This window comes from Erigeron canadensis, chromosome 9 (assembly GCF_010389155.1).
Source record: "Erigeron canadensis isolate Cc75 chromosome 9, C_canadensis_v1, whole genome shotgun sequence".
In the NCBI taxonomy this organism is placed as follows: Eukaryota; Viridiplantae; Streptophyta; class Magnoliopsida; order Asterales; family Asteraceae; genus Erigeron; species Erigeron canadensis.
The window spans coordinates 8617448-8689536 of record NC_057769.1 but is presented as its reverse complement, the minus strand read 5'-3'; the positions used below and the strand labels follow the sequence as shown (position 1 = coordinate 8689536).

At 33.4% G+C, this 72089-nt stretch overlaps 2 protein-coding genes, 1 long non-coding RNA gene and 1 pseudogene across 5 annotated transcripts; 3 read left to right on the top strand and 1 right to left on the bottom strand.

Moving 5' to 3' along the window:
* The first annotated feature begins 14495 nt into the window (after positions 1 to 14495).
* Positions 14496 to 15195, top strand: LOC122582311 (glutaredoxin-C13-like). Its single transcript, XM_043754680.1, has one exon. The coding sequence runs from the start codon at positions 14595 to 14597 to the stop codon at positions 14901 to 14903; it is 309 nt and encodes a 102-aa protein (XP_043610615.1). The 5' UTR covers positions 14496 to 14594; the 3' UTR covers positions 14904 to 15195.
* Positions 15196 to 26477: 11282 nt separating this feature from the next.
* LOC122582869 lies at positions 26478 to 27666 on the bottom strand. Its single transcript, XR_006321267.1, has 3 exons — positions 27545 to 27666; positions 27180 to 27247; positions 26478 to 26746 (listed from the first exon to the last, which is right to left on the bottom strand). It is a non-coding gene; the product is annotated as an uncharacterized LOC122582869 (long non-coding RNA).
* A 1891-nt stretch (positions 27667 to 29557) lies between these two features.
* Positions 29558 to 45414, top strand: LOC122583144 (annotated as a pseudogene).
* A 16387-nt stretch (positions 45415 to 61801) lies between these two features.
* LOC122582612 (RNA pseudouridine synthase 3, mitochondrial-like) lies at positions 61802 to 66482 on the top strand. 3 transcript variants are annotated; one of them, XM_043755028.1, is made up of 11 exons: positions 61838 to 61855; positions 62597 to 62703; positions 63145 to 63465; positions 63922 to 63978; positions 64203 to 64361; positions 64528 to 64575; positions 64651 to 64731; positions 65270 to 65386; positions 65456 to 65557; positions 65645 to 65803; positions 66102 to 66482. In XM_043755028.1, exons 3-11 carry the CDS (start codon positions 63160 to 63162, stop codon positions 66462 to 66464), a joined length of 1392 nt encoding a protein of 463 aa, XP_043610963.1. In that variant the 5' UTR covers positions 61838 to 61855; positions 62597 to 62703; positions 63145 to 63159; the 3' UTR covers positions 66465 to 66482. The 3 variants fall into 3 exon arrangements, with proteins under 3 accessions (XP_043610962.1, XP_043610963.1, XP_043610964.1); XM_043755027.1 differs by lacking the exon at positions 62597 to 62703 and having other exon boundaries at positions 61802 to 61855; XM_043755029.1 differs by lacking the exons at positions 61838 to 61855; positions 62597 to 62703 and having other exon boundaries at positions 63405 to 63469.
* Positions 66483 to 72089: the final 5607 nt, after the last annotated feature.

The following is a 72089-nucleotide window of genomic DNA, read 5'->3' as shown; positions in this document are numbered from 1 at the left end:
AAATCAGAGATGTGATGGCTAATTTGTTGCTTTTGCTAGAGCCTAGCCTGGACTTACATGGATCCGTGATTCATTGCCCTCCTTTATGGTTTATGTTTAGAACCATTATCTTTTCGTTGTACGGTTATGTAACAGCTTGATGGTTTCATGTTTTGTATGTTCTTTATACCTTAAACGTTTAGTGTGGGTTCACTGAATCCTTTTATCTCATATAGTTCATATTCTACGATAATTCCATACATACGCTATATCTTTTTGGTAATATTTCGAGTCTAGCTCGGGGTGTTACAGAATGGTGGCCCATGCGTGGTCGTAGAGAATTAGGCGGTTTGACCTAGACTACGACTTAAGAATAAACTCTTCATATAGCATGCATGGTTAGGAATTTTGAATGCAACATGAATTGTATGAACCTTGTAAGTGTACACTAAGAGTTCGTAGGCAGGATCGTTATACATAATGATATGAGTACAATTGAACAATGTGTTGGTTTGAGATGAGTACTATGTGATCAATGTGTTGTTTTGTGAAGAGTACAATGTGAACAATGTGTTATGTTGTGGCAAGTACAATGTGATGAATGTGACAATATGAGTACAACTGGGTTGATGCGGATAATGTGTTGTGTATGATGGCCAAGTTCATGAGGTCAATGTGATTATTTGAAGTCAATGAGGTCATGTGCATATTGTTGGATTGAGATGATTTAAATTGATGTTGTTTGATGATTTAGGGCAAAATGAAGTTATGGCGTTTAACATGGTATAATATTGTGGCAACCTTAAAAGAGCGTGATCAACTATTTTATGGTTACCCGGTATTATAACAAGTTAATGACATCAAGGATTGCACGCGCTTGGCTTAGGGTATAATAAAGAACCGACATACTTTATGGAAGTTGATTGGGTGGAGGGTTAGCCGTTGGTACACACTGTATACATACTCAGTCAATAACTAGGAAGCATGTCGAATTCGGATTTTACTTTGAACCATCCGTGTTAGTTACTTAGATCGTATAATGTAGTGAATATGAGTACTTGATTTTGATAGTGGACAATTGTTGTGAACTTGACATGAAAACTTTGGTTTATTGTCTTTAGCGTTGTGATATGAGACTTGTATGATATGTTGGTATGGCAACATGATATATGATAGTTACTTGATAACATTTATATGTTGGCCTTAGTGTAAAGACATTGAACATGTGTATTGTGTTGACATGAAAGCACTAAATACTAGTACGACTAACACGAGAACGATTGTGAAGTTAATCCCCGTGTCATAAGCTCTAAGGCTATTACTATGGTTATAGATTTGATGATGGAATGCTGTTTTGTATGATTGAGTAACATATATGTTATGCATGTGTGATGCTTATGTATGTATGGCCCGTAGTGGTCAAGTTGATGTTGTAAATGCTTTTGTTGTGATTCGACTTAAATGTGTTGATATGCACCCTTAGAGAGAGTCAAAGTTGTAAGTACCCTAATTCTCATATATTATAAATGGTCGATATCCCAACATTAACAATGTTAATTGTAATCGGTGAACAATGGGAATGTGTTGCCAAATGGTATGTGAACTTAAACATGTATGAGACATTGTTTAACTTGGTTGTATGCAGGATAGGAGATAATTGGTAATGTATGTGTAAAATGTATTAATCAACGGAGAACTATATGAATCGATTTAACATATTAGTTATATGGCAAAGGTATGAGAAACTATGTTGTTAAGCGTGATTTTTATGCATGATGTAGTGGAAATAGAAAATGCATGTGTAGGTGTGTTAGTCAACGAACACTTTCATGAAAGGATTGGGTTACTAGTTTGATAGCTTGGCATATATAAATTATGTTGTTAGGCTAAATTGTATACATAAGATAAGCGGATACGGCGATGCATGTATAAATATGTAATCAATGGACAATTAGATGAATAAGAACGGTAGACATGTTTAATACTTTGAGTATGCCCAAGCTTTATTTCTTAACTTGCTTGTAAAAATGAATCGGTAATGATTGATAATTCATGCATATGTTGTACTTAATGTACGAGAAACCGTAGGTATGACTCGGTATGCGGGATTAATTGATAGAATGTACAAAAATCTTACCTCCTAACTTAATTATGTGGACGAATTGTTAGAATATGCGGTAGAACGAATATGGTTGCCATGATATCCAAATCGTTAAAATGCTTATATTTAGTTTCCTAACTAATTTGGTGAAATAAATCCTTAGGACTTGGTAATACATACGTCAAGGTATTGGAAATCTTGGGCAATTGTGTGTATAGGTTGCCATGCTAGCCTAGTTATTTGAACATCTCAAAATCTTGTTTCCTACCTAGTTAGGAATCGAAGATGCATGCATAAATGTAAATGGTTCGTTAACAATTGTATGTATAAATTAGTAGAGCATGTATGGTCATATATGACGTTGTGAACGACTATGTATGGGTTGCCCTCCCTAGCTTAATTTCTAGCATATGTCCATGTCTTGTTGCCTAACTTGTTCGTTGAGTAAGTGATCAGGAGTTAAAGTTGCTTGCGTAGATGTAATTCACCCCATGAGAAATTATGTGTAATATTTGACATGATGGTTAGGTTACTCGGCTAGGTCTCATACTTGCCTACTATATAGAATACATGACTTAGTTGGTAACATGTAAATTATAAGTATAGTTGTATTATGGTCTTGAGGACCTTGTGGTATTATACTCCTCTAATATTAAACCTATGGACAGTGCTAGTGTTAATGAAGGTGACATGACAATAATCGAACGACAATGAAAACAACCATTGTGTAAATAACGAGGGCGACATCGAGACTAAATGATTTATCTTGAGCATCTATGCAACTATAAAATTTATTGAGTGAGGAGGAATGATCTAAGTTAGGCTAACCATAAATTTGAACAAATAAATTGAAATCTAAAAGTTTATCCAACGCGTAAAATTTCGCACACACGAACGTCGCAGAGATGGAGTTGAGGGTAAACGGTATTGAGTGGTACATATACACAAATCCAATGTGAAAGTTGATCTAATAGGACGCCTAACTTAACGTGGAACTGAGATTTCATAAGCATGGGAACAATGAGCCAGCTGAGTGCCATAGTACGAGTCACACGTAAGATATGAGAAGCTCGAGTGTTTATAACTTGCAATTCTCAAATCTCCTCGACCTTAAATGGATCGCTAGATCATTGTCTATTACACGAGTGAGGTGACGTCAAGATTGGATGTCGTGAACATGAACCCTCCCATTGCTAGACAGATGGCCAGAAGTCGGAGCAAACCCGTGATTTCAGTGGATGAGCCGCCGACCAATGGGTGACAACACGTCACGAGTGCGCTGACTATATGTCAAATCGTCATAATAAGTGTTACCTAACTACAACTAATTGAACCTAATATTAATCCGAGTGGGAAAGACTTAACCGCGATATGACTGGTTGAACAAAATGAATACTAGAAGTTGGCAATAAACTCGTTTGAGAAAAGAGAATTATAACCCGAAGATCGATGAGTCATGGCGAAAGATTTTAACACTTGGTATGAAGGATGTGCATGACGTCACCCGGTTTTAAATAATCTAACGAGTTAGAAACTAACAACTTATTGCGTAATATGGCTCCTATAATCGTATAAACTTTGCTAGTACAATTGAAGAGACATTTTGAGAAAGATGTGATGAATTTTAAATGAAAAAGACCAATGAATCTTTGGTAAATGTCTTTAGTAATTTTCAAAATCAAGTCGTGTAACGAACTGAAACTTATGAAAAGATTTTTATTAATAACATCCTATTCCAAAAGCTTGAGGATTCTCATTTTTATACGAGAATCGGTTTTAACTTATAGAGTGTGCAAATGTTAAGTTAAGAGTGATAGATAGAACCGTTAAACAATCCCCGTTTGAACAAAACAATGTGATGACATTTAAGAACGAACAAAAACCTAAAAAAAAAAAAAAAAAAAAAAAAAAAAACCTAGTGAATACTAACAAGAGAAGACATAAACATTTGAGACATACAAGTTGGACTAGTAATGAAGTAAAGTTCGGAAGTGTAAAGGGAATTCTTTTATATGGGGAATTCCCCAATGCGTCAAAGTAAGATCTCGGTTCGATAAGATTCCCTCTTAACTAGGGAATCAACTATGGCGTGCGTGAGGCGAAACGATATGGAGTGAGCGACATATGAGTGAAATCTTAGACTCGCACGTGACAGTAAATGGTAGCACATACTACCGATGATTAGGCTATCCTTAGCTGTTGCGCATAGTACATGTTGTATACATTAATTATTATGATGGAAACTTGGGACGAGTTCCCATTTTGATGTTTGATATCTCCGTATGGTTGGTGTCCCGTGGCGACTTGTGAGCTTGGCGATCATAGTGGTGGTGACCCTGATACCACTTTGACCGGTCAACGCTAGTGAACTCGTGTGTGATGTAACTGTAACAAAGACTAAAAATAAAAGTGGCAAAAAATGAAAAATAGACAGAATAAGACTAATTCGTGGAGTAATAGTATAAAAGTGGCAAAAATGAAAACTAGACAGAATAAGACTAATTCGTGGAGAAATAGTCTAAAAGAGGCAAAAGTGGGAAATAGACAGAATAAGACTAATTCACTGGGTATTAGTCTATAAGTGCTGGAATCTGAAACCAGCCCCACCCCCCCCTTATCTTTGACTTAATTCCCACCTCCCATTCTTTTCCTTATCTCTTATTCTTACACACACACACACTCTCTCTCCATTCTCCCTCAATCTCAAGAACACACACACAAAACACACACTAATCATTTCTCTTCATAAATTTCAGATCTAAGGCTCTAGCAAACATCAAAATGTTAAAAAAATTGTTAAATATCATTTCCCTTATCTTCAAACTTCAAGTAATATGGGTATAAATTAGTGTTCTTCATCTCTAAAGCTCCAAATCCGAATCTGAAGCTCCAGGTTGTTTTGGTAAGTTACATTTCACTAAAATCCATCATTTTATGTTTATTATCATGTTTCTAGTCAAACCCAAGTGTTCATGAGTCAAATTGCAAGTCAAAAATGAAGTGGGTCAAAATTAGGGTTACAAAATGGGTAATTTAAGTCAAATTCAGATTTAAGCTAAAAATGGTTGTTTTGAATCAATTTTTGAAGTGGGTTAAGTTTAAATATGTTCATACAAGCTGCAAAAATGAGTTCCAAACCTCCAAGAACTGATTATATGCCATTTAGGGTTTTTGTCAAAAGTCAAAACGAGTCAAGAAGAATGTGCACAAATTTGACTTCTTAAATCGAATTGGTGATATGGGTTATGTTTTGTTATGTCTAATTATGAGTAACAATGGATAAATTAAGTTTTGCTTCTTCACAAATCGGATTAATTGACAAAACTAGAGTTTGTGGAGTGTTTGGTTACAAGGTTATAGCTAGTTGGAAAGTGTATAGGCTTGTTTTGAAAATGCCATAACTAGTTCGTTAGAGATCTTTAAGAGTCAAACCTTATTGTTGGGGTCAATTGTAATGGTTGTGATGATTTTAGTAGGTTGAGATTGTTGAGGAGCTCGGGATACTAAGTTACTTTTTTTTCTTACCTTCGCAATCCTTAAGCGCCTAAGGTGAGTTTTGTAGCTCCCTACTCAATTGAGTTTCGGGCTGAAAAGTGTACAACTTTGTGTCTTGACTTGTTTGAGTGCGCCTTTATATGTTGCTTTGATTTTAGACATAATTCAATTGTGTATACACTTGATCCTCTTGATTGATATCATTATTACTTGTTCTTGCTTAGTATGTGTATTCTATATACCTTGATATCGTTCAATATGTGAATACACGTGTACGGGTCTCTGATGGACATGGTTGTTATGGAAGTACTGATTGAATTATGGAATTACATGTTATGTGACGGTTTTGGTGAATGTGCAAGTATGTGATTTGTTGTATGGTTATTTTATATGTATGTTGGGTTGTTATAGGTTAGTTGTGTATATATGGAGGACGGTAATGCCTTTGAAAGGTTGAAGATGTGGTGGGAAGGCTGCGGGTGACCCTATATATAAGCATCAAAGGCACTTTCTAAAGTAGTATCGTACGAAGTATATACACATGGTGTTATTGGTTATTTGGGTACAATGTGGTGCATGATGTGCAATTGGGTATAATGAGGTGCAAGATGTGCAATTTAGTACAATGGGTGCAAGTGCAATAAACGAGTATTGTACGTACTCGCGTACAATGTGGTGCATGATGTGCAATTGGGTACAATGAGGTGCAATATGTGCAATTTAGTACAATGGGTGCAAGTGCAATAAACGGGTACTATACGTACTTGGGTACAATGTGGTGCATGATGTGCAATTTGGTACAATGAGGTACAAGATGTGCAATTTGGTACAATTGGTGCAAGTGCAATATAATGAGTACTATATGTACTTGGGTACAATGTGGTGCCTGATGTGAAATTGGATATTTGTGCCTTGAAGGACTTACTGTAAGTGTGTTCCTTGCTCATTATCCTTGTTCATATGGTAAATGGCTTAGGCGTTAGATCCTTGTCATTCGCTCCTACGAACTCACCAACCTAGTGTTGACCTTGTTTAGTACACTTTTCAGGTATTCGGGTGAAATCAGAGATGTGATGGCTAATTTGTTGCTTTTGCTAGAGCCTAGCCTGGACTTACATGGATCCGTGATTCATTGCCCTCCTTTATGGTTTATGTTTAGAACCATTATCTTTTCGTTGTACGGTTATGTAACAGCTTGATGGTTTCATGTTTTGTATGTTCTTTATACCTTAAACGTTTAGTGTGGGTTCACTGAATCGTTTTATCTCATATAGTTCATATTCTACGATAATTTCATGCATACGTTATATCTTTTCGGTAATATTTCGAGCCTAGCTCGGGGTGTTACATACATGTTCTACTACTTATCTTATTTTACGATAAATTAGTTTTTATTTAAAAAATGAATACCTGATACCCGACGGGGATCCTCGATATCCGATGGGGACGGGTATGGGGATGTAATGAATATCTAATTAGTTTTTTTAAACTTAAGTCCAATGTAAATAAAATGTAATTATCTAATTTGTGTTTTTTTAAACGACCATATGTCAATGTTCAAAAATAGTATCACCATCTCTTTTCGTATAAATATTATCAAATCAGTCTGAGTATATTAAATAAAAGACAATTGTTATGACATTATATTTTTGTAAAAAAGCTTACTTGTCATCTCTAAGTGCTTTTTAAAGTTTAGTGTTTTTGTTTACATATAAATTTTTATTAAATCTCAACATTGTTATGTAAGATTTTAATCACCTTAGTTTCTCGTTATAATAAGCCGAAAACTATGATGCCTTTCAGGATAACGGTTTTACTTTTTTGCTTTTACAACCGTATATGTTTCAACGTATATTCACAATTACACAACTTTTGTTTCCGTTTACTTTCATTTTTATATAATTTATTACAACTTTTTAACTTATTTAACGCTATTTTTATATACTTTAATATGACAACACATTTTAAAGTTAACAAGGTAATTTCCGGTTTATTTACAAAACATTTATAAGTTAACCCGAGTTGAACCCTAGTTGATTAGCTAGTATTGTATTAAAATGAATCGTTTTCAATCTACTAATTTATCAGCTATCATCTTATACAAAAGATGATCTTAAATTCACTTTTAAACAAGTGAGGGTCATTTCATGATTTTCAATATGAATTTCTAACCATTAAATGTAGAAAATAATGTAATATTATGACCTATTCAATATTTAGAAATATTCTCTTACCTTATTTATTCCATTTCATGTCCTATACTCCTATAGTCTTAACTCCGCAAAAATCCTTATCTATACAATCAAATCTCTATTTACCTTTTTTATATATATATATATAAACAAAGGTTAATACGGGAACTTCTTTTGTTTGGAACCGCAAGATTTTTAAAATTATGCATTATACCACACGTTATTTAAGTTCATCTACATTTAAAAAAGTTGTACCAATACATAAATTGTTTTAAATATTTTAATAGTTATTATTTTTCTCATACAAGTATATTTCAAAAGTCTTTGCAAAAAATTATGGTAAATTTGTCATCAAATATATGTGTATATGCTATTCAAAAACATATTGCAAATGTCATGTTGTTTTATTAAACAAAAAATGATCCGTACTGCAGACTTTACTTAAGCTTAGGTACTGTCACTTTAAAATAAGTTACAAATTAAATCTTTGAATTTGATAAACATACATAGACCCCCCTGAATCTTACATAACCTCTTCCTGAATTTTACATAATCCTCCCTGCTTTACCTAAGATATGTACTGTATGTTTTACCTAACATTTTCCCTTTATTAAATTGATACATATTGCAACTTAAGTTAATAGTTAGATATTTGATTTTGTAAAAATACGGAAATAATATGTTTTTAAAAAGTTTATTATTAAACTAAATAAACATGTTTAATCTAAATTTATTTTTAGATCGTTATTATACATATATATAAAGCAAACATATCATATGAGATAAACATATTTAATTTTCATAATAATATAATTAATAATTATAGATAAGACATTTATTATTAAAATATTTTGTAGCGAAGATTGATAGGTGTAGCGTATCTTTGTATAATGATGATGTAAATTAAATTTAGATATTGTCAATTGAAAAATGATGTGCCACACCATCATTATACAAAGATATGTCACACCTATCAATCTTCGCTACAAAATATTTTAATAATAAATGTCTTATTTATAACTATTAATTATATTATTATGAAAATTTAATATGTTTATCTCGTGTACTACGCGTTTAAATATATTTTTATATTCATATATATCAAAAATTCAAATTTTTTAAGCGATTATTAACATATTTAAATGCTCAATTTTAATTTATTAACATTTTCTCTTTTGACTTTGATAATTCCACAAACACTTATTATGTTGTTTATTTAGTCTCTCTATTCAACAAATTATCTAATGCCAAAGGTTATTGTTCATCCATGCCACCATAAATATCTCGATGTCATTCGAATTTTCATGTCATATCATCACAAATATCACACATTCTTTAGACCATGCCAAAGCATACCACCTTTTTAATCGAGTTGCCAGATTGCCACCATCAAGCCACTAATCATTCTAAAATCTTGTCTTAATTCATACCTTAGAAACTAGTGAAGTTACATCAAAAGAAAAAAAGAAACTAGTAATGAGAGTGTTCTTTTATTTGAACAACATGTTACACAAAAGGTTAACCGTAAGTAAGGATTAGGATCAACAAAAGTTGAAATCAACTTGTTGGCTAATGTTTCGAGGTATTGTGATTGAAAAAAAATAGTGGGTCCTTAATTTTGGTTAGTTGCAGGTCTACATTTTTATCTAATACTTTGTGATTGACCAACATGACATATCCATATTGCTTTCAGCTTTAGAAGAACTTGATTTTGTAAGTTATCATCAAGTCCGTTCATAAAACAAGCAGTATCTTCCGTGTAATAGTGACTCGAATGCATCAAACGCCGATTTGTAGTTAAGTAAGCCCGACTGAACCTATATAGCGTTAGCCATGAAGAGCAACCGTACAAGCTGACACATATACTTCTGATTTGAATAGTCATTCTCGTCAATCACTTGATTAGTTTATATACAATGTGCACAAAATGTAAGTTCTCAATAAGTTAAATTCTTGTGAATGTACATGATTTGGCAGAAGATTGTTTGTTATCTGTCACTAATAACAAGGTAAGGTTATGCATCTCATTGCTAGATATATGTTTGTGTATGCGTGTAAACATATCTCCAAACATCTAAATGTAAGTATGTGATTTCGATGTTCCTGGTTATTCCCCTGTTTCTCTCTCTCTCTGCCCAGTTTCTTTTTCTCTTTGATGATAAGGAGGTACATTTGAGTAGTACGAATCTAAGTATTAGATGCTATATATGATTGTGGTACATCCTTGAGAAACGAAGCATAATAATGGTCTGGCATGTGGCTGAAAGAAACTTTGAAAATCTGGCTCAACACAAAGTGAAGGGACATTTATGTTTATTGCTTCCTACGACGTGCGCATGCGATAACCCAAACACATGTTGATGTGCCTTTTATTGTATCTGTTAGGTACAATTGTTCCAAGCAGCCACCCGGGGGGGGGGGGGGGGGGGGGGGGGTGGAAAATTCACCACATTAGCAGCAAGTTTTTTCTCATTTCAATAATCAAATTTGTGCTTTATCTGTTTTAAATACATTAGCAACATAACTTAAATAATTTTTGCTCATATATCTACATGTGTTATATGACTACTAAAGGTACATATATCTCGTATCTAGCTACGAGTATATTTTTACAGAAAGTGAAGCTTAAAGAGGAAAGTCCCGAGTACATGTGTAGGTGTTCAACTGTATCATCGCTTATCCAGCACAATTATGGGCTCATAATGGTTGCCCATACATACACATATCTTTATGAAGTGACAAAAGATAGATCTCACTTTATATGATTCTTTAACAGTCATTTTCCTCAAGAATAATGAACTAAAAGCTTTTATATGAGAGATTCTTCTTGATAGTGACTGTCGGTAAAAACTTTCCAATGTTATTACTGCTAGCTATTTTCTTTGCCAAATACTTGTTTCTCCTAATTTCCTGAATCTATTTACTATAATTAAGACGGGCCTTTGAATGAATCAATTTTGTTCCTAACACAAGTAATGGCTGGAAGATTACTATACCGCAGAATCCTACTTGTATGTATTACAAAAAGGTTGACTGATGGAAGAGAATATGTAGTATGCATTCGTAATGATTATTTCTTAATAGCAGATGTATTAGCTTAATTATGTACCAAAAAGCTTAGTTTTTGTGGTTAATATTATTTTGTTAGAGACAGCAACGGAAAGTGGAGAGGAATAGGATCAATTCTTGTCTTTTTACACATCGTCGATAAAGCCTCCACCTAATTATGCAGTAAGAAATGAAGAACAAAAGGTTCCGTGAATCCAAATTAGACTGCAATTACATGTAATGAATTAAATTCACTGCTTCAGAAAATCTGATTACTATGGATGATTATTTCTAGAAAGTTTTGCGAGTAAACAACGTATTTCGTTTTGATACTAAAAAAAGAATACATCAACTTTCCTTCCCGTTGATGGCTCAAGAAACTTAAATGGTTTACTATCTGATACAACCAGAAAAGAGAACCAATATTAGCCCACTTTAGCAAACATTATGTCTCCTGTTCATTTATATGGGTCAGAAGAAATACCGTGTGGAACTTATCTAAGCATAAATCTTTATTTTGTACTTTTTACATGGATATAAAAGGCAAACGGGCAACAAGTTGCGTCGCTAATCCTTTTTGTATAGCAAACCCGAGACATTTAAGCACTACATTCATATATTTTGGCATTATAACGTTATTGTGCATGAGTTGTTGGACCTTGCCAAGTAGCTCAACAGCCTTAGGTGCGAGAAACCAAAGGTATCAGATGCAAATGGCATAAACATATTAATGGAACTAACCTTATCCATATTTCTGATGGTTTTTTGCTCTTATTTTTCTTCCCTAAACAATGCAATCCTTAATTATTTCCTAAGCCTTTAAACGAGTTAAACTCGGCAATTGTATTTCAGTTTGAGTACAAGGAGCAATATATTACACATTTTCCAAATGAATCTGATTTAGAGTACATGAATAGTATCAAGACACTATTCCATCTATGAAGTTGGCGCAAGTCCCATGATTCATAACTTTTATCATGATGCAGGTTAGAGTATGCCATAAAATGAGGGGACTACAGACTACAGAGGCTGCATATTGGGCGGGTCAAACTGGCGGGGTAGGAAACTGGTAAAAATGGGTATGGTTGAGTTGACCCAAATGACTTCTACAGAATATGTTTTTCCATGCTTATTGTCAAATATGATCATAAAAGTTATATGTTTTTCCAAGTTAAATAGAACGAACAACTTCAGAAAATTACATTGGTATGGACAGAAACTTCCTTTGCTTCTAGCTTATTTAAATAGGAATTGGTATAACTTGATGTTTTAGTCGATTCATTCTTGTGTGAGAAAAAGAAAATCTTGAGAGTTTCTCTCAAAGAATGAAACTGGTGATGTATTATACAATGTGAGATTAAGCGTCTCCATTTTTGTACCCAGACATAGTAGTGCTTTTGTGGTAGAATCAAGTATATGTTTGTGTTGTTTGCCTTTCTTGTTTATATCATTGGCTATATAATGTGTGATTGTGTGTTGATATCTTTATTTGTGATGAGTACTGGGGTAGAAATTGCCACTTCACAAGTACTTATGTACATGTAGAGAGACTGCTTTAAGAAAGATTTATCGCTCCACTTTAGAAGTGTTCATATATATAAGGAGCATGATAAAACCTCGCTATATTTCTTATTGATGGATCTCAGATATACTTGCTTCTTGAACAGAGATATACGGTTCAAGAGTTAGAGCTACACAGGCACTGGAAAAAACCATATGTTTTTAGTTTAAGACATCATAAAATAGCTAGTGGTTTAAACATTTCAGTCTTTCAGACGCCTACCAGGAGATGTTTCTCTGTAGCTCTGTCGAGAGATATAAAAACAGTCCAACTTGAAGCCACTCTCATATAGTTGCTCCATTCTTTCTGGTGCTAATCTTCATACTCATTGTGTACTTGCAAGATTAACTAGAGATAAAACATGATTGATCACACATTGTAGTATTTCACGCTTGTAAAAGTGTTATAGGAGCTACAACTTTAAGAATATACTGGTGTACTGCATAAGCTGAATAAAGAATTAAAGGGTGATGAATCTGACATATTTTTACCAAGAATTTATACTGCCTGTCCAATGTGACAAGTGAACAAGTCAGGCTTTACCACCACCACAACTCACGAAAGGGATTTCTTTTAGATCTTACAAGTGGTATTCAAAAAGGGATTCTGGCTGAACTGAAAGCTATTGGTAAAACCAGTCAAATAAATCCATTTCCTCTTTATGAGCTTGTACACATGCTTCTAGCGCCACTAGATTACCTCAGCAAGATACGACTTAATAGAAATTAATTGCACAATATCTCTCAGAGAAATATCAATCTCCCTGGCGGTGGGTATATGAAAAAAACCGAACTTTGATATGTTATTAATTTCCGATAGTTTTACCTTATATGCATGGTTGATGGAAGATTGATAAATAGGTCAATTATTTTCTTTTACACAAGTCTCTGAGTTTGAGATTTGAGATCCTAAATGTTACTTTAGGTTACCAACATTCAAAATGTACAATTCAAGGTAAGTTGACCCGGTAACTGGTCAAACTACTGATGTGGCACCCAGCGTGCTGTCAACTTTTGATGATGCTTCCTTTTTCTGATGTGGCGCTGACATGGTGGCCGAAAACCAGCTATCTTAGGTAATTACCATAAAACACAACTTGAAACTTTAGTGATCTTTTCCTGTTCTTGTATAAATTAGTTACCCGAGACAGATATGCAACCTAAGTAGGTTACTTTTTAAGTATACCTCACAAAAAAAATATATTTTGGCCCGCTCACAACCAACATGAGAGAAAGTAAATCATGCAACATTATGGTTAAAGGGACATGGAGAGGGATTCGAACCACTAAGCTCCTCTTTTAAGCTTCACGTCCCTACTACTAGGCTGCACGGGGACATACTACACATATATGTATAGAAACTATTTTGCTTTTACTTTCAATCTATTCAAACCTAAGACATATGCAACTTCTGTTAAAAATACAATTACAAAAATGAAATCTGGTGAAATTATTTTTTCTATATATGTTCTTACTTCTTAGTACCTCATTTACTACAGACTCACTGAGAGACTAGAGCATGAAACTATGTGAACAAACTATCACGCTCTCAAGATTCGCATGTTTAAAAGAATGTAAGCAAGTTGGTGGCGCAATATAAAGAATCATAAATAGCCCACCGAAAGCAATCTCATTCCCAATCTTTTTACCCTGAGAATATATATAAATTGATTGAAGGAAGGAATCTGTTGAAACAAAATATTGACCAGCCCTTTTGAGCCTTCACCTTTTTTGTTGTACTCATAAGTACTCAGGCCCGTAGAATGTGGAGTAGTCTAAGCTCTACAAACCTACGGTCTTCATTTTCCCACACTGAACAAACACGTTGTCGTTACTGGTTAATCATGATTCCAAAACATTCAATTTAATTAATCAAATGGTTATACTTTGTTTTAGGACTGAATTTATGCAAATGCGAGAAGAATATATGTGTTCAACTTGATCCTGTTTGTGAGCTTGAAAATAGTATCCTTTTTCAAAGATACCTTTAGTAGTTTTCAAGCATCCATGTGAAGCACTACTTCTTTTGATTTTTCCTGTTTGGAGAAAAGGTGAACAACTTTCCGGGTTGCATATAAATAGAAGTAGCATGCAAAACATAAAAATTCAAGCAAAAATCTCATATCCCTCTTAGAACTTGCACCTTACTATCAACTAAATCCCAACCATCAGATCACAATCTAATTTGGATTTTGATCTGAAAGGTTTTAGTTTTTGAGATGGAGAAGATACAAAGATTGACATCAGATAATGGAGTCGTGATCTTCACCAAGAGCACGTGTTGCTTGTGCTATGCCGTTACAATCCTCTTCCATGAACTGAGGGTGAACCCCGTAGTGTTTGAAATAGACCAAGATCCTGAGGGGAGGGAGATGGAGAAGGCCTTACTTAAACAAGGGTGTAACTCACCTCCTGTGCCAGCTGTCTTCATAGGTGGCAAGCTTGTCGGGTCAACCAACGAGGTCATGACCCTCCACCTAAGCGGCTCCCTCATTCCACTCCTGAAACCATACCAGTCACTGTCTTAAATGATATCAACTCTAACTGTGGTCGAAGCAATTTATCTCAAGAAATAAGGTTGGCTCAAGACTCACGAGCAATAGTAATTTATACAGTAGACTTGCTATGTAGTGTGCGTTACACATTATTATTATTATTAGTACTGTCCTCATAGCTTACTTAGGTTATAAATTTAGGCCTATTATGATCATCATTAGTGTTTAGACTATGAATGTAGCTTATTAAATCTGGTCATATGTGTTTGATGAAAACACATATTGATATCGTTCAGATGAATGTGATTATTTATATTAAGTGTCATCCAACTCGTTTAAAGAACTAGAACATTTAAATCTTGTTCGTCTGAATCTTCTGAAACCAAAGGAGTTGATGATTAAAACATGACATCATTTGTAAGATTCGCCCGAAAAGAACAAAATTATAAGAAAAGGAAAAAAGTGCAGGCGGATATGTGGCTCATATATTCAACTTTAAAATTCTTGAAATTTCACTTTCAAAAAGTTTAGAAGATATATGCTCCACTTTTATATAAAGAAACGCATTGAATGCTCTAGTCTTTCGTTTTCAATCGCTAGTACTAAATAATTTGTTAATGTAATATGTAAATTTTATTGGATTCTCATTTACCTAGAGCTCCTACAAAAGATCTTGTGATAACAGACTATTACTGTTCCGAGTTATTGTTAAGTTAGATTTGCTATGAGCTTATTCTGATCAGCATATTCACCTTCTAACAAAGTTGCTTATTAGTATACATTCCTATACAAATCTGTTAAAGTTTGCATAGTAGGCGTTGGAATCTTACGAACAATCTTTACCGTCAAACATTTTTGTTTAGTAGATGTACCACGGTACCTTGATTCTCTATAGAATATACAGACATGAAACATTTACAGCTTTTGCACATGGCATGACATCTAACCAACCTCTGTTTTTTCAAATATGCGGTGAAGAGACAACGAATTTCTCATGAAAGCATAGAAGCAATGGTCATATCTAGAGGTGACAATATGGATGGGTCGGGTGGGTTGGATAATGGGTTAGGTTGGACTTGGGTAGAAAAATGTCCCATATTAGTACTTGTTCTGACCACAAACACTTTCAAATTTGCTACAAAAACTATAAAATTTGTTACAAAACTATAACAAGTGCATAAAACAATTGTATACTTATCATAAAATATAGGTTTGAGTTTTTGATATGGAAAAGACAACATTTTTATAAAAGTTAACTATAGACTTTAGAATTGTATTTAGGAGGTATGATGTAGACAAACTTATCATTACCTAAAGGTAGAGTGGCTGCTTCTAAAAAGACCAAAATTGGATTAATACCCAAATCATCCGATTTTTGTTAGTATATAACAATGTTGCATATTTATTGTTAATTTCTTGTGCTATGTCCAACTATAATGTTTTTTTTTTGGTAATCATGATTATCATATTCTCTTTGCGAGTAGATTAATCCAAAAAAAACTGACTTGATCGTTTTATGATCATTAATTTCTTATACTGTGTCCGGCTATAACAATGTTATGTTTGGTTTTTACAAGATAATGATAATTACATCCACGTGTTAATGGTTCACACGAATACTGTAAAGGTTTGCATGGGCAATCCTAAACCCAGAAAGATAAGATGATTTTTAGGGCACAGTGTACTATCAACTTGTTTAATTAGAAATACCAAAAGACCTATCCAAATCTCACCGTCTAGAAACATAATGCAAGAGCTAGTGTTTGGATAGCATAATACTCGAAGTAACTTGTTTGAAATATGTAATAACTAATGTATTCAGTTTAACTACTATAAGTTCAACTTTTTTTTAAATGACAAGTCTCTAAATTTTTATTTTTAAAATTCATGTCCATCTCTTGAACTCTATGGAATGAATAGAATTGACACGGTCTTACCCTTCTGTGGTGAAGTGTTATCTAATATCGTTATTTGACTAACCGTTAAAAAAATACCTCACATCATGGCGGGGAAAATACCTTATATGTTTTCGTAATTTTATAGATGTTTTGGATTTTGTTTAAATTATAAATTTAAATCATTGACAAACAACTAGTCTATCCGATCATTTTTATACCAACGGGAGAAAACTCACCATTGGTGAGAGAAAACCCTTTCTAATACGAAAACCCCACAAATGGGGTTGGTGATTCATTGGTAAGGTCTTTGACCATGTGAGGATCTACCTCGGTTCGAGTCTCATTTTTACATTTGTGAGAAGTGGATTAATAGGGATTTTTCAAAAGTCCTAGTTTTTAGGCATACGTGTAATTTTAAAGTAGGAGTAAAATAGAATGTCGTTAAAAAAAATACGAAAAACCCCAATAGTTTGTTTTATGTGGGACTTGAACCTATAACCTGCTTAATATATAGGTTATTGGATGTTTCACCTTAACCACCTAAACAGTGAATTATAAGCCTATAATTTTTTTTTGCTAGTAATTATCATAGGTGTAAGAGGGTCGATATATTCAAGTGACTAAACCATGTTATATTTTTTTATAAAAGAATTGTTATTAATAAATTGTTTTCAAAAAAAATAAGTTATCATTAGCTAGTAATATTTTATCTATACTTATATAATAAAGAAAATAACTTCATGTTGAAAGTTACATTGAAAATGACTAAAGTGCCCTTAATAAGTATATAACACTATCAATTTTTTTTATATATATAAATATTCACATTAACCATTTAATTACATCAATTACTTTTACATCAGTTATCTAATATCATTCGATGATGACACTACCACCAACAGTCGTCCCCCACCACCACACCGGTCGCCGCCACGAAAACCGCCGCATTGCGCGGGTAACGCGCTAATACTTTATGTATGTATCTATACACTCTATTAAAAAGAATATACCCACTGTTGAAAGTTATCTATACACTCTATTAAAAAGAATATACCCACTGTTGAAAGTTACAAGAAGAAAAATGTCATAAACACACGCAAAATACAATACACCCCTATATTTCAAATACAAATTAGAGAAAAAAAAAACATACCACATGAGGATCTTGTGCGTGTCTATATCTATTTAATAGGGCTGTAAACGGTTCGGTTCGGTTAGCTAGAAATTTCGAACCGTTTTTCGGGTTTTGGTTCAGTTAGGTTAGTTAGAAATTTTGAACCGTTAAGTTCGGTTACCCGAAAATCGGTTACTCGAAAAAGTCGGTTAATTTCGGTTTTATTTTCGGTTAACCATTTATTAAAGTTATGCTAATATAAAGTTTAAGTTTTAATTACAATAGTCAATCTACATTGCATTAATTAATTTTTTTTATATATAATAGTTATTTAACTACATTAATATTTTGTTTTATAAATAAATATACATTTTATCTAATTGTGAATTACTTTTTTCTAACGTTTTATTTATACAATGCAAGTTTCTATCTAAGAGTATCATGATTTACTACTTAAAATGTCTTTTATATGATATTACTAATGTTTTTGATAGATATCTTAAACAAAGTTAACAACTTTTCTTAAAAAGAGTATATAAATAAGAAAGTTACTTATAATATTCAAAATTAATTATAGATTGTAAAAGAAAGTTAATAAAATTGTTAATATCTTAGATAACAAATACAAAAATTTAGCTAAAGAGATATGTAAATGATGTATTTATAGAATATATATATGTGTAAATATACATATATATGATTATATGTAGTATATATCAAAATTCGGTTCGGTTCGGTTAACCACGGGTAATGAATATTGAAAACCGTAACCGAACCGTTACACTTCGGTTTTTATATTTTCGGTTTTTTCGGGTTTCGGTTTTTTCAGTTTCGAATCACGCGGTTCGGACCGGTTTTTCGGTTTTCCGGTTCATTTCTTACACCCCTACTAGTAGTATGCTTAACAATTCGTGTCCCAAATATGATAATTTTCTCTTTGTAAATTCGTATCCCAAATTTTGTTTTGTTTGTAAATTCACACAACACTAAACCACCTGCCACTTACGCTAAACAATCGTTTTTTAACAATTTTGCCGCTACGTGCGGGTACAATGTTAGTTTTAAGTAATATATTTATCAATAATTTGTAATTAAATATTTTATAAAGAAAAATGTAAAAAATTAAGTTTTGGATTTGAAACAAATCACAAACAAGGTATTCAACAACAACAAGACCCAAGAGCAGGATATGTGGGAAGTAAGTTGTAGACAGTCTTACATTTACCCAAAGGTAAAAATACTGTTTTCATAAAGACCTCCGGCCATAAAGAGGTAAAAGTCAGAAAGTGTAAAGAGTTTAATTAGTTACCATACATGTTGGCCAATAATAACATAAAAAGGAATACATGTCTTTTGAGTATCACCAGACTACATTAAGAGTAGGGAAGAGTTGCAAACATAACACTTAATATATTTTAACACAAGTTTGAAAATACATATAAAATATCACGTATTCATCTTGTTCTATTGACTTTTGTTTTAATACTTATATCTTTTCATTTAACTTCACAAACAAAAAAGCAAATATTTATTTTTTATGAAAATAAACTATGTAATTTATGTTTTCAGAAATTTCGACTTTGTTTTTAAAAATATTTAGTATTCTTATGGTAACTGTTATGCTTAATACAAAAGACTACTATAATGATAATAAATCGCATTTCAATAGTTAGTGTAAATAAACTATAAATGTGCGTTATTGAAAAAATTTAACATTTAATTAACTATATAAATTTGTTTAAAACTTTAAAAGCAAGAAAATAATCGAGTTTATTGTATATACCCGAAGTCATGGGCTTTAAACCCATTTTTAACCCATTTCTGAAAACCCGGGGAAGTTTGATTCGCAAAATATTTTTGACGGAATTGAAATCTAACAAAATAATTGGAATTTCAAGGAAGTGAAATTTTGAAGTTTAATTTAGACTTTATTATGTGTTTGGGTGAAAATTTTAAATAGAATTTAGTTAAAAGAATCTATAATATAACTAAAAGAGCGGGTTGAGGGTACATTTGACACTCATAATCACCCTCCTTGAGCGTAATCCTCTACTTTTTTTTTAAATATTTTCTATATGATGACTGACCTTTAATTTTAATTAAAAAAAAAACTTTACTATTATTATTTATATATATATATATATATATATATATATATATAAACCCCAAAAGCTACGACATAGTTTTTTTTACCTAAGTTCGACTTAGAAGGTTTTTTTTTCCGACTAGCAAGGTTTTTTTAATTTATATAATTTCTTCATATTAATCATTATTATTATTATTATTATTTAACATTTAATTCTTATATTATTGTTATTATTATCTCTTTTAATTTAGTTTGTTGTTCATTATAGATTCGTTATGGCTTTTTCTTCAACAACAAAAAATAAGACCACATTAGTTCATCTACCCAAAGAAAATCAAAACGTTTGAGATTGTCTTTGTTAATGAATTGGTATGTATTTTCCAAATTATATATAGTACACTTTTAAAATATAACTAAAGTTGGGGGGGAAAAAATGGGTAAACTAGAATCAATATTTATATGGAGTTATTTTTCATATGTTTCTTTTTTAACTTTTGGATTGATTAACTTGTAATGTTAGTCATATTGATGGTTGCATCTATAATATAAGACACGGAAAGTATATTTGTTATTTGAATAGCTAGATTATGGTATGTGCATATATTTAGATGTCGCATATGTTGTGTGCTCTTAAAAAAAAAAAAACTTGCCTTTATAAGAATGTAGATTGCCAACAAAAACTGCACTATTTTGTTTCAAAATTAAAGCAATCTCATTCTAAGGCTATATGTCTGCGGAACTTAATCTTAATAATACATAATTGTGTTTTATTGAAGTAGCAGTATAAAACTGATTATTTGTCATAGATAAATATAAATATATCACATGTTTAGTCCATATCTAGACCTTTATATATTTTTTACGCCTCATGTGCATGCTTTGTGACAAATACATATATTTATGAATTACGAGTATAATTCTTCAAATAAGTCATTTACTTTGAATATTTCGTTTTATGTTTGATTTTTAGGTAATTTAATTTTATTTAATATCAATTTAATACAATTAAATTTCAATTTTCTAACTTCGATTAATATGTTTTAAGACCACCTATCCATTGGACGGGCCTAAACCCTAGTTCAAATATAAACTATCTCAAATGACCGAATTTAGTAAAAGATTTTAAAAGTGTTGAAGTCTTCATTCACGTGTTACTCCATATTTGGAATTTTATTCTGTTTTCTTTTTTAGAGTTAATTTCATATTTTCCCTCCCTAAATCATACAAATATCATATATACCTAACTCAAATAAATAATATCATATTTTCCCTCTTTCAATTCTAAAAATATCATATATATCCAATTCAATAAATTTGATAATTTTTAAATAATTAAAACACTTAACAATTATTTGTAACTATGTTAATGGTTGTTTTAACCTTTAGTTCTCTTAAAGAAAAACAAAACTCTCGACTATTTTATTTATCTTTCAATCTTGACAAACAAGTATATGTGAATTTTTTTTGCAATGTGATACGTATAAGTGTATAACTACATTATGTACGTAGTCGACAAATAGAATGTAGTGAGTAGTCTTTTAGATAGTATTTAAATTCATGTTCAGCATATGAGTGTCATAACATGATATGTATTGTTTATATCTTACGTTTTCACCAAATTCTAATGTCATAATATTTTGGATCAAATTCATAACATTTGTATCTGTAACAATCAAACTATTCATTAATGTCATTTCAACAATGAAGAATTGTTTTATCTTGTTCGACTAAAAAGTCACATGCATTTCTCGTGTGTCCTAATTTCACTTTTTATTCAAGAACTTTAATTATATATTAATTTTTAAATAAACTTTGAAGTTATAAATTATTTGTAAATTAGATTATACAAATTAGCTGATTCGTGATTTAATTTTGATAGCTCATTAGTGTAGATTTATAAATGATACTGGTGTTTAAAAGAGAATCAGAAAAATGTATAATGGTAGCTAATGTACAAAATCGAGTTAACAATTATTAAAGAACTTTAAATACAATTAAATTATTAATTTGGGTATATATGATATTTATAGCATTTAAGAAGGGAAAATATGATATTGTTTATTTGAGTTGGGTATATATGATATTTGTATGGTTTAGGGAGGGGAAATATGAAATTCTCTCTTTTTTTTACGTTATGATTTGATAATTGATATCTCACGATCAAGTATTGATGCTTGATTAGAGGCATATAATGAAAGAAGAAAACTGTTATCGACCGTTCGAATCAGGCTTCAAATAGGCATATGAAATCTGCAAAGAGCATATAAATAAAGTTGTTATTGACAACAAATTTGGAAAAGATTGCATGCTACTAAATGACTAATCAAAATTATTCTTTTGCCTTTCCATAAAAATATTCTTATCTTTTGAAAATATCTTTGAACAAAAATATAAAGGATTTTTGGAAAATGCTAAATGAATTAGGACTTCATTCAACGTACATAAAAAAATTATACCTTTACCCCTGAATTTTATGGTAAATGTACAACTATTTAATTCACCTTAATGAAAACCTTTAGCGTTTCGTTTAGCAAAACCCATAATTTTCTAAATAAATATCATGTTTGGATTTAATATTATTGTTTATTTATATATTAAACTCTAACTTTTAGAAAACCTACCACAAAAATCTATATCAATCTGGAAAGCATTTTACCAATAAATGGTATTGAATTTAATAACGTTAAAACTTGAAGTCCCCAAATTATTGATGGTTCATTGACATGAGTAAAAAACCGGTTCTAAAAAAAACCGATCAAGAAAAACCAAAATCGAAACTGAGAAAAATCGGTACTTAAAGAATCGCCGGTATGGAACCGGTTCTAATTTTCGGCCCAAAAATCAGTTTCTTACCGGTACCAAATCGGTTCAGTTCAGATTCTTGAAAAAAAAAAAGAAAAAAAGTGGTCAAAAGTTGACCAAAACCGGTTTCAAACCGATTCTGGTTTGGTCAAAACCGATTTTTTATCGCCTTGACCAAAACCGGTTGGCCAAATGGTTGGTATAAATTGTCATATTTGATCTTTTGTTTTTGTATCATTTTTATTTATATGCAGTTTCTTAAAGAGGGAAACGACATCGTTTTTGTCCCTCCCTAACCTTTTTTTTTAAAGGTAACTCGGGCTAAATGATATTTGCTCTTCATATATCTAACTTTAATTTCATGAGAAAATTATTAACGGAAAACTCATGTATCCGGTCTTGGTAACATTTTGGCCAAATCAGGATTTAAACTCAAAATCGTTAAACCCAATTTTCCCCAACTGTTTTGTGACTTCTAATATCTTATATATTAATAAAACAAGATTTTTATGACATCATTATTGCTTACTTGTCATTATTAGATTTATTTATATGAATTATTTCTTTTTTGTTTTTGATTTATGACATCATCTTATTTTAAATTTAGATTTTTTGTTTAATTTACTTATGATATTAACAATTTTCTTTCTTTAAGTTTATTTCATTTTTATATTTGTTATTTATGATGTCTTTTTTTATTAAAAAAATAGCTTCTTTTTTTTTTAAACCCTAATACTTTATACATGGTTTTTTAGATTCTCATCATCTAAATAGTTTTATCATAATAGATTTTTTAAATTATTTGCATGGTATGCGGGTTAATAAGCTAATTATATATACTCGAAATAGGTATATTATTACGAGATTATGCGTATGGTTGAACTATCTCACAAATCTTAGACATCGACGTAACTTAATATTACAAAATTTTTATTAATAAGCCCGGATTGAAACCATCGTAATCCAAATTTTGATTCTCATTAATCTTTAGATTATGTATAAATTAGATATATTCTTTTTACCTAAATAATAATTTTTAGATTTTTCATTTATTAGTGTACAAGTTAAAACCGTTGTTGTTATCAAAGTATTTTTTATTATTTATTTAATTAATATGATAAAACGACACAACTCGATTTTAAAACAACAAGAAAGAATTTTTACTTTTTTTGTACAGGCCGTAAATTTACGGCTTAATTACAACTGACCGTAAAAACCTAGCCGTAAAATTATGGCTTAAATTATAACTAGCCGTAAAAATGAACGGTAATTCGCTCATGGATTTTTTTTCTTTCCTGATCAAAAGTACTCGAAAATACAAAGTGCCGTAAATTGATGGTCCTGGGCCGTAAATTTATGGTCCCATCTGCACTTTTTCATTTTGACTCAAATTTGATTCAAACTCTTTCCAAAGCTCAAATGCTCAAACCAAAACACCAAAAAGAGTAAAATCACATATTACAACTATACGGACATATCCAAAGCATTAACCATTCAAATTTGCATTAAAACGACCAAACGGGTCGCATTACCCAATTTGTCAACCATCCAAAATCACCAAATCTTTTAAATTACAAAAGACCATGACTCCAAATTAATATTTGCAGAAATATACATAACTAAATATGACAAAACATCACAAATGTACCAAGAGCCATGGGTGAGGTGGGATTACTAATTAAGCTTCTACCAAAAAGTACCATTTTCCGCAAATGACTAAATACCTTCAAAATCACTAGCAACTTCAACTACCAACACTTCACTAGTTCCCTCTTCCGAAAACTCCTATAAAAAGGATAAACAACTAAAGGTTAAACTTTACGCTTAATGAATACGTCTATATACAAATATGCACATATTGAAAACAATACATGATGATGAGATATAGAACCTTTATTACCACACAAACATCACATTCATAAGCACTTTCATATCAACAAAAAATATGTGAAACCACGTAATCAATCAACCAAATAAAACATACTACTAGTGGCGGATGAGGGTTGTAAACGAACCGAACGAACACGAACGGGACCTTGTTCATGTTCGTTCGTTTAACTTAACGAACGGTTCACGAACAGATAAACGAACAAAATGACTTGTTCATGTTCGTTCGATTGTGTTCATGAACGACTGTTCACGAACACAAACGAACGAACAACTAATGAACGAACACAAACGAACGAAACATTTATAAATTATGTATTTTTATTTAAACTTTTTCTTAAATAGTTAGATATTAATAATAATATAGATTATATAAAGCAAATATTTACATTCGTAAATGAACATAACGAACAAATGTTCACGAACATAAACAAACTATTGTTCACGAACGACGGTTCATGAACATAAACGAACGAACGTTCACGTACAGATTATTGAATGTTCACGAACGTAAATGAACGTACGAGAGCTTTGTTCATGTTCGTTCATTTAACTAAACGAACGAACACGAAGGAACTTCCCGCCGAACGGTTCATGAACTGTTCGTGAAACTGTTCAGTTCGTTTACAGCCCTAGGCGGATCCACACATTAAAAAGATAAGGGGCCTAAAAATTTTTGGTTTTCATTTTATCATTAAGTTCTTTTGACATTTACATAATCTACAAACTATATAGAATTTATGGAACGTATATGAATTACTTAATTAAATTTTGCTTCATATATTGGCCGAAAATTATGACAATTTAATATTTATGATTTAAACTAGAAAATATAATACCTGCTATGAAGTATATGAACAAAAATTTAAACTAAAATATTCATAAGTTATGAAGTTTAAATTAGTACGGACTAATATTTAATACGTGGTAGTTAGTATGTTATGCATTTTATTCTAATAAATGATAACTTTAGAAATTTAAGGATCAAACTGAAATTTTAGACATAGAAAAGGGACTAAAGTGGACAAATATTGAAAGTGTGTCATCCTCTTCTTTTTCAATTCATACTCTGCAACTCGATTGTTCAGCCGCCGCTACCAATTCGTTGAACACACATTTGAAAGAGGTTTTATATTTCTTTATGGGGTTTGTTAAATACGGCCCTTAGGGCTGTGTTTAAGGTGTATAAATTGTTTGTACATTTACCATGAAAATCTAGGGGCGGACTTTTAATATGGAAGATACAAGTTTTTTTATACACGTTAAATACAACCCTTTAATATAGCATTTCCCTTTCTTTATTAACTAGATGGTGCCCGCGCAATGTGTAAGGTGCCATGACAATGATGATTTCAAACCAAACATTTCTAAAGAAAGATAGAACCTGCACCACTATTCGGATTATTTGATGTAATATGGAGTATGATTTACATATGAATGGTTGTTTAGAAAAATCTGTAAGAGTGCGATCAACATCCAAATGGTCCAGAATTTCAAACATTAAAGGTACACTTAGTATCCTTATACTGTATAAATGCATTAAGTAAATAGCATTTGTAAAAAAATTAGGATCTTTGGATATGTCTCCTGCACATAAAGTCAGGACAATGCATCCCCTTTTTCCTCTAATTGCATATTCTAATACGCCATATATATAAAGAATCCATACGAAAATGATACTAAATGTTTTGTAGTAATAAAACAAATACATCAACATGGTCTTTCTAGTGGCAACACCTCCAAAGAGGTAGAGAGTTCTTTTACCAGAAAAACTGAAAGTTTTAGCAATTAGCATGAGACGGGTCAATAACCACTTACCCTTGAAATTCAACTAAAGCATTCCTAAATATCAGCAAAGCATCCGCAGTAATTGGACAAACTCTATGCATATTAAATTCGTCAAATATGATTAAAAACACTAATCTACGTCTCTGATAATACAATTCATGAAGCTGCTATGCATTTTTTCATACATCTTTCAAATACTCAAACACTTGCGACCTCACCTCACAATTATCACCACCTTCAAAATCACCTGCTTCAATTTAACGCTCATACTCCAAAAGTCGGTCTGCTTTCTTCACTTCTTCTATACATATAACATAACTACATTAACCATTTGCGTTAAATGAATACAATATTTAGAATCAACAAAGGTTTAAGAGAATAGAAGATAAGACATTACTGAAGTATTGATATCACTTTGCCCATATTATTCAAAATTGGAACATACTTAATTGATAAGCCATTAGCAACCAGGATAAGTTCGAAGGTATTGTCAATTTCAAATGGGAGTAAATGTGAAATCTTTACCAAATTCATTACAATGAAATAAACGTTTTGATTGGTCTTGTCTATTAGCTGTTTAAGTAGAGAATAACTAATATCAAATACCGGAAATCAAAATCTAACATATCTACTCTTATGGTGCATTAAATCTTTTTGTCATGTGCATAACACAATAATTTAATCATACAACTAATTTCATATGGTGCATTAACAGAATTAGAAGAAAAAGTTACCAGACGCATTATCCAAACAACAATTCAAGTATCATGATACCCATCATTGGAAGTTGAAGATCTTGAGCCTACAAATTGAATAAATTGCATCAGTTGCAATAACAGTAAAAGAAACAAAGAGTTGTAGATCAAACTATAAAAAGATATATTAATCAAACCTGTAAATCGACATCTAGAACAATTGAAGATTCCAAATCAATGAACAATTAAAGAACAATATAAATACATATAATCGGGCGGCGTTGGTTGGGCCGATTTATGGGGCGGTGACGATGCAAAAAATATATTAATCAAAACTTTAAATCGATTTCAAAGAACAATGAAAGAATCGAAATCAAAGAACAATCAAAGAAGAATATAAATACCTATATTTGACAGGGTGTGATTTCGGCGGCGATGGATGTTGATTTCTGCGGCGGGGATGGTGGTTTGTGGGGCGGCGGCGATGGAAAAAAAAAGAAATAAGCCGGCGGCGGTAGATGGTGGTTTGATGGTGGTTTTTGGGGCGGTGGTGGATGGTGTTTATGGGGGGATAGCGTACAAAGAAGGTGGATTGCGGCGGTGGATGGTGTTTATGGGGGGAGAAAATCAGAGAAGGGGGGAGGCATCAGATGAATGTATGTGTGTTTTGGTATAATTGGTAATGAGCGTACGGAGAAAATCGGGGATAGTAGTGTAAATTAGGAGGGCATAAAAGACATTTTATAGGTAGAGGTGTTAAAAGGGGGTGAGGTAGTTTGTTTATTAAGGGAGTATAAATTTCATTTCTTCAAACCCACTGGTCTTTTCTTGTTTCCCTTATTGTTCTCTATATAACTTAGGCTTTAGAAAATAAATAAAAATAAAATACCAACAAAAGTAAGTTGAGGGTGGGGTGGTTACCACCCTCATGTTCTTTGGATCCGCCACTGCATACTACGCGACATTCAAATCATGTTGCCATATCTCATATGGTCTTACATTATCATATCTATATATCGATGAGCATACCATAGGCTCAAATCTTGAGACCCTACACAATTACACAAAAATATATAATTCTACACATTCAAACAACCGACTAAATATTTCATTCACATCCAAATCACATTGTCATACCCTGTATGGTCTTTATCCCATCATCTAAATACGTTATATAGATTCCACCATCATCATGTAATTGACCCCAATATGTAAATAATCATATATAAAAGTACTTACCTTAATGACAAACTATCGAATCCAAGATAACCACATGAACTCATATAATCGGTTTCAACCTTTAACTTGAGATGGAAATCAACTAGAAGATAACATGCAATCCCAAACTCAAATCTTTCTTTCCTTTCTTCTTTGTGTGTGTCGACACACACACTCACAAAACTTAAATCCCCAAAATTCAATTGCAAGCTATTTGGATGTTATTATTATTATTGTTTTCTTTAGAAGAATTTCTTTGAATTAGTTGAAAATATAAAATACTTGCATTGAAAAAGAAATGTAAAGAAGAAGGAGAAATAGAAAATGATTGTTGTAGTTGGATAAGAAGACTCTTCAAAAAGGTTGGCTGACAAGATGTCATGCCCTTTTAGATTTTAGGTGAGTATTATACCCGTTAGCCGCTAAGCTTCCAACTAAATTAACCTCATTACTCAAATTTAAATACTAGGAAATAATTTTAAAGGCAAAACTGTAACAAAATTACCAAATATATATTTTATAATATTTGGGGTGTTAATTATTAGGTATCCTACTTAATTTTAATCAATAAAAGGTATTCATTTTATAAAATCTTTAAAACAAAACTTTTTGATATTCAAAATCGAGTTTAAATTTGTAAAACAGAAAATACATAAGTAACTACTGTACACTATTGGCAATTGAAACCGTTTGTTTATAAGATAGTGAAAAGGTAAGTAAATATCGACCCACAAAGACCGATCATTTAGAAACTAAGCATTGATAATGTTGATGACGTGCGGTAACTATTTGGTCATAGGTTCAAATATACACAAAAGGGGTTTTCTTATTTAAATGGGTTTTCTACAATTAAATTTGATGCAAAAAATGTTCTCCTAATGATAGGGTTTTAAATTTGAGTTTCTTTAAAAATGAAGTTGGGTATATAAAATGTCATTTTTTATTCCAAATTTACTGTAAAGAAAATATTAAAAACGACACTCTAATTTACTGTTAACAAATAATAAGAAAGAGTTAATTGCACAAATTGTACACATGGTTTGCACATTTTCTTGATTTTCACTCCTCTAGGTTTTTTCTAATAAATTTTGTCCTTAAAGTAAACATTTCTAGCACTTTATAAGTTTACATCACTAAAATAAACATAGAGGGATATAAACCACGAAAATTTGCAAACCACATTAAACACGTGCAATTAACTCTATAATAAAAAAGTAAGTAAATTTAATGTAAAAAACTAAAAATTAATGATTAAAGTTTCTAAAACTGGTTGCTATACCGTATATGAACGGGAAATAGTTTCTGTAATTTCTCAGTCATCTTCTTTTCACTGTTCATGGAGGAGGGACAACTTTTTTTTCTATATTTTTTTTTTTTTTTTTTTAAATATGGCGGTTTATCCCTAACTAACCTTTTATTTTATCAATTGTGTTGAATTTTAGTATCTTTATTTAACAGCCATGATTTAGTTACCTGCATCAAAAACATGATATCAAGAAAGCTAATAATTGCTTGGTGTTTCCTCAATTATGCTTGCTTCTCATTTGTAACATTGAAATTTGTAATCTTATGTCAATTTCAGGGCATCCCGCCTCTAGATGTTAGAATAAAGTGGCCCAATGATCTCTATTTAGGCGGCCTTAAAGTGGGAGGAATTTTGTGTACATCAACGTATGGATCTAACAGTTCAATGTTTGTGTTGGTAAATTTCTCAGTGCAACTAAAATTGTGTTCTTTGACTTTACTAGAAAACTTCCATTTTGCATCTTTAGTTAACCTCCACAAAGCTTTCCTTTCTTCGTATGAGAGTACATATGTAGCATCATAGAATTGTATTATGTACTGTATGTACATACATGCATACACAACTACTGTAATATAGATTCATCTGTTACAAATTCCGGATTATTAAAACTGTGTATAGTTCTTGTTACATATATTATTATTATATGGACAGCGTAAATTTGCGTTATTGTAGCTTCCACCCTTTGTCAATCGCAGGTGTAGGCTTGAATGTTGACAATGATAAACCAACAACATCCTTGAATGCGGAGCTGCGAAAGTTAACTCTTGATTACCAGCTAAAGAGAGAAGACATCACATCAGCCTTCTTTAATAAGTTTGAGCATTTTTTCCTTACTCTGATAATGCAAGGCGAGTAGTGGTTCTTGTAATCAAAAGATGTTTTATGTATCACCCCTGTGCTGTTCCTTTTTTTTTTTTTTTTTGTTGTTTCAAGACTCTCGGTATAATGTCCTTTAGGTGTCACTTGTGGGTTCCTTCTATTTGGGCCTATTTACCCACTTTGACCCGTTACCCAACCTACCCATACTATTACCTTGTTTCCGAGAAGACTCATGCTGGTGGTTAGAGAGGTAATGCAACATCTGACTAAAACCCTTAGAAAGGGCATCTGTGAGTCATGTCGATATTTTTCAAGGTTCGTTTATTCAGGAAATCCAGTTGCATGAATGTTTTTGGTAGCGAAGTCAACCGAAATTATCTCCGCAGAACATGATAATCGTTGGGTTTTTCTTTCACCTCTCGTTTACAAAATTGGAGCTCATGGTATCTCTTACATTTAATGCAGGCTTCAGACCGCTTGAGGAACTATATTACAAGACATGGCTTCATAGGTACTATTGCAGATATAATCGCAATGATTGTGTATGACTCCTTTGGTATATATGTTTTATTTGAATTTTGTGTGTATGCAAATGATAGAGTAATAGAGTATTTACATCCAACGGAATATTTTGGGTTTTGTTACACTTTTGGCAAGATTGGAAAGCAAAGCAGTTTCGAGAACCATTTTTTCAAATGCTATTGCTGGCTCACTTTATCAAGCACCCTCTAAAATGTGGAGAAACTAAAACTAGCTGCGTGCGGTTAAAGTGTCATTCAGTAGTATTCAAGTTTGAACAGCAAACTGAATGTCGTGAAATCTGAACATTTGTAAAAGTATTTGATCCATTCTCTCATTAGACAGTATGGTATTGGTGATACATAAGAAAAATGAATACATAGGGTTGTTTAATCTAGTCATGATGAATGGGGAGCGTACCATGTTCTTAATGTTCTTGTTTCCAGCAAATGGTAGTTTGTGATGTTCGTACAAATTATTTATATATATTGATTTCATTATTTGTCCCAAAACGTGCAGTGGGCAGAGGGTCGTTGTCCAGGAGAAAAATGAAGATCAAGACATGCTAATGGAGACTGTAGTTACTGTTCAGGTGAGCCTACCTTGTTAGTGGGTATTGCTGTTTCTTATTTTGTGGGTTTCGTTGTTTATTATATATCCAAAAACTCTGAGGTGGCAAAATAGGTGGGTTGGGTAAACCAGGAATTTATTAGCTTGGGCTGATACGGGCCTGGGTAGGTTGATCTGTAATTTTTCATACTAATTACTGTGTCAAGTATGATTATATAAATCCCATAACAATAATGTAAAATATTTTAATAAAAATGATTTGGGAGATTTTATTAGTGAAACAAGCGCTTTAGACCACTTTCAACCCATTCGACCGGTTTCTTTTGAAGCCAGATACTGTATTATTTATTTACCAGTTATCCTCTTTAGAAATAAAATTAACCCAAATCGACTCATTCGCATATAAATAGGTTGAAATTGCCACATCTAGTGGATAATTGTACTTAAATAGTGTTTACTTTTAGTACATTGCACAAAAGACTTCCATAGATGCATACATAAAATTTAAATGGCTAGATGATTGAATTTGGCAGAAAATTGGTTGTACAGTCTTTTTAGTGGTTACACAACATTCATTTTGCTAGGAGATGTTAGTAGGGATTTGTAACAACTTCCCTTCTTAATTGCAGGGGTTAACATCTTCTGGATATTTGCCATTTCTGATAATGGTGAGATGTGTGAGCTTCATCCAGATGGCAATAGGTACTATTTTTCGGTACCTGCTACATAAATATGAAAATATACTGTAGTATGTAACTCTCCTTTTAATTGTACATATTTGACAGATTTTTCAGGTCTCAAATAGTTGCCATTAACTCTACAAACTCTTTTTGACTTAAAAATTAAATTGAATCACAGTATCATGTATTTAATGCAAGGGCCATGCAATTTTCATGTGAATATTAGCCCATTTCGTTTTAATTAAATGGAGTAAACATGAAAAATGTATTAGCTTCCTATGTTGGAACCACATCCGTTAAAATTTCACCCTTATTGAGATCCTATATTTCACGACATTACTATTAGATAGGCATAGAGTAATAGAAAATGAGAAAACCTTCCAAAAGCACAAACAAACGATGGAGTACAGTCTTCTTATGTACCATTAGGATTCAAACAAGATTGGTTTTGGTTACTTAGTAGTAGTTAGTGGCAACGGGTATGGTTAGTTGTGGGAGCTTTGTAGTTTGTATGGAAAAGTCTCTATGCAAAACTAAAAGTAAATATTATGTACAAAAACACATCTTCCCAAGTCCCAGCCCTTAAAAGCATGAATACTTTTGTTACTTGTGTAATGCCACTACATTTTACCATCACGTAGCACTTGCAATTGCGCTGTGTTTTGCTTCACTATGTTGAAGTCTATTTCCTGCTTTTATCGTCTCTGGCGCGTACTTAATACCGAAGATATGGTTTTATACAGTTTTGACTTTTTCAAAGGACTGGTGAGAAGTGATAGTGCACCATCCTAGTTAGCACTATGGCTTGACTAAAACAGCATAAAGTAGCATACGCTCCCGAATACATATAAAGCAGCATAGCTCCCGAATAAAAGTAATCGCATGATCCGGACCAGGCTCCAGATCCAACATGATAGAACGAATAGATTGTCATGTGAATAGCACGTGGTCGACCAACAGGACAAGATGACATAGTACTAAGCCAATTATCGTTGAGGAAGGTACGTTTCTAACGGGCTCCAAACCGTACTAAGATGTTATAGGAGACAAGTACTGAGATCTTGTCTCCTCAGCCTCTATAAATACTCCTCTCAATCATTCATTTGAGGATCATGTTTTCATACACCTACACATTTTGCTCTGATTATTTTAGTGGCGTGGAGTAGCCTCCATCACCAATAGGGAACCGCCAATAAACATAATCAACCTTCTTCTGACCCTCCTTTAGCAAGTTCAACCCTTTAGTAATTAGACGACGAAATACATTTAAACAAGTGGCGCCATCCGCACTCTACTCCGAAGAGCTTGTGACGGAGGCTACAATGTCGGCAGAAGAAAATCCGGGACCACCCCCCGGGTTCGGTAACCCTTCCGGAAGTGGTTCCGGAAACAATGAAGCTCCATCATCAATCCGAACCACCCTCCGACCAACTCAAAGGCAGGTTGAAGCTATTGAGCCATTACTAAGAGAAGTGTTAAGAAGAGCTACTTTAGGGGAAGTTCAAACACAATTGAACTTCGATGGTGAAAGTGAAGAGGTAGACGAAGAGATAGAAGCTGAAGCTCCACCAGTACGCCAATCTGAACCAAGGATTCAGCAAAGGTCCCTACCCACTAATGCAGCCCCGGCAGCGATGCCGCATATAGCAGGGAATGGAGCAGGCACAACAGTACCGGAACAACCTCCCCTACCTCAGATGCAAGGCTACCAGTATTACGTGGCAACACCAAACACACAATATATCAATCCAATATCCCAAAGCAACGCACAGTATGTTACTCCAACCAAGCAGTACAACACGCCGGCACCGAATTTCACACAAGTATCACCTCCGCAACCAAGGCTAAGTACTCAAAACACCCTCCCGTCCTACTGGCAAACACCAGGGATAAGGCAGGAGCAGGTAGTTCCCCAATATAGCATGGCGGTGCCAACCATGAATCCTCAGTGGGCTCCAAATGAAAAGGATATGTTGGTGCAAACGGAACGAGGTCCTTTCACTCAATGGATTGAAGAATACCCTTTACCTCAGGGAGCTCGCTTACCAAAAGGAGCATAAATGTATGATGGAAAGGATGATCCAGATAATCATTTAAAGCATTTTAATGCCATAATCCGGATGGAGAGGTGGACAGTCCCGGTGGCATGCCATATGTTCGCACTTACCTTGAAAGACACTGCTCGGGCATGGTTAGACGGTTTGCCTATAGGAAGCATAATGAACTTTGAAGATCTTAAGACAAAGTTCAGGTCTTTTTTCAGCCAGCAAAGAAAGTATAAGAAGATCCATTTGGAAGCACACAATATTAAGAGAAAAGATAATGAAAGCATACGTCAGTTCATCACAAGGTACACGGAAGAAACATCCCTTATCAAAGGATTGAATGAAGATAAAAAAAATCTCCGGTTTCGTTCATGGTCTCTGATATCGCCCTTTGGTAGAATTTTTGTCACAGGATCTTCCGGGAACGTATACAAGTGTCATGGACAAAACATACACGTTCCTTACAGCGAAGTGATATTGGGCCGAACAGCCATGCGCCGAATGGGAATAATACCTTCCCCACTTCACGGTTTAGCCATGTTCCCGACAAGAAATGGAGTTGGAAGTGTACGTTCCGAATATAGGAAGCCTCACCATTGTGCACAAGTAGAAGCTCCAACAAGTGAAGCACCATAACCAAAGAAGCTGGAGCTAAATAATGAAGCAGAGAAAATATTTATTAATCCTGAATATCCAGATCAGTCTATATCCATAGGGAAGCAGTTGCCAACAGAGGTCAAGAAGCAGCTTAAAGACATGCTCCGATTGAATAAAGACGTATTTGCATGGGCTCCTTCAGACATGACAGGGGTACCAAGGCAACTCAAGTTTGGAGATGAAGTGTTTAATACGCAGCATAGGTTAAATGTTCGTCCACATGTCGAACCCATCAAACAAAAAAGAAGGAGCCTAGCTCCGGAGCGGGCACGAGCAGCACAAGAACACGTATCGGATCTAGTTAAAGCAGGCATACTTCGGGAGGTTAAATACCAAAGCTGGGTAGCAAACCCAATAATGGTAAAGAAGCATGATGGAGGTTGGAGAATGTGCGTGGACTTTACAAATATAAACAAAGCTTGCCCGAAAGATTGTTACTCGCTACCTGAGATAGACTGGAAGGTCGAGTCTTTGATGGGCTTCAAATTGAAGTGTTTTTTGGATGCGTATAAAGGGTACCACCAAATTCAAATGCATAAAAAAGATGAGGAAAAAACAACGTTCTACACCGGAGAAGGAATATACTGCTTCAAGAAGATGCCATTCGGCCTCAAGAATGCTGGAGCAACGTATCAAAGACTTATTGACAAAGCTTTTAGTGGCCAAATAGGAAGGAACCTAGAAGCATATGTGGATGACATGGTCATAAAAAGTAGAACGGAGGAAGATATGTTGTGGGACATTCAAGAGACTTTTGAAACGTTAAGGTCCATAGGAATGAAGCTCAACCCGAAGAAGTGTCATTTCGGCATGGAAGAAGGGCAGTTCTTGGGCCATATAATAACAAAGCAGGGTATACGCCCAAACCCGGAGAAGGTGAAGGAAATTAAAAGTATGAAATCCCCAAGAACATTGAAGGAAGTGCAAAGTCTGAACAGGAAGCTAGCAGCACTTCACCGCTTCTTATCAAAATCAGCAGTTTGGTCCCTTCCTTTTTTCGAAACTCTAAAAGGATGCACCGACAAACAAAGTTTCCATTGGACGCCCGAAGGAGAAAAGGCTTTTGTGGAGCTAAAAGAATATTTGGACCACCTCCCAACCATGGTGGCTCCGGGGAAGGGAGAGGTGCTCCAGATGTATCTGGCAACATCGGAAGAAGCTCTAAGTGCAGTTTTGATGGCAAATGTGAGAGACAACTAGATGCCAGTATATTATGTAAGTAGGGTGCTCCAAGGGCCCGAAACTAGATACTCAGAAATAGAGAAACTAGCATTAGCACTCATACATGCGGCAAGAAGGCTAAGAAGGTATTTTCAAGCTCATACCATCCAAGTGTTAACAAATAAGCCCATCAAGCAAGTGTTAGCAAGGCCGGAAGCTTCGGGAAGGCTAGCAAAATGGGCAATAGAATTGGGGGAGCATGAAATTGAGTTTCGGCCAAGAAGTTCCATTAAAGGACAAGTATTAGCAGATTTCATAGCCGAGACACCAGTCAAAGATGCTAAAAAGAAGCGAAATGAACCTGAAGTAATACTCCCGGAGGATGCAGAATCAAGCTCCGAGGACCCTGTGTGGAAGCTTTTCACGGATGGAGCTTCAAGTGCAGACGGGTTCGGAGCCGGACTTATCTTGACAACCCAGAAGGAAAAGAATTTACTTATGCTTTAAGATTCAATTTCAAAGCCTCAAACAATGCGGCAGAATACGAAGCATTACTAGCAGGTCTTCGAATAGCAAAAGCAATGGGCGTGAAGCATGTACATGCTCATGTGGACTCTCAAATTGTAGCCTTCCAAGTAAATGGTACCTATGAAGCAAAGGAGCCATTGATGAAAAAATATCTAGAAAAGGTCAAGGAGATAAAAGAGAAGTTTCGATCATTCCGAATATCGAACATCAGCCGAAACAAAAACAAAATAGCGGATGCCTTAAGTAAGCTAGCATCCACCTCCTTTGCTCACTTAACAAAAGAAGTCCTGGTAGAAGTATTGGAAAAAAGATCAGTTGAAGAACCAGAAGTGAATGTTATAGAAGAAGAAGGACCAACATGGATGACGCCAATGATAGAGTATCTTACTAGCGGCTTGCTCCCAGCAGCCGCTAGTTCAAGCCCAAAAGATAAGAGTAAAAGCACCCCAATATGAACTTCGAGAAGAAGGACTATACAAGAGGTCATATATGGGACCCCTACTCAGGTGCGTAGGTCCAAACCAAGCTAAGGGAATAATACAAGAAGTGCATAGAGGATCTTGTGGCCTACATGCTGGACCAAGAATGGTGATAGCTAAAATAGGAACGATGGGGTACTATTGGCCATCCATGTACCAAGATGTGGAAGCAGAAATTCGGAACTATGATTCGTGTCAAATACATTCATCTGTTTCAAAGGCTCCCAAGAACAGTATGATACCCGTGTCCTCAGCGTGGCCATTCTCTAAGTGGGGTATTGATATAGTGGGTCCTTTTCCACCAGCTCCAGGAAGATTGAAGTTTCTAGTGGTAGCCATAGATTACTTTACTAAATGGGTAGAAGCTAAACCACTGGCGGTAATTTCAGGGAAACACATGGAAAAATTTGTGTGGGAGCATATTGTCACGAGATTTGGAATACCGAAAACGATAGTGAGTGACAACGGGAAGCAATTTTGTGAAGGAGTCTTCAGAACATTTTGTGAAAACCTAGAAATCGAAAAGCCAACGGTCAAGTAGAAGTAACTAACAAAGCAATTGTACAAGGAATAAAAGCAAGATTGGGAAGGAGCCATTCCGGATGGGTGGAAGAGCTTCATCAAGTGTTATGGGCACACAGAACTACACCAAAGACAAGCAATGGAGTCACACCATATAGCTTGGTGTATGGTACCGAAGCAATGATCCCACCAGAAGTGAGTGTTCCCACCAGAAAAAGATTTCTAAGTGATGAAGAAAATGAGCATCAGCTCCTAACAAATTTGGATCTTTTAAAAGAACAAAAAGAAATAGCAACGTTTAGAGAAGCCCAGCACAAAAGCCAAATGAAAAGATACTATGATAAGAGAGTTTGTAGAGAGAGTTTCCTCCCCGGAGAATTTGTCTTTCGCAACAATGAAGCGAGCAAGGTAGAAAATCTTGGGAAATTGGGACCCCAATGGGAAGGTCCTTACATTGTAATTGAGGCATGTGGAAATGGTGCATACAATTTAGCCACTATGGAGGGAGAAGGCCTCCCCAGAACTTGGAATGGAGCACAACCGAAAAGATGCTACTTGTGAAAAGCGAAAGAAATCCTCTTATTTTGAAGTAGTGAAAGAAGAGCACCCGTTTAGAAAAATTCTCTTATTTTGTCCATTTTGTGTAAATATAACAAATTAAACGCTCCATGTAGGCTCAGGCCACATTTTTTTTTGTAATTAAGCCCGATTATCCGGGTTGGAGCGTGGCTGCGGCCAGAAATTTTAATGAAAAGCTGCAGCTAAACAGCTAATTTACATATACTTGTCTTAAAAGTTAACAATGGGTGCAAAACAACTTACAACGATAAGTTCACAATGATCACGCTCATTGATGCACAATATGGAGCAAAAACTAGGAGCTTATGTAAGCCCGTTCCCGAACGGCAACCTGAAACAATAGTATGCTCCTTCATCAAAATTATATAAGCATGTTCCATCACATGCTCCTTCATCAAAATTATATAAGCATGTTCCCTCACATGCTCCTTCATCAAAATTATATAAGCATGTTCCATCACATGCTCCTTCATCAAAATTATATAAGCATTAGGGATGGGCGTAGGACTGGTACCGTCCCGTACCGGTCCCGGTACCGACGGTACCGATCCCGAATTTGACCAAAAGTGGGTACCGATCCCGGTCCCATATAAATCGGTACGGGATTGGTACCGAATCGTTACGGGACCGGGATTTCGGTACCAAATCCCGACTAGTACCGAATTTTCGTAAATTAACATATATCATATGATTCAAATGATTCTTTTTATTTGTCTCCCTGTATTGAAATAAAAAACTAATTATGTCATTTAGTACATGTAGCTTTTTCTCTATTAGCACTAAAAACAGAGCACCTCAAAAATGATATTGCACTTTCTTGACTTTACGAAAAAACTTTAGAGCTTGAACTAAACACGAAAGCAGCTTATTTACAAGGTGAATGAGAATGCTAGATATTAGGTGCAGATATAATTAGTCACATGGAGATCGAAGGCCATGTGCTCATGTTTACATATACTAGAAATAAATTGTACAGATTAGCAACTAAATTGAAGACATAATTTATACCTGAATAGCATAAAAGGCTTGCTATTACTAAATGTTAGCATTTGTTTCAGTGTGAATGACATGCTTTTACCTATGTTGAAAACAAAAACTTCATATAAACTAATATTTGATTAATGATTATGCATATGTAGAATAAGAGTCAATATATATTAATAACTCTTATATATAGCTATGTTAGTTTTGTATATGTAAAATGGCCAATTTTTTCAATGATTCCAATCGTGGCAGGTAAGCTAGATAACCAGACAAAGCTTACGTAAATTCCACCTTGCAGCTAATATATCGGGACTTCGGGACTACCTCGGTATTTTCGGGATTTCCCGGTACCGGTACCGATTGGTACCGGTCCCGCAAACTCAAAAAAATGGGTACTGGTACCGATCCGGATCGGGATTCGGTACCACTTCTCAGGACCGGGATCGGGACGGAACCGGGACGGGATTGGGATTTGGGACTTTTTACTCATCCCTAATAAGCATGTTCCATCACATGCTCCTTCATCAAAATTATATAAGCATGTTCCATCACATGCTTCTTCATCAAAATTATATAAGCATGTTCCATTACATGCTCCTTTATCAAAATACATAAGCATGTTCCATCGCATGCTCCTTTATTAAGCTAAGTAGCGTGCTCCATTATGTGTTGATGAAAATTCTATCAAAACCAAATAATATGCTCCATCAAATGAGAATAGAACATCGATGTACTTCATGACAAGAAATTGCATGCTCCTTCATCGATATTGCACAAGCATGCTCCATCACATGCTCCTATATTAAATTAAATTAAATAGCATGCTCCATCATATTTTAACAACTCAAAGAAAAACTAAGTAGCATGTTCCATCACATATCGATGAAAAGTCTATCAAAAGCAAATAGCATGCTCCATCAAATTAAAAGGGAGCATCGATGTACCTTATAACAAGAAAGCATGGCAAGTAATTAATAGGTAACACGCATAAATGATAAAGGAAAGTAAAATAATTGTTCTCAATACATCACAACCATAACTCCGAGTACACATACGGAACAAGAGAATAAAAATGTTCATACATTGCCAACAAAGGCATCAATAGAGCCACGCAGGGCCGAGACAATCAACACTAAAGATAAGTGGTACCAATCAATCATCTTCCGGAATCACCTCCGGATCAATGACAAGGATCTCATCAGTGGTAAGCTCAAAGCTAGAAGCCAATGCGGTAACGTAGGGGAAGACCATATCCTCCATCTAAGAGGCAGCAACATAGAGAGTATCCATAGCAGTCGGTTTATGTCCATCCAGTGTAGTAGGATCAACCTTCAGGTACTTACGAGGAAGGTTGTGAAGAACCTTATGACCACCCGGTGCCATGGCATGAGATTGTAGTTTGGTAAGCACTTCACTAAATTCATCACTTTTCAAGAATTTTTTAAAAAACAAAGGCAAACTCTCCACAAGTAGCTTCCTTTCAGCAACAGCCTCCTCAACTTCTTTGACACGCCTAGTCCTACTGTCTTGAAGTTTGGTCATCTAATTCCCTAGATCCACGAGATCTGCAGCAAAACCTTCAGATTGCTGTTTAGCTTCATTGTATTTATCTTTCCATCCATTTTTCTCATTCCGGACTTTTCCTAGCTGCTCCCGCAAACTCTCTATCTCACGATCCTTCAAATCAAGCTTCTCGGTGAGAACCTTAAGATCAGTATGCTGACGAGCACGCCCTTCAGAATCTTCCAACAACTTCACTTTTTCTTTTAACTTGCCATTCTGCTTCTTGAGCTTGTGTCGTTCATCCTCGGAAAGAGAGAGGCGTGTCATGTACCCTCACTACAAGATATCAAAATTATAACAAGTTAATAATAAGGGAGCATACATAACACGAGCATGACTATATAATTAACAAAAAAAAAAGAGAAGGGAGCAACATACAAGCGCGTTGAGGATATCAATCCCGGCTCCATTAGCAAAATCCACGAACTCATTCTTACGCATATTCTCAGTCATCTGCACTCGATGAGGCACCATGATGTTTCGGACAAATTCAAGACGTTCCTCACCATCCTCAAGGGTACTCATGTGCGTAACCTTACTAAATGGAGGAACAAATTTACCCTGGGGAACATCTAGAGGAGGGTCCTCACCTTCCTCCTCTTCACCGTCTAACCCTGCTTCCGCCTCTCTTCTTTTCTCCAAAGTCCTACGCTCCTTACCCTTACCAGGCCCGAGTGGAGGCAACGGCCTACTACCATTCACAAGTATGATGCCGCGTCTAGGTGGATCAGATTGGGTACGGTAGGGAGCAGCAGAGCTAGTACCCTCCTCATGGATCGATGGAACCTGTGAGTCAGAGGGAGCACTACGAGTAAGCTTCCTTTTCTTCTGTGGAGCGACTGTCGTACCAAAAGGGACATAATTGTCAACACCGGAAGCAGGATGAGAGGCTGCAACTTCATTATCAGAAGGAGGATCCGAGTCGCCTTCCACAAAGTCATCTTCCTCGGGGGCAATAGCTATCTCATTAGTAAAAATTTTTAAAGGAACAGTTGCGGTATTGGGAGGATTAAGAGTAAAGGAACCATTATTGTGACCATCTCTAAGATATCCTCTAAGCCCCATCGCTACAAAAAGAAAGTTAAAGTTACTAAAGGCATGCATATGCGAATAAGTAATAAGAACAAAATAATGAAGGATAACGAAAACAATATTGAAATAAAGATCTAATGAAAAGTAATCCGGAACCATACCCCGCCCTTCAACGGCTATCTTAGGAATAGCCGGATGATGGGACCATAGCTTGGATAAGCCGGTGAGATAAAGGATAGGCTCCGGAAGCACACGATACTCCAATGGATACTTAGTCATCTCGACAACTAAAGACATGTCGAACCCACTAGACGGAAGCTCAAAAGACATACTCCCTCTAGACTTTTTTCGTTTGGTCAGAGCAAAAGGATAGTTAGAAGGTATCACAGACTCATCAACATAAAAGAACCGAGATTTCCAACCTTTAATGGAAGTTACCCACCTCATCTTCAGGACGCTTCTCAAAAGTGTACCAACTCCCAGCTTTAGCTAACCTAAAGAACCTCCTAAACAAAGTAAGGCTAGGCTCCCTCCCACGACTCCGACAAGAAACCTCAAACATAGTCACCCTAGTGTTACCAAAAGGATTTACTTGAGAAACATGAACATGGAAATGGTTAAGGACTCTACAATAAAAATCGGTGAAAGGAAGCCGCATATTACCCTTCTCGAAGGCAGCACAATAAAGGGTAACTTTTCCTGGGGGAGCCCTAGTAGCTATATGGTATGGTTGTGGAAGCATATATCCCAACCCGGGTGGAAACCTATATGCCGATAAAAAGGACCCTAACTCATCAAAGCTCAAGCTACAAGTTTGCTTTTTCAAATCGCTTTTTGCCATAAGGTAAAGTGATAGGACAAACCTGAGAAAACAGACTTATGCTCCAAATTCGGCAATATAGGTTCTGGGTCCGGAGACTGAAAATCAAGAAACCAAACGAACCTCGGACCGGCTCAAGTACGTGCTTTGCTCAAGCCAAAGTAAGTTCCGGATTCAAGTAGCCTATATCCTGGAAACCTAAGAGAGGTTCCGGATCAACGGTGTATGCTCCGGGTTAGATGAGTAGGATACGGAAGCCAAAAAGAAAACAGGACGCTCCGGATTCGGTCAGGTAGGTATTACAAGCTCCGGTTGGATCTGGTCGAGTAGGTATCACAGGCTCCGGATCAATGACAGGCAGCTCCTAGATTGATAATCAAAGCTCCGATATTATATATATATATATATATATATATATATAATTAAGCGATTCAGAGTAGATGTCAGTTGATCGGAAGCACGGGGTTATCAAGAGCTGGACCCGATGGATATATAGATATATATGCTACAGATGAGGAGCCACAAAGAAGCTCCGGATGGGCAGCAAGAGAACAGGGAGCCACATAGATGCTCCGGATCGACAATGTTGGCTCCGGACTTGATAGTGTAGGCTCCGACTACCCTGGATAAAGTGAGCAGTCTCCGGAATTTGAGGAGGTTACGGATCGGCTGCAGAAACACCGGAGGTCACAAGGGTACACCGGAACAGTAACAGAAGAACGGAGGCCAAGAATAGGTCCCGGATCGGGAGCGTGGCTTCTGGATTTAAAGGAAAACAAACACGAAGCTCCGGATCGGAAGGTTAGGTTCCGGATCAGGAGCGTATGCTCCGGTTAGGGTACAAGCTCGGGTAGAAAAACATTAGCTGTGGTTGGAGAGTAGTAAAAAAAAGAGGGGGTGAAAAGAGAGATAAATTAAAGCTCCTCCCTTTTTTATAGGTCTTCCCTTGAGGAGATGTTTCACAAATTAGGCAGGACCCTTTTAGGAAACTCGGATCGAAATACGATGCTTTCCAAAAATAAAATAACAAATATATAATAAATATGAATTTGTATTTGTTATATCAGCTAAAAAAGAAAAAAAAAAGTTTTGAAAATTTGTAGAGTTAGTTTTAGTTTTTGTTATTTTCTTCAAAAAGGGGGGAAGAGTAATAGTGAACACTACAGACGCTATCCAGACCCCAACGTAAATTCAAACCAGATGAAGAATCGTACAAAAACACGCTCCAAAAAGAATACATTGTTTGGTGACTATTTTTCTATTTTCTATTTTTAGCTTAGCATTCTAGGCATTAGAATGCCAAGCTGGGGGGCTTGATAGTACACCATCCTAGTTAGCACTATGGCTTGACTAAAACAGCATAAAGTAGCGTACGCTCCCGAATACATATAAAGCAGCATAGCTCCCGAATAGAAGTAATCGCATGATCCGGACCAGGCTCCGGATCCAACATGATAGAACGAATAGATTGTCATGTGAATAGCACGTGGTCGACCAACAGGACAAGATGACGTAGTACTAAGCCAATTATCGTTGAGGAAGGTATGTTCCTAACGGGTTCCAAACCGTACTAAGACGTCATAGGAGACAAGTACTCAGATCTTGTCTCCTCAGCCTCTATAAATACTCCTCTCAATCATTCATTTGAGGATCATGTTTTCATACACCTACACATTTTGCTCTGATTATTTTAGTGGCGTGGAGTAGCCTCCATCACCAATAGGGAACCGCCAATAAACATAATCAACCTTCTTCTGACCCTCCTTTAGCAAGTTCAACCCTTTAGTAATTAGACGACGAAATACGTTTAAACAAGAAGAAGACATAGCTGATTGACTTGGTTGATATATGTATGAGGTATGTATCAGCTTTTTAATCAATTAACATGGTGGTTTCTGTCATTAAAAAGATAAACTGTATATACTTTTGAATTTTTGGGTAACGGGATTACCCTGATGAGTATGTGTATACTTTTGAATAGGTTAACATTTGTATAACGTAAACGCAGCCTGTTACGCTGAGGTCTTACGGCTCAAAGTAGCAATTTCATGGCGTGTTTAAAAGAAGACATCAAACTGTTGCCTGCTTTGGCTTATAGTTTTTTGCTGTACTTCTTTTCCTTCGAATATAGACTATTGCATTTTTTGTTTCTTGTAAGATGCTAGAATATTAGAATGCCTGATATTTCTTTTACCATTCTTTGATCAATAGAAAAAATAAGATGCTGCCACTTAGTAATGTAATTGAGGATGACAGTTCATAACTTTGATATTAAAGCTCTTTCTCCTTTGATGGTTTCTCGGCGATAACTATCCGATTATTAATCCTGCGTAATTTGCGTCAGGTTCTTTTGGAGATTGGAAGGCAATGAATATGGTACTAAACTATCATACCCAGAAAAACAAAAGTAAACATAACTAACCAAAATAAACATGGATAATATAATCTATTATTCCAAAATTACATATAAGGACTCGGAAAAATTTGTTACATTTATATCCATGCAAGTCTAATAGCTTGTCTGGTTTGGGCCATAAAAAAATAGATACCTTGAGGGTTTCCAAATTCTAATTTGTAATCAAAACTGTTACCTAATTGATAAAGCTGAGAATTAGCATAACATATGTCATAACAGTGTACATTTAAGATTACTCTTATTTTCTTGCATTTCAGCCAGACTTTTTATGGAGGTTTAGAATAGCAAAAACCACAAGAAAAAGAAAAGCAAAGGATCCAAGGAAGGACATGGCTATGGAGGCTGCACCCTGGTGGCAATACCTTTTGAAAACATAGCAAACCTTTTGCCATTGGGTGTGAGAGTTGCCTTTTAGACCGATAAGACCCACCGATGTGGCGGCACCATTGACTGAGAACAACAATGCCACCATGATCAGGTCGGAGATGAGCAATATCAATTGTGTTCGGTTCTTATTTTTGTTGTAGGATATCTTGGAGAGTATCATTGTTCCAAATGAGTATGAACATGCTATACTATTTGCTACCACCAAGAACCTACAAAGATTTAGAAGAAGCTCCATTAATTAGTGGTTTGCATATTAGTTATAACATGCAAAAGTATACTTTTTTTGTTATTTGGTTAAATTTATTCTACATAAATTATCAATACCACTTTAATTAGTTAAAGTATAGTAAAAACTAAGTTAAAATAAAGACAAATTAAATCATGCCAATCAACTAAAGAGTTTAGTTTTTTTAGTCCGGGAAAGGGGTCAATGTCCCCCTCAAAATTTAAATTTTGTCACGTATTTTTAAATTTTTTGTAGATTTTGAAATTTTGTCCCTTTCTAGATTTATTTTTCATGATTTTTTTAATTTTGTCACATCTAAGATTTTTTTCTGATAATACTTCTGGTTTTAGGCATTATAGTTTTTTGAATGATTGCTAATAGCTAATATAATGCATGACACTCCGTACGCTGACGCCTCAATGGGTAAGCTACGCACCAACTGGCCTAACTCAGACGGACGGAGCCCCTTGTCAGGTTAACTCTTCGTTCCAGGGAATCCACTAACCCACCCACGTATATGCACGACAATAAATTAACGATAAAACACGATGTAATTTAATTAGCCTTTGAACCTATGTTTCCTCAAACCAAACCTATATTGCTTGACTCTCATGTCAATAATTTTTATATATAAATATCTATAAAATGAACAACTGTGAAGTTCATTAATTGAATAATACGTGTAAATTTTAAAAATTCATCACCACAATGTAATTTCTGATAATTAAGTTCCTTGCATTTTTCTAGTTTTACAATAGACTCGTTTAGTTTGTTTATTTTAGAATGGCCTATTTTTTAATTAGCACAAAGACTCCATCATAATATCTATATCTATATATATACTCCATATTAAAGCAAATTATTTATTTTTTTCAACCATTCTATCTTTGAAATACCTATTAAGTGATTTTCCCGTACTACCCTTTCATCTATTTCCCAATGTCTATCCCTTATCCCTTTCTCTCTTGCTCTCGCTTGAACCCTAATATAAAAATTAGTTTCATCTAGACAGCAATCAACATCAACCTACAAAAAATTGGTTTCATCTCTCCCTCGCTCACTCTGTTTAACTGCAAAAAGGTACCGACACATAACACATTTAACCATCACCTTTTAAAAGGTACCGCCGCATCGCGCGGGTACCCATCTAGTATCATAATATGGTGATAGTCTAATTAGCGTGAGTAGTCAATTGTTTAAATAAGGTCTATTAATTACATCCTTTTTGGGATAGGCATTTCCAAAAAAAATTCCATTATATACTCCTAACCACTAGAAAATTTAACGGGGAAACGATTTTGAACTCCCGATCTAAAATTATAACTTGAGTGACTCATAATTGGATAAGCGTGAGACTGAGAATAGAGAACTGATGTTGGACATTTTGGCCCGATATGTGAGGTTTCCTTTCTGGCAAATAGGTCATTCTTAGTTTCATATATGGTAAACTAATTATAAAAATATATATAGGTTTCATATTTTTATTTCTTTTGAGATGTTTGTCAATTTTTCAAAAAGAAAACACGATGACTATATTGTCTTTTATGCTTTATTTCCGGTAGATAGATACAGTAATTTACATATATAAGAATTAAATGACACGTATTTGTACTCAAATAGTTTTTTGTATGTTGCTTCCCACAATAATTATATATCTTAAAATAAATAACTTTGAAAATACGAATAGAAAAAAACAAAATTACAAACTTACTGACTCAAGTTAATCACTTGCCCTCTTTAAAACTTTTTTGCAAGCTAGATTAATATCAAAACATATATTTTACTTGTTATTTTCGTTGTGTTATAATTAATATGAGTATATATATGACAACCTAGCTTTTTGCTGGTTTTATCAACTTAACATGGTATATATCTATAAAGGCGATTTTGTTAAAAAGAGTTTATTGATTGACTATATGCAACAATATTCTTGTATCGATATATATTTTTTGGCCTACAAAGGTATATAACTAAGAACAAATATAAGTAAAAGTTAAACTTACACAGTAGAAGAAAGGTAATGCCATTTTGCAGTCACACTGATATAGAAGGGTGGCAACTTATCAGAAATAGTGATTGGAATGTTCTTAGTCTCAAAGTCTAGGCCAGCAACCGCGGCAGCCACTAGAGTGAAGCAAAACGCCATCACTCGTAACACCGTATCGTATGACATAGCGTTGAATCCACCGTTATCGGCTACCTTTGGCTTCCCATCAACATTTGTTCCTTCAATATCCATGGTTGTAGCTAGCTATTGTAGCAATGGTAGTAGTAGTCTAATTGGCAATTAACTGAAGTAGTTAAGTATGGGATATATTCTTTGGTACTGGTAGGTAAAGAGAGAACAAATGTTTTGATGGCAAAATAAGGGTATGCTTTTATTGTTTACTAAAATGCTATCCAACCAACCAACCATTGATATATAACATGATGATGTAATAATGCAAGTATATATATATATACTCGAATTAGATTTACTTTTATGACACAATGTACGTTTAAATTTATACGCAATGCGATGGCAGTAAAGGTGATGGGCGATGGTGGCGGCGACAAATGGAGCCGTTGGTGGTGGTGGTTGTATGGTTAATAATGTATAAGTAAATGATGTAATTTATGTAACACCTCGAATATTTTAAAAGATAAATAAAGTAATTTATATTATAATTTTGCCTTTAAAATTAACCATATTTGTGATACCGCTAATTCCGGTATCACTAAAGTACCAATATTTAAAACATGGAAAATGATAAATAGACTTAAAAATATGCTTAAAATCAACCTAAAAGTTTAAAACTTTGACATTTGTATTCCATTAATTCTCTTTCTTGATCTTATCCCTTAAATCTTTCAAATATCATCATCTTATTATTAGGCATATCTTTAAACACAACGATTAGGTTGATTTATCATTATCCTTAAAACTTAAGAACTAGATTGAGATATGTGGTATGGATGGAGATCCTCTAAAATTAAAAATAATTTTATAGGTAAAGTTAGAATCAAAATCTTGAACTTTGAATTAAAAAAAAATATATTAAAGTTTATAAATGAGAATTTTGACTTTTGATTTTAATAATGCAATGGCTAAAATCTCCCAATTTAACCAATAATTTCATTGAAATTTTAAAAGATCTTAATCCGGTATCAAACTTAAGGTAAGATATAATATATAAGAAATGTAACAAATTTTAAACAACGGATCGGATGATTAAGTTCACCAGCCTAAGTTTTTTAGATGTATATATGATAATTCAATTAATATTTAACCTCTAATGATTAATTAAGTGATCCCGAAAATATATACCTAAGGATGACAACAGGCCGGGTATGGACCGGGTTTAGTATACCACACATACTAGTATGCCACATAAAAATTGCATATGCGTACATAAAGGGAACATAATTATAAGTTTATAACATTCCTTGGATACGCCATGTTAATTAAGTTACATCACATATACGTACAAGATATATGCCGAGTTTTAGAACATCATGCATCATATTATTTTATTTTAAGGGTAGGTATATTATCTTATTTCTATTCTTACATTACATACATTACATGAATATTTAAAATAAAATTCAATATTTTTGAAAAAATTCTATCAATCTATCCAAATAAATATATAAAGTAATACTCAAATCAAGATGAATTTTTCCAAAGTTAAAATCTTTACTAATAGGCCACCAATCATGTTAGCACCCATCATATATGTTATATAATTTTTGTTAATTGTCTTTAACGTATATAAAAATTTATCACATTTTATTATTTTGAAAAAATTATATTTTTAGTCTCTCAACTCGGCAAGATTCATAATTTTTACCCTTAAGTGGATTAATTACAAAAAAAAACCCTAAAGTTGGTCGTTTTTTCATTTTACACTCCGCGACCTAACGGGGTCCAGTTTTGGCCGTTAACCCGTACACGTGCCAAATGATGTGTTGTTTTTATTATTGTCTTTAAATTTATGTTGTACAAGTAACTATCTAACCTAAACACACGTAACGAGCAGAGAACCCGGTCAGTGTAATATAGACAAGTGGTAAGTTACAGGATCGTTCGCAGTGACGCGTTGCGTTACCTAATCTAGTAGTACGTGTAATTCTAGTTGTTTTGGGGGTTTGTCACTAACTCCTAATAAACTAATACTTTTAACAGTAAATTAAAATCTAGTCGCAACCGCTTTTCAGCGAGAAGCTAATCTAAAAATATTTTGAAAAAGTAAATAACAATAATTAAATTAAAATACTTGTTTAGCATCTCCGATCTCATGGTGCGACCAAATATTATCCTACTGGTTTGCTAGTCTGTTGGAAACTTAATCACGGTTCAAATTCTCGTTAGATTCACTTTGCCTAGTTAGTAGTGTTGTCGCTAGACTCACACTACCCTTTAAAACAAATTTTCGCTAGATTCATTGTTTTAAGCATTAATGACCTAAAGTTTGTGTTACTAATTCATCTTTTAATTATCTGGCTCTTAAGCCATGACCAGATATAATTCCCTCCGGTGACCACAGTGCTCGGTTACAAGTCAAAGGATTGCGTTTAACATTGTTAAGTTTCATATTCAATACATCCTAGTTACTATGGTTCTGGATCCCTCTGCTACAAGTGAATCACTTTTTACTTCTAGTTATAGACCGACTAGTCGTTTTTTGTCCTAGCATATTAGTCCTAGTGTATGATCATAGACAACCATCAGAATTAAACTAATATGCTCAGATATAAAACCAACAACAACATGAATTACTAATAAACATGGATCTACGATAAAAAGTAAAGCACATTCCAACAGAATCTAAACACTCGATCCAAACAAGTATTCAGCCTACTAGCCTAGCATTATTAAAGGAATAACAAAGTCTGAAAAGCTGAAAGACATTGTTCAATAATATAAAGTAAATAAAGATGAAAGATCTAAACCAAGAATGAATATCGGAAGGTGTTAGAAGCTCCAAAACCTCCTTGGAATCTGCAAAGTCGATCTAGGGTTGTTGCTGGGCGGCTAGGGCTGCTGAATCGGCTCTCTCTTAGGGTTTTGAGGGTTAGTTCGACTTAAATGGAGGTAAAAGTCGGTTTCTGATCTGGGCCGACCAACGGCGATGGTCCTGGGCTTCCTTGGGCTAGCGGCGCTAGTGGCTAAGGGAGTGGCGCTCGTGGATGGCCAACAGCGCTGGCATGGTGGCCAGCGGCGCTGGTGGCTGCTGTTCTTGTTCTTGCGTCTTCGTTTGGCTCCCGAATCACTTCCTTGTGTCTTGTAAGTTCATAGGCTTCCTTCTTGAGTCACTTGATGTCATTTACCCTCTCTTGCATCTTCCGTGAACCTGCATAAACACATTATTCATTAAGTACCAATAGTTCCAGAATAATAACTCATTTAAGCATAGAAATGAAGCCTTTCCTTAGGGTTTTTATTACAAAATGGACGCTTATCACCAAACATGTGAGGGCATTTTTGACATTTTCACCTTTAAGACCAAAAGTTAAAAAATATACAACTTTAGGGACCAAAAACGTAAAAAAAAATATTGATCTGGAAACATGTACTTTTATATTACTCAAGTCCTTTCCAATTCTCATCTTATTCTTCATTCATCATCCTCATTCACGTGCCAAACACGTAAGGGCATTTCTGTTATTTTCACCTATAAGACCAAAAGTTAAAAAAATATACAACTTTAGGAACCTAAAACGTAAAAAAAATATTGATCTGGAAACATGAACTTTTATATTACCCAAGTTATTTCCAACTCTTATCTTCTTCTTCATTCATCATCATCATTCATCCCAAAACCCAAAACTTACATCTAATCTTAATAAAACTAATTTACAACAACTACAATCCTATAAATTCTAACAAACATCAATTATACAAACATGTATCTATTATTATTATATATCTAACCCAAAATGAACCACAGTTAATCCTACAAATTTTAACCCAGAATTAACCAAACAACTGGTAATATTACGAGACAACTCATAATGTTCATATCGATCTATTATGCGCCTCTTAATTTTCATTTGTCTTTGTATACAGGGGTCGTGGTGATAGATGGATACGGTGATGAGGGTTGAGCAGAACGATGACGGTTGTGCTCATGGTGGCCGAAATTTGGTGGTTGTAATGGTGGTCGGAGTTTGGTATTGGTTGTAGTGCATGTTTGAGTTTTTATATTTTTTAATCTATAAATATATAATATTAAAAGATACATGGATTTTTTTTAATTTATAAGTATATAATACTAATATATTTTTTTAATCCTACAAATTCTAACCCAGAATGAACTAGTATTAAAAAGTAAACTTTTTAAATACAAAACACCATCTTTTTATATATGGTATATTTTTATTGATAGCCTTTTATGTTGTTAAAGACAAGTTACGTTGTACCTTTTGCCATTTTTTTTGGGTTTCTATGTATGATATTAACAAAATCATATCCTTATTTTATTACTGAAGTAACAAATATTTTTTGGTAGTTTGGACTTTGGATTATTATCCAGAACAACTCAGATGGAAGAGGCATATAGATTATAGGAGGGAGTTGAGTACTTGAGTGTGCATTCAAAGCGTATATCTACCAGTCAAGCCTTCATGATCATACGTACAATTTAGCATACAGCTTAATAATGTTCGTGGGCACCACTTAATTTAATTGGCATTATTATTTATCCTATTATCTTGGATCCAACTGTATTTTACCAGTTGTCTAGCATTTCCTATTTATTATGACTTTTTGGCTACACCATTTTCTTTTAAAAGTATAACTAGAGCCATACTTGGTAACCGGGTTACAAATGACCTTATATTTGCATCAAATATTAGACTATTGTCATGATGTCATCGGTGCAAATATGGAGTGTTCGGTCGGTCAAAAAGTAAAAAAAAAAACTATTAACCAAAGTTGATGGCAAACGAACAAGTGGTTCCACCCACTTGTTCATTGCAAAAAACAGTCGACGTGGCTTTGTATAAGCAAATCTTCAATTTGTTTTATTTATTGATTTCCTACAGTATATAAATTGTACGATCATTGTGTTAACATATAATCTTTATTTATATTAACTACTAGTGTTCAGGCATGTCCAATGGACGGTACCTTCAAAATATATTAATCAAAGCTAAAAAAAATAGAATTCAAATATATTAAATAGATATACCGAAACCAACTTGAAAATTTGTTAGCTGAATAGTCACTCCATCGGTCAAAATACTCATAAAATTTTACGCCTATTTACCATTGACCGGGCCATATCTGATAGTGCCTTGCAAATAGCAAAAAAAACATAGAAATGACTAGTAAGCTTTCTTACTGTGTTTCTATGTATTTAATCCAATTTTAAAAATAAACCACAAACAAATTAACCATAAAAATCGAATAAAAATTTTTGCATGATACGGAAAAATTATTCAGGATAAAAAGAAACCCAACAAAGGACATTCCAAACGTCGATCAAATGATTTTATCGGCTAATGCAAGAAAGATAGGGAAACTAATTCTTGATAAAAAAAAAGAGTCAAGTCAAAACCTTGTAAAGTCATCTCCTGTTGTATTAAATCCTAAACATAACGTGGATATTATTTAAAATTAATATCATGCTTTTCATTAGATCCGAAGTATATCTGTCATACACAAACTAAAATGATGATTTATCCACCATGCTAAATAATCATATACTAAAACATTCAACACCGTCTCAATATGTAGCATTTTCCCCTGATTGAATAACATCGGCTAAAAAATTACACCATTAATGAGCTAGTTTTAAAACAGATTCAAAATAATCATAGTCGATATATTAAAATAATCATAATGTTACTCATAGCAAAATTCAACTTTTTATTTAAAAGCATATAGAAAGATATAATCGTAAATCTTAAGTATACACCATTAATGAGCTACTTTCAAAACGATATCAAAATAATCAAAGTCAATATATTAAAGTAATCAGAAATCTACTCATACCAAATTTAGACTTTATATCTAAAAGGTTATTGAAAGATATACTCGTAAATCGTAAGAGTTAATATAGGTTACAAATACAAAATTTAATATATAATATTTAAATTATTTAAGTCATATATCACAACTTATATAATATGAAAGCTAAAGAAGAAACATACGAAAATTAACTCCATATAAATATTAATTTCAGTTTACCCTTTTTTTTTAACTTTAGTTAAATAAAAAATTTACAGTTTCTTATATATTCTAAAAGTGTAAACTATATAATTTGAAAAATACATATCAATTCATCAACAAACACCATCTCGGACGTTTTGATTTTCTTCGGGTTGTTCCACTCCGAAACAGTCCATACACGCACAACACGGAGTCGTAAATGATTGTTAACATATGTTGGCTTAAGATATTTAAGATGAACTAATGTGGTCATATTTTTTGTTGTTGTAGAAAAAGCCATAATGAACTTATAATGGACAACAAACTAAATTAAAAGAAATAATAATAACAGTAACATAAGAATTGAATATTAAAAAATAATAATAATGATTAATTATGTGCAAAGTATATAAAAAGAAAAACCATTTTGTAGTTGATCTTAGCTTCCTTTTTTTGTTGTCATATGAGAGTTATATTTAGAGTACCAATAAAACCGAAAAAGTGTAAATTAATTATTTTTAAATTGGGCGAAATTGTAAATTGGTGATGGAAAACCACAAAGTGTAAATAATTATTTTTAAGTGTAAATTGGTGATGGAAAATTAAAAATATTATTAATTATTTTTAAATTTGGTTAAAGTGTAAGTTGGCGATGGAAAATCAAAAAGTGTAAGTTAATTATTTTTAAATTGGGTTAAACTGTAAATTGATTATGGGAAAGCAAAAAGTGTAAATTAATTGTTTTAGATTGGGGTTAAAGTGTAAATTGGTGATGAAAAACCAAAAAGTGTAAATTAATTTAGATTATTATTAAAAAAAATTAGAGAATTAATAAGGATGGAGGATTAGGCTAAAAGAGAGCGATTAAGGGTGCCAAGTGTACTCCCAACCTCCTCTTTTAGTTATATTATAGATAATGAACAAAAAATTTTATATATAAATTCTATTACTTTTTTCCTTTTACATAACATCAGTTTTTTTCCTAATATTAATGAATGTGATGTAAATTTTAATCTAACTAATTTTTATCATTTTAATGATAAATAAATCCTTTTTATATTAAAAAACTATTTATATCTTTATAAATTAACTGTAAATAAAATAATGTTAATTATAAAACTTTATTAATTATTAAAAAAATAAATTGGTTGGGTTGTTGATGGGAGTATAAAAATTGGTTTTAATTGGGTTGGGTAAATGTAAGAGAGAAATTAGTTTTTTAATGAATAGTATTGGTGTGTTGGGTTGTGAATGAGGATGACCTTATAAAAAATATAAGTCTTGTAGTATATAAAGATGAAGTTTAGTATGAAATCAAGCATAAAGTTAAGATAAACTTTTAATACTTATATATTTTTTGGTATAACATATTGAGGCTATTATTATTCGATCCAACCCAAAATCAATGCGAAAAAAAATGTGTTATCTTTGCATATTTTAGACCCTCTAACCCGTCAAACTGATTCTTTCAGCCGGTTGACCTTCGGATTAACAGGTCGACCCATCAACCCAAAAATACTTTAAACTTATATAACTTTTTTAATAGGTCGACCAACCAACCCATATAACCCACGAACCCATAACCCGTTTTAATATTTTAATATTTTACATATATTTTAATATTTTACATTTTACTTTACATAAAATATTCTCATATATGTTTTAATGGTTTATAGTTAAAATTGATAAATTAGAGCATGGGGTATGAGGGCTTGACCCTGACCCTGAACCCCTGTTGGCATCTCAGCGTTGACCATCCCACCATTCCCCCCTTTATGGCGTCGAGTCTTGGTTCGTGATCCGACTTTTGAATGCCGATGTTCAGCATTTCTCTCTTTGTTGTTGTTTTATTTTGTTGCAGGAAAAGAAAGGTGTTAACATCTTTTATCCTTTTAATACAAACAGAAATACAAAATGTTTGGTTTATAAAGAGCCATCTAACAAACGAAAAAGTGAAAGATCAAATGAGTAAATTTATTTAAGTCAAAAGTCAATACTTTTAATATGTTAATTGAAAATGAAAAGTGATGTATCAAAAGTCAATAATTTCAGTAATTTATTTGAGATGATTTACATGATGCATTAGAAAAAAATAGTTTACTAACAATTTTTAGTGGGTAATTTTCATTTACAAAATATCTTTATTATTATTATTATCATGAAGATATTTATTGTTATTATACCAATTTCATGTTTATTTTGTATATAATCTTATATTGACAAATTGTTTTACTTTCATCAGCAGATAATTCTATTGTTAATGTTTGTTAAATTTTAATAAATAGTAGTTTGAAAAATAATTGATATAGTTTGACATGGTAAATATAATATAAAAATGTGATGTTTTACTGATGCTCTTATACATGTCATTGGATCATTACCCTATCAGCCTATCACTAAACGACCTATCCTCCAACACGACAACAAAACACAAAGGCATCGTTGTTTATATTTTTGACTCCAAACTGCAAGCTCATAAAAACAGAGTCCATCTTTTTCAATCATAACTATGAATAGAGGTGCACATAAAAATCGGTTAACCTAATTGACCCGTTCAAAAACTGGTTAACCTAACCGGTTACTAACAGATTTGTACTGTACCGGTTATAGGTTATTATAAACCGTAGGGTAGTAGCCGATCAGCACTTTCAAAACAAGAACCGGTTATTAATCGGTTAACCATTAACCATTTTTTTAAAGTAAAATTAACCTATAACCGGTTAACCTATATATTATAAGTAATATTTAGAGTTAATTACAGAAATCGTCCTTGTCGTGGACCCCCACTTGCAGCTTTAGTCCCTAAGTTCGATAAATTACAATTTTAGTCCAAAAAACTTTTCCCCGTCAACACTTTTAGTCCAGGGTAGTAACCTCTGTTTAATATGTCATCACATGCCAGTCACGTGATGGGAAATTTCGTCTTTCAATTTATACAAGGACCAAATATGCAGTTAACCCTAAAATATTTCTTCAATCATCATCATCATACATCTGTATCTATATTTATAAACATACATACATGAATCATCCGGGAAAAATATCTGTGTGTATGTAACTTCTAACCAGCTACTATTGTATGAAAGAAAATTTAGTCGGGTTCATTGTTTGTACGTAACCTGTTTAAACTGAATGAATCGTGTAAACAAGCTGATGTGGAAGTCTCTCATTGGGCCATGTATCAGATGCCTGGTGGTGCCACGTTACACGATTCTTTCAGTTTTAGCAGGTTACTTACATACAATGAACCTGCCTAAAGTTTTTTTCATACAATAGTAGCTGGTCACAAGTTACATACACACACATATACTTTTCCCCGAATCATCCACCCTTAAATACATCATCCCACCACCACCAGATCTATCAATTCCCAAATAGCAAACATATTTAAAAACAAGAAACCAAAAACACGCCAACAAATCTGCATCTGACAAAAACATATATCAAAACTTTTATCTATAACCCACAACTCAAAGATATCATGGATGTCCAATCAAATATAACTCAAATCTTCTACATCTATACAAAGTATCATAGATATATGATCAAGCCAAGATTGCGATACTGGGAGTGGTGGTTGTTGAAAGCTACAATGACAGTATTGGTGGTGGTGGTTGAAAGTTGTGGCAGCGGTACGGTGGTGGTGGTGGTTAAAGATAACGGTGGCGGTACAGTGGTGGGTTTTAAACGTTGATGGTTAGGGTTTCAGTCTTTCAAATGGAATTGGTTAGCCAAATCTTGGTGGTGTGGGTGATGGCCGGATACAAAAGTCAAACCTTTTGATGAATTGTTTTGATATGCATATGTTAAGCTCGGATTGTTGAATTGTTATGAATTTAGAGGCTCTTGAAGATGTGCCTTGCTACCTTAAAAGATTATTGAATTGCTATTTACTAGTATCTTTAGCCATTAAAGGGATTCATATCCCAACCACACATTTTTGATATCTAGACCACACATACTATTTGTAACGATAGTCGTTGCAAATAGTGTGGGCCCCTGTCTGTAATGGTAAATCTAGCAAAAAATAGCGAGCCTAAATTAGTTGGATATGGTCAAAACACCACTATTTGCAGCGATAATCACTGCAAATAGTCTAGTTTAATTACCAAAAAAGTGGTTGGATACCAGCCGCCTAAATTAATGGCTCTTTTGTTTTAGCTTTATTAAGTGATAATAATAATTTATTAAACCGACGTCAATTTTCATTTAGTTGTACTTCAAACTCTACCTTCTTATCCGGTCATTACTTTCAAAATTTGTTTTCATTCAGTATTTTTAGTTATTAAATATTGAGTTCAAAAATTCTTTTATTTTTCAAACAACATTCGTTTGAATAACAAATAAAGGACACACTCCTCATGTAAGCTTTTATTAACTACTTTTATCAAAATTTGGTTTATAATTACAACATCTAGCTCGTAAGTATAAACAATTGTATATTGCGAGATCTTGAGTTATATCGAAAAATATCTTAAGCTGATAATAAGCAACAAACGTCATATCAAAAAGAGAATTTGTTAACTAATGCCTCTATGGTAGTAGTTAATATGCATTAAATGAACTCCAATTTTCTTTAAATAGCCAAATATTTTATTTATAATTTAGTTAAAAATAATAAATATTAACTTGATTTTAGACTATTAAATGCACTTTTAATGAGCATTAATTACATTCATTGTTTTTTTAAAAAAAAATCAAAGTTTATTAAATGTCCACTAACTGGCATTAATTAGCAAACTTTTATATTTTTTTATGTTTAAATTTACATAATTAATAATTTATCTTAACTAATATTCAATGTTATCTTATAAAGCATTTTGTCATTTTCTATACTATCTATACTATAATATAAAACAGATCTCACATGTTTACATTTTAAGTTTCAATATTTACTTTTTCAAAATGCCCATATTTCAATTCTATATTTACCTAACACCCTTTCTCTCTCCTCAAATCTTAATCAATCATTTGTTTTCTCTCTCCTCCATAAATCATTTATTCCTCCAATTCATTTAAAATCTTTTATCTCAAAAACCGTACATCGATAAATTATAAAAATTATATGGGTGTTCTTAAAATTTCATGCTCTTTCATTAGAGATGTCATTCGATATACTTTCGACGAATTTTTAAATCCGAGGGCGGAGCCCGTATAGCTAAGGCATTTGGCTATCACACTCTATGACCTATCACCCCTACCATCTCACCGCCGCAACGCGCGGGTACTTGCTCTCGTATTATAAAGCACAAAGTCCATGTCTAACATTTTAAGTTTCAACATTTACTTCCTCAAAATGCCCATTCTATTAATTATATACGAGAGCAAGTACCCGTGCGTTGCGGCGGTGAGATGGTGGGGTGATACCTAGGTCATAGAGTATGACAGGTTATAGGAGTTGATATGTCATAGAGTATGATAGTCAAATGCCTTAGCCGTACGGGCTCCGTCCTCGGATTTAAAAATTTGTCGAAAGTATATCGAATGACATCTCTAATGAAAGAGCATGAAATTTTAAGAACACCCATACAATTTTTATAATTTATCGATGTACGGTTTTTGAGATAAAAGATTTTGAATGAATTGGAGGAATAAATGATTTATGGAGGAGAGAGAAAAAAGATGATTGGTTGAGATTTGAAGAGAGAGAAAGGGTATTATAGTTATTTTACATAAATATAGAATAGATAGGAGGGGCATTTTGGGAAAGTACTTAAAATCAATACTGAAAATTTCAAGTTCAATGTTGAAAAATTTAGAGAAAATCTGCTTTATAATATAGTATAGATTTACCAAATACCCCTTCTCTCTACTCAAATCTCAACCAATAATCTTTTTTATACTCTACTCCATAAATCATTTATTCCTCTAATTCATTCAAAAAATTTTATCTCACAAACCGTACATTGATAAATTATAAAAATTATATGGGTGTTCTTAAAATTTCATGTTCTTTCATTAGAGATGTCATTCGATATACTTTCGACGAATTTTTAAATCCGGTGGCGGAACCCGTACGGTTAAGGCATTTGGCTATTACACTTTATGACCTATCACCCCCACCATCTCACCGCCGCAACGTGCGGGTACTTACTCCCGTTTTTAAGATAAAATGATTTGAACTACCCAAAATACTCTTATTCTTTATTCACTAATTTAAACATCTTTACCTGTAGCCTTAAATCTCAACCACTCATTTTTTCCCCCTATCCTCAAATCTCAACCACTCATTTTTTTTCTCTCTCATTTATAAATCATTTTATTCCTCTAATTCATTCAAAATCTTTTATCTCAAAAACTGTTTATCGATAAATTATAAAAGTTGTATGGGTGTTCTTAAAATTTCATGCTCTTTCATTAGAGATGTCAATCGATATACTTTCGATGAATTTTTAAATCCGAGGGCGGAGCCCGTACGTTAAGGCATTTGACTATCATACTCTATGACTTGACCTATTACATCCATCATCTCACCGCCGCAACGCACGGACACTTATGATCGTTTTACAAATGTCACAAATAACTCGTGTATTTGAGAAATAAATCTAATACTATCTTATATAGCATTTTGCCTTTTTTCTAAGAAAAGATTATTTGAACTACCTAAAATACCCTTATTCTTTATTCACTAATTTAAACATCTATACCTATAACCTTAAATTTCAACCACAAATGTCACAAATAACTCGTGTATTTGAGAAATAAATCTAATACTATCTTATAAAGCATTTTGCCTTTTTTCTAAGAAAAGATGATTTGAACTACCCAAAATATCCTTATTCTATATTCACTAATTTAAACATCTATACCTATAACCTTAAATCTCAACCACTCATTTTTTTTTCTCAAATCTCAATCACTCATTTTTTTTCTCTCTCATTCATAAATCATTTTATTCCTCTAATGCATACAAAATCTTTTATCTCAAAAACCGTTTATCGATAAATTATAAAAATTGTATGGATGTTCTTAAAATTTCATGCTCTTTCATTAGAGATGTCATTCAATATACTTCTGACGATTTTTTAAATCCGAGGGGGGAGCCTGTACGCTAAGACATTTGACTATCATACTATATGACTTGACCTATCACCCCACCATCTCACCGCCGCAACGTACATGCACTATCTCTCATTTTACAAATGTCATAAATAACTCGTATATTTGAGAAATAAATTCTAGTATAAATAGTAACTCAAATCTAAGTCATTGTTACTCGAACCCAATTAATCTCAATCGAAATCCGTTTATTTCATGTGGTGTCGTAAAAAATAAATTAGGCCATGAGTACTAGGGGTGAGCAAAAACTGAATCGAAAACCGAAAAAACCATTAAAACTGAAAAATCCGAACCGAAAAAACTAAAAACCAATGGTTTTGGAATTCTAAACACCGAAAGTTATGGTTCGGTTAACCGAACCATAAAAACCGAACTGAACCAAAAATATATATTGTTTACTTTATTTTATATTTATATCATTTTATTATTAGTTTTTGGTAAATATGTTAATATATTTGCATCTTTAGCTGTATATAATAATATCGTTTATATGTTTTAAGTGAAAATACACAACAAGATTGATTTGCTTTAATACTTGTATAATTAAACAACGCGTAAAACATATAAATAGTTATATATATATATATATATATATATATAATTTGTTTGAAGTTTTAAAACCTTACTTTTATGGATTTGTTGTCATTGTTGTAATGTTATTGTTACTAATATTGTTTTGAAAACTTGTTGAAATTAATTATGGTGTAATTATAGGGTATAAAGTTATAAACTTTTCAAGCTCAATTGGAACCAAACCACAAGTGGTTAAAAACCGACTAAAACCGAAAACCGAACCGAAATTAACCCAAACCGAAAAATCCGAAACCCAATGGTTTTAGTTTTCAAAAACCAAATTATAACGGTTCGGTTTTAGTTAAAAACCGACCCAAACCGAACCGTAGTCGAACCGAACCGTACTACTAGTCACTTCGTATAAAAACTTCTAAAAAAAAAAAATCATATATTTGGTGTTTTATTTCATCTTTTGACATGATCGCATACAAACATTTGGTTAGTTTATTTGTTTCTTTCTTCTACTTTGGTTTTCTATTCTTATTGTAAAGATTTTCACATTTTCTTTGAATGCTCACCAACTGTTTGATGAAATGCCTTTGCACCTGACTTGCTTATTATATCTTAAAACATGATCAAAATTTGTGTTATAACTTCCCGTGTTAGCATTTCTTGATAGAATTTAGATCATTTGACCCCAAAGTTATTATTATGTAGAACGGCTGCGGTATAGGACTTTAGTATGTGAGGGTAAACTAGCTTGTATCGATTTGCGCAAATAAAAAAGTGAACTTCATGATTTGCATCCATAAGTTATTCTATAAGTTATTTGATTTATATAATTGCGGCATTACGATAGGTACTAGCATGTATCTATGACTGACCCTTTATGGAAAATGTTATGCTTTTTCTAGCAGAACCATGTTGGTTTATTTATATCCGAAAGCTACATTGTTGCTTCTTAGTATTTACTATATGAAAAGTCCGTATGTTCAATTGTTCATACAGAATCATTGTGCTTAACTTTTTGTTGCTTAACAACAATTGTACTTTCATAAATATATATATATCATGATATTATACGCTGTAAAAAATTTTCTGCTTCCGTGTTTACATTTTTTTTTTTTTTTTGAATCTTTGTATATGTGATGAAAGTTTTATACGTCTAAAATTATAGTCAATGTGAAGGTTACTCAAATTGGACATCATATTTACTCCGTTTCTGGATTTTGTTAACAGTGAATGTGAATCAAATCTCTTTTGATACACTTGTTGGCAAGAATAAAAAATTCCACTGAAAGCTTCGCAGTTGACGATTCATTTTGATACAATCTTTGTGTTTTGAGGTTTGAATATGCTGATATTATTTAAATTTGTTAACGTTTTCAATTTCCCATAGTTTGCACACTTAATAATAATCCAAGTAAATGTCATCCCTGCCTCATTTTCATTTACTAATAGAGACCCAGACCTTTCTAACACAGACCGCATAAGTTTCTAGCATTGCTGTCTATTCTACCTTTTGTTGAATTACTACAATTAACAACTTTTATAAAGTTAAATTAGGTATCTGAACGTTTAGTTTTCCGGGTTTGAGTTTATTCCAATTTTTATAGCTCAATACGATTTTTCTGACAAGAAAGATGATGTTCATTTGCATTAAGACCATGATAATGTACAATAATTTTCTTTCTGATATAATAAGTTGATTTTACACCCAATATTGCTAGTTTACATATCTACAACTTTTACAGCATATATGGGGATAATTTTATGTTTATATTCAGGCAGTATGTGCAACAATGTGGCTCAATATCTGTCGTCATCAGTGCAAGTCATTTGCGGTGAGGCACTTTTCCAGAGTGTCTCCCCCACCACCTGATTGTGGCGAAACTGTTCTTCGAGTTTCTAACAACATAACTCATCTGGGTTGCCCTAAAGCTGGTCACAAGCCTCGACAGCTCTTATCGTTGCCTCCATTTCCGTCACACCCTTTGCCTGGAAAGAATGCATCTCCTAATTCCCATGTCACCGCCATTAGCTGGTTAAAATATTACTTTTCTGATGTAGACAGTCCTGTGATCCAGTCACACTTTAACAAGGGCCTTGTGAGTACGTTTTCTTTTTGGGCTTCTCTTGATCTCTTCTAAGATTTGCTTACATGTTTTTATCTTTGGGTTTCTGTTATCATAGGCATATGAAGAAGTTGTGTCCTATTCTCAAAATTGATGTGTACAACATCCTTTTGATTTCCAAACCAAAAGCTTGCTGGATTGTATATTATAAACATTTTGGAACAGCTATGTTATCAAAACAATATATCTAAAACGAGAATTAGTAGTTACTTTTGTTTTTAAAAAAATGATTTCTTTTTACTCTTGCGTTTTTATTGTTTTTTACTCCCTGAATTATATCCTTTGGATTTGTTTGTAAAGATGAGAAAAATTTAGTTTTTGCATTTTGAAAGGAAATATATTCAGACGTGTTTCGTCGTTTTCTGTATGATCTAAATGTGCCAACTACTTCAATGTGATTAAAAATATAATGCTTGTATATTCGTCCAGGTGAAGATGGAGTGTCATGAGGCCGGAAAGGAAGGACAGGAAAATATTGTAAAAAAGGTAGGTCTTACTCAAATTTTCAGTTTTATTATAAATAATGACTTACTAAAAATATGATTACAAAAACCACATTGTTACAATGTTATATTAAAGCGATGTAAGGGGATGTTTATAAGTATTCTTGTTATGAGTTTATGATCTCACAACCCCAATTCATGTAGCATTCAGATTTCTGGTAAGTAGTTTAATTTGGTTTGATTTTATAATATTGTATCAACGCACAGATAAAGCACAATGAGGTCATGACGAAGGGTTCTAAAGTTTACGTGCCAGTATCTGTTGCTGAATCTAAAATCTCCAAGAGATTTGATACCATACCAAGTGCATCTCTCTGTCCAAATGCAGATGAGATACAGTATTTGCAAAGACTTGTCATGTACAAGGTATGTCTTTAGTTCTAATACCTGTCATGTTATCTGCATATGATATTAGGATTTTGGATTTATTCAGTGCCCGTTTAAGCTTTTTGAGCATTATAACTTCGCAATTTTTTTTGTAGATTATCATGCTGTAAGTTAGTTTTGTTAACACTTCATTTTGAAACTTCAGGACTCTGCAATACTTGTTCTCAACAAGCCACCAAAGGTGCCGTTAAAGGTTGGCCACTAAGCTCAAACTTTTTATAATTAAGTCATGTTTTATTCTATTTCTCTTACAGGTTATTATGTTTAGGGGAATATGGCAGTTCATAACAGTATGGATGCCCTGGCTGCTGCAGCATTATGTTATGATTACGACGAGGGTCCAAAGTTGGTAATTATTCTCTAATTGGTTACTGCTCTACTCTTACCCACTAAAGGATTGTGTCAATTTGTGAGATTCTATAATTTTACTTCTATTATTCTCCTAAAAGGCTAAAAGCAATTGTAAAAAGTGACCCAAACCCCGTTGGCCCATTATCCAATACAATCATTTATTCTTTGTAAAATGCAACTGGATATGGAATTATGGACACAATATGTCAGTGGGTCAACCTGACTCATTTGACATGTGCTTAATATTGCCCAATTTATCCTCGCGAGGAAAGCCTAGTGGTGGGGGAAATGCAACATGAAAGCGGAGGTCAGGGGTTAAATTCTCAGTCCCATGTCCCTTTAATCAGAGTGTTCTGTGATTTACTTCTCCTTGTTGGCCATGGGACCGGTTAGTGGGAGGTCATAAAGGGTTAGTTATCCATAATGTTGTTTGATGTTGACCCAAACCCATTTGGTATGTTACCCTACGCTGTCATTCATTCACCCCCCTAAGGCGAAATCCCTTTCCTTTTTCTAAATTTTTGATCACTTTGTAGGTTCATCGTCTTGATAAAGAAAGCAGTGGGATTATTCTGATGGGCAGATCAAAAGAGAGCATCTCTCATCTTCATTGGTTGTTCAGTGACCTCAATAGGACAAAGTCTTCACGTAAGGTATGCATTGACCTTTGGACATAGTAATCTTGGAGCTTATTATGCTAATGTTATTCATCATAACTTTAGGCATGGAATGATACATGTGAAGATACTTACCAAAGGTACTGGGCGCTCGTCATAGGAACCCCAAAGGAAAAGGAGGGTTTAATTCGTGCCCCTCTAACAAAGGTCATTATTAATTATCATGTTCATACATCTTTGGATTATCATCAATGAAAAATAAAGATGTGAACACTCTGCTGTAATTGGTTATAGGTTATGCTTAATGGTGGGAAAGCAGAAAGAGTAATGTTGGCTTATGGTGCTGGTTTAGAAGCTTCCCAGGAGGCTGTCACAGAATACCGAGTGCTTGGTCCTACAATAAGTGGTTGTTCATGGGTTGAGCTACGTCCACTTACAAACCATAAGCATCAGGTATATGCCCTCTCTTTTTTTTTTACCTAAGATTTTAATATATTAATTTTTTTCCTTTTGGTGCTCAATTGACACTTGAACTACCTCTTGGTTGATAGCTACTAAAATGCCGATATACCAAAACCTTATTGGTAATGGTATTACATAATAGTGATCATATGTGCTGCTTTTGTTTGAACTTGTATAATCTAATAATTAGATGTTTGAGTGTTTGATTAGTTCAACATAAAGAAGGGTAAATACTTTTTGATTAAATGAAATATGAATAATCAGTTTCATAATGTAACCTCTACCCCAGCTCCGGGTGCACTGTGCTGAAGCTCTTGGTACGCCGATCGTAGGTGACTACAAGTATGGTTGGTTTGTTCACAGTAGATGGAAGCAAATGCCAAGGGCTGATTATGAGCCAGTAAGTGGAGAACCATACAAAATGAGAAGGCCCGCAGGGCTGGACATTCAAAAAGGAAGCGTACTATCTAAAGTTCCGTTGTTGCATTTGCATTGTAGAGAGCTTGTAATTCCTAATGTAGCTAAGCATCTTGAGGCCCAGAAGACAACAAACTCTAAAAGCAAGTTAAAGCCAAATGTGCTTAGATTTGTGGCATCAATGCCTTCACACATGAAGATTAGTTGGAATCTAATGTCATCTTATTTGGTTTGACTATTTCTTTTGCTTTTATACATCATTCTGTGCTTATAGCCTTATAGATATGACAAATCGATTAAATAGAAATAGTTGATTGTGATAGTTTACCTAAAACTGTAACCTCAACAGAAGTCTTGACATTACAAGGTTTATCCATTTGGTAGCGTTAAGTTTATTCGATGATTTTGATTAAGTCTTAAAACCCATAAGAACTCACTTTTAAAGCATAATTATGGGTCAGATTAGGTGGGTACAATTTGTACTTAATTTTAGAGGTTCAAATGGATAACATAATGATTGGTAAACTGAATAAATGGACCGCACATGTTGAAAGGTTGAAACTCATTTTATTTGTTTACAAGTCAATCCACTTATAAATTGACCCATATAAATAAAGGAAAGAAAAAAAAAGATCGAAAAGCAAAAAATTAAACACAGCAGAGAGCAAGAGAATTTATTAATCTTTTGTCATGAATGCTATTAATTGGAAACTTTTTGCTACGTTATTAATTTTTTTGTTACATCGACTGTTTAAATTAGCTGTTTTTTGGACTTAATACGTAATATCTAAAGATCATTCGTTCCATGTTTTGGGTCCCTCATTTTTTTGGGCCCAGGCTCAAGCCCTCCCTGCGACCCTGCCTACCCTTAAAGCCAACACTGGTCATGAGATCATAGAAATAAAATAAAATTATTTAGTATTATTATTAGATTGTGTGCTCTATTTATCTGATCATCTTTAAAATCAGTCTTCTACTCTTTTTTCAAAATAAGTATGTAACTAGGAAATGATATATAAGCTGGCGACGACAGCTACGATTGGGGGTAGCGGCGACGATGAGTGTAACTTATTGATGTGAAGGCAATCGATGTACAATGAATAATATAGTTATTTTAGAAATTTAAAGATAGACTTTACAAGTTATTTCATTAAAGATATTTTTGGAACATCACTTAAGTGAATTAGGTAGAGTAATAATAATTTGAGTATTTTTGACATTTGTGTTGTTTGTGTTTAAAGGGATAATGTTATAAAAGTTTATTTTAATATATTTTGTACATTACAGAAGAATTTTTTTTATATATATTTTAATATTTTACATTTTATTTTACATAAAATATTCTCATTTACGTGTTAATGGTTTATAGTTAAAATTGATAAATTAGAGCATGGGGTATGAGGGCTTGACCCCGACCCTGAATCCCTGCTGGCATCTCAGCGTTGACCATCCCACCATTCCCCCCTTTTGGCGTTGAGTCTTGGTTCGTGATCCGACTTTTGAATGCCAATGTTTAGTGTTTCTCTCTTTTTGTTGTTTTGTTGCAAGAAAAGAAATGTGTTAATAGCTTTATCCTTTTAATACAAATAGAAATACAAAATGTTTGGCTTGTAAAGACCCATGTAACAAACGAAAAAGTGAAAGATCAAATGAGTAAATTTAGTTAAGTCAAAAGTCAATGCTATTAATATGTTAATTGAAAATGAAGAGTGATGTATCAAAAGTCAATAATTTAAGTAATTTATTTGAGATGATTTACATAATACATTAGAAAAAAATAGTTCACTAACAATTTTTAGTGGGTAATTTTCATTTACAAGATATCTTTATTATTAATATTATGAAGATATTTATTGTTATTATACCAGTTTCAAGTTTATTTTGTATATATAATCTATATCTATATATAATATAAAGTTGAGTTATAGTTACTTTGTTAACAAAAAGTGATGGAATAAAGAGATTTATGAGTGCATTTATGATTGTATATTAATGATGGTGCTATATGCTTATGATATTTCTTATGGTTCATGTGATAATGTAATGAAATGATGAAATTTATGAGGCTTTATGATTGTGTGTTAATGATGAGGTTAATGGGGTTCCTCATGCATTGTTCTTGAGTTATAACCGATTTTTTGTTAAATTTGGGTGATGGAAAAGTTTTTGTGTTACTGGTATTAGTTAATTTTGTGTTATGATGGTACTATATGCTTATGATGACGGTATTAGTTAATTTGTGTTATGATGGTGCTATATGCTTATGATGTTTGTATCTTATCAGTTCTTATGGTTCCTATAATTTCTATAATTTGAGTTGAATGAAAAATTTTATAAGGGGTATATGTATAGATATGTTAACGGATTTTTGATTAACATGGGTTTTATTTAATGTTCAGTATAATTGTATATATGTGTAATTTAACTTGGATATAATTGTTATTTGTGTTGTTATGGTATATAAAGTCGAGTTATAATTATTTTTTAGCACAAAGTGATGCTGAAATGAAATGAAGAAATTTATGAAAGAATTTATAATTTTCAATGCTAAATGTACTTGTTAATTGTGTATGTTAACTAGGACTTTTGAGTTATCTATCAATGAATGTGCGATACACGACTACAAAAATTTGCTTGTTTTTATAGTTAGTGTAGTGTAGTTGAAGTTGGAGGGTCCATATGGCCACGACATGTTTTAACTTAGGTTGCGAAAAGATTATAAGAACCCTTGTTTTGTTGCCTGACCCACGTTAAATCAGTTGACACATGAGACATCTACGGTGAAACTTGTATACCATGTAAGCATGTAAGATTTGGGGTTTTAATGTATAAATGGTGGGTCTAAAATAATACGAACAACTTATTAATTAATGCAATTCACAACCACAATAAACACATACAACTGCATGTATAAAAATCAATTCGTTCTAAAACCGGCATCTATCATAACCTCATAACCTAATTGCACTCCTGAATACTTCCAATGTGTGAACGACATAGATATCAATAACCAGAGTCGATGGTGACCTCGATAGGCAAAGGTGGCCTGCAACATCTTTGCCTTCAATTCGTTTCTCAAATTTCATAACGATAACACCTATATTATTAAATTTATAACCAATTATTGTTTGGTAACCCATTTCTGAGGGAATCCCCTCCCTGAATACAACAATAGGCTAGTTATCAAGTGCACGTACAGGATAATTAAAAATCAAGTGTTGATCATCCTATACATGAGCAAAAGTAGTCTCTTGTCAGTTGCAGGTGATAAATCCTATAACAATGGAGCATTGTCAGGGCCGGTCCTGAATAACTAGATGCTAAGGGCGAGACAATTAAATATGCCCATACTTAGTTTCCGTGAATAACTAAACACATTATTATTTTGTAGAATGAAACCTATTCAATTTAGACGATTTGTCCCAATGAATATTAAATTTAAATGAATGAAAATACTTAATTGAGATTTTTCAAGTAATAAAGATACCTTTTCAAATCAATTACCATTTCGATAGCATGCATACATAATATATGCAAGAAACATGTCGACCCAATCTTTATATTAAATAAAAAATGATTATTTTGACATCATCATTTCATAAATATCGTTTATTTGTCACATCCAAATTATTTCTTAATATTAAGTTTGGTTTTTTTTTAATTACTTATGATGTCATAAACACTCTTATTCTTAAAATTTATTGCATTTTTGTTTTTGTTACTTTATAAAAAAAAATTTAGATATATATATTTTTTAATTTTTTTTAAGAAAAACTCTAATAAATTATACATTATCTTATAAGTTTCATCGTCTAAATATTTTTATCATAAAATATTTTTAATTACTCACATATTATGCGAGTTAATAAACTAATTATAACTTATAAGATATACTATTTTGAGGAGATGAGTGCTCTTAGACGATCGTAACTTCGCGATTTTATAAAACTTTAACTGATATGCCCGAGTTAATTAGCTAGTTTATGTATTGAATGATTATTTATTCAATTGTAAAATTAAATTTCTAATATCCTTTCTTAATAAAGGTATGCATTTTCCAATTTAAACCATCACAAATTGTCACATCGAATATATATGACATCAATTTTGACATCTAAAAAGTTTATGACTTTCATATTTTCATCGGCTTCAAATATGCTAGTATTTTTTTTATTTCATCACCATTATAAATTTTATTAATTCTATAATAAATTCTATACGTTCAAAGTTTTTATTATTTATACTGTATGAAATTTTAATGAATTTTAGTTGTTGTCGTTTAGCCCTTTTAACACATTGTATCCAGTAACATAAAAATAAATTTTTCTTGCTATTATTGTATTTCATTGGTGGATCTAATATTTTATTTTATATATAATAAAGGTACGATCTACTAATTTGATCGATAACTATACTCTTTATTTTATATCAACATATTAAAAGAACTATAAATTTAAAAGGTTAAAGTTGAGTTTTAGTAACAAAAAGGGGTCTTATTGAAAACATTAAAATAAAAGTATGGCCATAATACGTGTCAGGCATCTAGTGGTAGTAGTCACATAAAAAAAAGTGATGATAATCAGTTATCATTTTCCTCGCTCCAGTTCTCCATTAAAATACAACCTGCAAAAAAATGTAAGCATAATTTTTGTATATATATATATAAGATAAATCAGAAAATCGTTACCTCTTACTTATTTGATGCTAAGGGCTGTTGCCCGTTTCGCCCGGTGCCAGGGCCGCCCCTGAGCATTGTGTCATATATACATTGTAACTAATACTCTATTAGTTTTTCGATGCAAACTGACAACATATCAAGACGTTTATTGCAGGTTTGTTCGCAGTGAACTCAATCATAACATGCACTCCACCTATGTTTCTAACAACCACAAGTATGTTTCTCACTGTAAAGATACACTACATTTTAGAAGGCAGGTTGTAAATTGTTACGGCTTTAAATGTGATAAGTAGTGACACTTTGGAAAACAACACCAAAAAACTATATATAATGAATACATTGTGCAAGATGCAGTGAGATATAACAAATATAACTGAAAACATGATGTAGATAAACACATTCAAGACCACAGATATAAAAATAGGGAAAAGAGAAAATTATTATATTTTTGGAAACCAACAAAATTAACAAAGTCTTGCAATTTGGGTCAAAGGTAAAACATGAAAACAATATAAAACTACTTATAACTATTATTGTATTATTGTATATCTTAAAAGAGATTACATAGGATGTATATATAATGAATACTTTTACAATTAACACCCTCTAATATAAAACTTAGGGGGTGCCTGGTTGGAGGTATTGAGGGGTAGGGAATGGGAAAGGGATTGAATAAACAAGCTTGGATGAAAAAATCTAAGATAATCAATGTTCTAAACTGGGTAATGGAGCATTACCCAATAAATTGGGGGTTAAGGGATTGATTACTCACCACTCTCTTCTTCTTCTCCTTTCTTTGCCCAGTATGTGTTGGAACCCATTACTGCCGTCCGCCGCCCGACATCACAACCATTACCACCCACACAACACCACCCATCCTCCCGCCGCTAACACCCCTACCACCATCGGAAAGCAAGAACCGGAAAGATATGGTGGTGGCTGCCGGAGGTTACTTCCGATCGATAGTGTTCATGTGTATTATTAGAGTGATCCAAGTCAAATGTGTTGGAGTTATATATATATATATATATATTATATTTTCTGCAAGTGGGAGAAAAAAAGCAAAGTGATGAGAAGAAAACGACTAGTGCTTTATCTAAAAGGACAACCAAGCAATATTAATAGAATAATACTTTCATTGCATTCCTTTAGCATTTCTATTACCTTTCCTATTCCCATTAC

Bases quoted from the DNA above. Each gene is read 5' to 3' on its own strand.
- LOC122582612 (XM_043755027.1), top strand. From the start codon at position 61,835: ATGATCGCATACAAACATTTG. The intron at 63,979-64,202 runs GTAGGTCTTACT...ATCAACGCACAG, and splicing joins AGGAAAATATTGTAAAAAAG to ATAAAGCACAATGAGGTCAT. The intron at 64,732-65,269 runs GTAATTATTCTC...ATCACTTTGTAG, and splicing joins ACGACGAGGGTCCAAAGTTG to GTTCATCGTCTTGATAAAGA.
- LOC122582311 (XM_043754680.1), top strand. From the start codon at position 14,595: ATGGAGAAGATACAAAGATTGACATCAGATAATGGAGTCGTGATCTTC.